Genomic DNA, 69,512 nt, shown 5'->3' on the forward strand with positions numbered 1-69,512 from the left:
TTAGCTATTTCCTGTTAGGCCGGGTGGCCGAGGTGAAGCCTTCTTCCTTTCCTAGTAGGTACCCAAGGTACTCCTTGTACCCCGTGCTTTGGGTACCGATCCATCCCTTCCGGTCATAATCTGACACGCCAGTGTTGGTCAGTTTTAAGAGTTTGGCCAAGCGGCCTTCGGAGAGTACGATCTCCTTGCCTCGGACTTTGGTGGTGATATCTAACTTGTCACCCCGTTTGACGGCAGTCAAGTGGCGATAGAATTCTTTCACCAACTCGGGGTACGTATCCCCTTTGATTGTGAGATAGGTATCCAAGAGCCCTTGGAACTTAAACATATATCGACCAACTGCGGAGAGAATTGGTCGGGTTCGAGGGCTTTACCTCCGATCACCGTGTAGTCGGAATTGTTCCACTCCGGGGTTTGAATACCAACGGGCTTTTTCGACACTGTGAGATCTTCCTAAGTGGTGTTTTTTGGGGTGATGTTTTTTCCGGCGAGGCTCCGGCGAGGCTCTGGCGGACTCCGGTGAAACTCCAGCAAAAACTCCGATGAGGTTTTTCCGGTGGCGAGGGGGGTGGCGCAGCTTGTCGTTCCGGGGTCGATGGTGAGGGCGCAAAGGCCTGGGCGGAGCAGGTGGCCGGTGCTGGCAGCGGGAGTTGGCCGGGCGAGCAGCGGGTTCGTCATGGCAGTGGGCTCGTCGCGGGTGGCCTCCGGGCGATGGCGGCGGCGAGTTTATCGCAGGTAGCTTCCGGGCGGCGGAGGTGGGCCGTGTGGGTGGTCGCCGGTGGTTTGCATTGTAACACCCCGAAATTTTTAAAACTTTTCAATCTTATAATGTGAAAGCAATTCTATTAATTAATCCCAAATGGAGTATTCTGAACATAAGGGTCTGGGTGTTATGCCACATTTGAGTTGGAGGACTCAGATGCACAGGCTACATTAACAAACTATCCTCAAACAATTGTCATTACATCATCAAGGCACGCAGGCCGAAAGGGAATCTAACTATCTAAACCTTGGGTCCTCTAGCGCGTTCCGGTAGCTAATCATCTGTGCCTGAAAGCCAAATATATCTGTTCAGCGAATGATGCTGGTAGCCTACTCTAACGCGTTAAAATCCAATATAGGTGAATATATATATATATATATATATATATATATATATATATAAATAGATATAGGAAAACCATTTTGAATCAGGAAGATATATACTTAGGGGACTCTAGCTTTAAAATCAGGAATAGACTCGACAAGTAGGGACAAACACATTTAACAGTCATAATCAAGCATGTAAAGGCATCATCATATATATTTATATCTAAAGTCACATGTCACTTTTCATGTCATTCATATCATCTTTCAATCAATATCTTTATCACACAAGCACACTTTGGTGGCGCCACGGGACCAATCGCATGCCCCAAACATGTGGGTTAGCGTATATAGCGCTAACACGGCCCCGCAACACCCTACCTCATACCGTAGCATGAAGGAATTGACCGCATCCAATTGTATAGACCGTCGATAGTTTCAACGACGGATCACAGCCCTACACACCGCAGACGCGCTCAGTCGGTGGACTGTGATCCTCTTTTGGGGACTGCGACCCTACAAACCGCTTGACGAGCTCAGTCGGTGGGTCGTAGCTGATCAAAGCCCTACACACCGCCTGAGGGACTCATTCGGTGGGCGATGATCTTTGGGGACTGCGACCCTACACACCACTGGCACATACACTCGGTGGATCTCAGCCGACCATAACCCTACACACTGCCTGACAACTCATTCGGTGGACTATGGCATTCCTCGGGTTAGTGGCCCTACACACCGCCTGGCGCGTCCAGTCGGTGGACCATAGCACACGAGGCCCATGTGGACCGCAGCCCTAGAAGTGAGTCACTAACCGCAGCCAGGAGAATGAACCGCAGCTCATGAGTAACCAGTTTGACCGCAGCCAAGATAACGAACCGTAGCTCGTGTATAACCAATTTGATCGCAACCAAATTGAGGTATCATGCTCATATAACACATAGTAACACATACTAGCACATTAGGAAGGGGGAAAGCTGTTATAGGACAGGATCGCGTCACAGGCCTACGAACAGGACTCGAGTGGCGAGCCAGAGGAACGGGGGAGTTTGATGATCTACCTATGGTTATAGGTAACAGGGAACTGGAGAGGACAATAGCTAGAAGGCACAAGGATGTAAAAACTGAAGCTTTTCTAGAGTGCTTCTTCTCCCAATCTTTCATTAAACTGAAAGCCAAATTATCATATATTTCAAAGATATCTTCTTCACATGCATGGCTGAACTTAAATACACAAATGAAAGGCTAAGCAGAACCTATCCTAAAAAATAGGAAAGAGAAACTAAAAGGAATGTTGCAGTAACGTTAACAATCAGAAAAAGTAGGAAATGTATATTGAAAATATCCCTAAGCTGCCATCTGTTTCTTCCTTCTTTGATAAGTCCTACCAACGAAAGTATCAATACCCCCTCCTTGCAAATCAAGCTTGTCCTCAAGCTTGTAGCCCAAAAATAATTCACGAAAATGAGGAACAGATTCCCAAGAGGAATCGTCCGGAGAAGCACCCTCCCATTGAACTAGAACTTCAAGCACCCCACGATTCAAGCGAGAGCGAATAATGTCTGCGGGCTGCAGCAATACTTTATCATCCTTCACCGAGGGAAGTACTGGAACATCCTGTGGGGGCTCCCCGACAAAGGCTTTGAGTAGGGACACATGAAAAACATCATGGATGTGAGAGTCCGGGGGAAGCTCCAGCTAATAGGCCACCTTACCAATCAACTTTTTAATACGAAATGGTCCAAAAAATTTAGGCGATAATTTATTGAACAACTGGCGACAAACGGATAGTTGACGGTACGGGTGAAGTCGCAGCCATACCCATTGGCCCACCTCGAAGTTGACCTCCCGATGGGTACGATTGTAGGAAGCTCGCATACGGGCCTGCGCCATTTGTAGACGGTCACGAACTTCGGCCAGAAACGAATCCCGCTTCTGGAAGTGAACATCCACGGCTTCGAGTTTAGAAACGCCTGGTTCATAGGACAAAACTATAGGGGGTTTCCTACCGTATACCACATGAAATGGAGTCGTCCCGATAGACGTGTGATACGAAGTGTTGTAACAATACTCTGCCCACGGCAACCACTCAACCCATTGACGAGGTTTGTCACCCACGAAGCAACTCAAATACGTCTCTATCGTCCAACTGGTTACTTCCGTCTGGCCATCGGATTGCGGGTGGTACGCGGTCGAGAAGGCCAACGTGGAACCATTGAGCCGGAATAATTCCTTCCAAAATGCGCAAGTAAAAGTCTTGTCTCGATCACTCACCATGGTTTCCGGGACACCGTGCAACTTGACGATGTTGGCAAAGAAAATATTGGCAACCATAATAGCCGTGAATGGATGCGAAATTGGGAGGAAATGAGCATATTTTGATAATCTGTTGACTACGACCAGTAAGGCCGTTTTCCCTTGTACTTTCGGTAATCCCTCCACAAAGTCGAGCGAAATATCGCTCCAAACCAGAGAGGGAATCGGCAATGGCTGCAAAAGGCCTGCCAGATGTAAGCTTTCCCACTTGTTGCGCTGGCACGTAGTACACAAGCGCACATACTCTCGGACAGAAGACTTCATCCCGCGCCAATAGAACTCGCGGGACACCCGGAACAAGGTCTTCTGGGCGCCCTTGTGCGTGGAATCATGAATACCTGAAAGAATAAAAGGGATAAAGTTAGAGGTCCGAAGAAGATAAACGCGGTCCTTATACCTGAGAACGCCGTCACGTAAAGACCAGCGGGTATCAGTGGTGTCGGCCTCAAGCCGACTAATTATGGACCTGCCCTTCGGGGGATCGTGCAATTCACGAGAAATGGAGTCCAATAATGAAGACCGAGGACTGGACAATGCAAATAAAATGGGCGAGTCCTCGTCATGGCGGGATAATGCGTCGGCGACTGTGTTCAACCGGCCGGCGCGAAATTCGACCTCAAAGTCATATCCCATCAACTTGCTAATCCAATGGTGTTGAGGAGATGTCATGAGCCGTTGTTGCAAAAGAAACTTGAGGCTGTAATGGTCCGTGCGAATTAAAAACTTACGACCCCATAAGTAGTGCCGCCAATGACACACTGCCTGAGCGAGACCAATTAATTCTCGTTCGTAGGCAGCAAGTTGATGATGTCGATGAGCAAGCTTGCGGCTAAAAAAGGCAATAGGGTGATTATGTTGGTGCAGAACCGCTCCAATACCCACACCCGACGTGTCGCACTCGACAATAAATAAAGCATTAAAGTCCGGAAGTTGCAGCACCGGGGCTGATGTTACGGCGGACTTGAGCTTAGCAAAGGCGCCATCCGCAACCGAATTCCAATTAAACGAGTGAGACTTCAACAATGATGTCAGGGGTGCCACTAACAAGCCAAAATCCTTAATAAATTTTCTGTAAAAACCTGCTAAACCCAAAAATCCACGCAAAGCGCGGGCCGACTGTGGCGTAGGCCAATCCAGAACATCTTTAATTTTAGCTGAATCCATAGAAACTCCATTAGCATCAATAATATGACCTAAACAAGAAACCTCAGATTCGCCGAAAACACATTTAGACTTTTTTAGAAGTAAATCATTATCGCGTAATAAAGTAAACACGGTTCGCAGATGGTGCAAATGTTCCGCCCACGTACGACTGTAGATAAGGATATCATCAAAAAAAAAACAAGAACAAATTTATAGAGTAAAGAACCAAAAACTTCGTTCATTAATGCCTGGAAGCCAAAAGGCATCACTAAGAACTCAAAGTGGTCGTGGTGCGTTCTAAATGCCGTTTTCTGGACGTCATCGGGGTGCATCCGAATTTGATGGTAACCGGAGCGTAGGTCCAGTTTGGTGAAGAAACGCGAGCCCTGCAGCTCGTCTAGAAGTTCGTCGATGACCGGAATAAGAAACTTGTCTTTTACGGTTTTGGCGTTCAGTTCCCTGTAATCAAAACAGAAACGCCAGGACTTGTCTTGTTTAAGAACTAGCAACACAGGTGAGGAATAGGGGGAACGACTCGGCCGGATAAGGCCAAGCACAAGCATGGAACGGCATTGCTTCTCAATTTCATCTTTCTGAGCCTGCGGGTAACGGTATGGGCGGACAGCCACCGAGTCCACTCCATTAGCAAGGATGATACGCTGATCGCAAGAACGAGCCAGTGGAAGAGACGTGGGTTCCTGAAATAAGTTAGAAAAATCCGTGAGAACATGTGCAAGAGCAGACGCGTTGGGTGGGCCGGTAGTGAGTGCCCGTAAGGCACGATGAGGCCGGACGCGTTTTCCACGCCAAGTGATGGAACGTCCAAGCACGGTGAAAGTCATGGTGAGCGCAGTAAAATCCCATAGAATCGCGCCCAGGGTACGTAGCCAGTTGGCACCCAGTACTAACTCAAAACCTGCTAATGGGATCACATATAAGCGAATGGAAAAATTCTGGTCATCTTTAGTAATGTGGGCATTTTCGCACATGCCGGAGCCCGGAATCTGTTCTCCATTCGCTACAGCGACCTGGAGTCCCACACACTCCGTGATGCGCAGGCCAAGTCGTGTCGAGGTACGCTCATTCACGAAGCTATTGGTACTGCCCGAGTCGATCAAAGCCGTGACTGGAACGTCCGCGAGAAACATCTGCACTTGCATAGTTTGGCCATGGTTAGTGCCTGTAATCGCGTGTAAAGAAATTTTTGGGTTGTCAGTACCCAGGTCGGAAGTAAAGGTTGAATCCATATCCTCAATGGTATCATCTAAAACCAAAAAGAAGAGTTGTTTGCAGCGATGTTCCGGAGACCATCGCTCGTCGCAATTGTAGCAGAGACCCCGAGAACGTCTGTGAATATACTCAGCCTGCGAAAGTCGTCGTTCAGGAGGAGGGGTCACGCTAGCTGTCCGGTTTGGTCCCGACTGTGTGCTGGTTGGCGAGGATGCGGCGCGACTGCCTGTCGAGCTGACAGCGATAGACGCTGGAGATGAAGTCGCGACGCTTGGTTGTGAATTGGCGATAAACGAGGATTGCCCTGGTCTCATAGATCCACCTGCAAAGGAAGTGCGGGTAGTGTTAGAATGGCGACGGGGAACTCCTGGCGTTTCACGCGGAGCACACGCCTGACGCCGACAGTAGGTTCTCGCCTAATTCATGGCGATATCAAGATTCGCCGGTCGGTGATTCTCAACGTCGATGCATAACCACTGGTCGAGGCCGGCAGTGTACAAATCCACTTCCTGATCGCGGCGAACTGTGGTGGAGCGCATGAGCATCGACTGAAATTCGTCGTTGTACTCTGCAACCAGCTTCCCGTCCTGATTGAGCTTGACCAATGAACCAAGAACGTTGCTGCGCAAACCGGGGCCGAAACGCATGAAACAGCGCTGCTTGAACTGCTGCCACGTCATGTCGGGCTCCTCGAGCTCCAGCCAAAAATGCCACATCTGAGCGACGCCCGTCAGGTGGAACGCAGCTGTGCTCACGAACTCTTGGGGTGGCGTGTTTTGGGCCTTGAAAAACTGTTCGCAATGATGCATCCAGCCAATAGGATCGTCTTTGCCATCATAGCGAGGAAATTCGAGGCGAGTAAACTTGGGCAGGGCGGTGGTGGCTTGAGTAGTCGTCGCGGAAGCTTGGGCAGCCTCGGGCCTTGCGGGGAGGGCGGTGCTGCTGGAAGCGGTGGCAGGAGCTTTCCCGGCTAGAAACTGACGGAACATTTGTCGAAGTTCATCTTGGTCAGCGCGCATGGTCTCGAACGATGCGAGTTGGCCAGCGCGCATGGTCTCGAGCGCTGCCTAGAGATTTTGGACATCCCCGTGAATCATCGTGAGTGAGTCAGCTGCCGAATGATCGCCCATGACGACGGGCTCTGATACCAAATTTGTTATAGGACAGGATCGCGTCACAGGCCTACGAACAGGACTCGAGTGGCGAGCCGGAGGAACGGGGGAGTTTGATGATCTACCTATGGTTATAGGTAAAAGGGAACTAGAGAGGACAATAGCTAGAAGGCATATGGATGTAAAAACTGAAGCTTTTCTAGAGTGCTTCTTCTCCCAATCTTTCATTAAACTGAAAGCCAAATTATCATATATTTCAAAGATATCTTCTTCACATGCATGACTGAACTTAAATACACAAATGAAAGGCTAAGCAGAACCTATCCTAGAAAATAGGAAAGAGAAACTAAAAGGAACGTTGCAGTAACGTTAACAATCAGAAAAAGTAGGAAATGTATATTGAAAATATCACTAAGCTGCCTTCTGTTTCTTCCTTCTTTGATAAGTCCTACCAACGAAAGTATCAAAAGCGTATAAATAAACTTATGCGTGATTATCCACATACTAAGAATAGTCCTAAGGGGTGCATACATCTTCCTCCTAGGCCAACGGGTTACCGATTCAACTAGCATGCAATATACGAGACTCTTTTATCCTACAAACGGTACCCGAAACATCAACTAGACTCATGCACAACAAACGGGGTCCGTTGGGACACCACGGGGGTTGGGGGAACATCAAACGGGGAAGCCGAAGTCCCAAAGTGGGCAAATTCCAGCGGGTGTCTGCCCGCCGGCTACCCGCTGCCGGTGGCGTTACTTCGGGCAGCGAGTAGGTGGCGGGTCCCCCTACCCCCACCTACCCCCCCACTGACTCTTTTCCAAAATATACGTCCCGGGATCCTCCGTGGAACCCGAAACCATGCTTAGACACTTTTAAACGCAATTGATGACACCACGTAGACAATTAACGGATCAAAAGCAAGAATCACATAGAACACATCCTATCATGGCTTCTAAACATAATCAACACTCGAACATGTGAATTCCGTCCCAAATATACCAAGAATATCCCAATACGAAATTCACGATTCAACCTAGGGCTCTAGTCATATTTAAATTACAAAATCATACTTTATCTTTAAAATCAAGATTTATCAAGAACATCACACAATTATCAAGATTCTCTTATCATCATCAAGATCATCAAGATTACACATAAAATCCCATCAATCATCAAGATCACATCATAATTATCATAGAAGATTTAACCAAGACACAAGCATATAGAAGGAGCCAAAGAAGAAGATTATAGCAAAGAAAATAGGTTTTGTTGAGACATGGGTTACCTCTTAGCCTTAGTTAATCCTCCCTTGGCTATTAAGGTTCTTCCCTAAAATTTCCATCCAATTGATCTCCCTAGGCTTGGTGTTGGGGAACCCCTTGGGAATATTTTTTTGTAATATAACTATGGTGGTAAGGGTTCTAATGCTTTCTAATCCCCTATTTATAGCATCAGGTAACCTAATCATAATCTGAATAGTAAAGACTTACTTTCTTCATTCCTAGTAGATAAATAGGGCTAGGATTCCTAATTAGAATCTGACTAGTAAAAGGTTTACTCTCTTTATTCCTAATAGGCTTAAGACTCTGGTTTAGGCAAGGGTCCACGATTCATGGTGGACCACATTAATTAATTAAAGGGAATTCTAACCGAATTAAATCCTTTTTAATTATTATTAACGGAATCAATTAAGTAATTATTCCGAGATTGAAGGCTGTAACACGGGGTTTTACACTCTCCCCCCTTACAAGAAGCTTCGTCCCGGAAGCTTAGAAATCATTTCGGGATAAAGAGCCCGAGTTAGTATAGTAGTACATAAGGAAAATATTATATGGGAGATATATACATGTACACATATAAATTTACTGGGTTTAAGCCTAACTTATTGTGCTAGCGAAATGCATCAAATAATAAGATTATGAATATGAAATTCATATTATGTTAATTTTATGGATGGATGATAACATAACATAGAAGTCTTACACACGGCACGTTCATTGTGTAATTAATTTATAATTATTTAACATATAGGATCACAAGTTGCACCGTTCATATAATTATTTATGTTCCTAATTAAGAGGCAAATACCACGTGGGTGCATATTCGGATTGCCACATAATTATGGGGAGATAATAGAATTAGGGTCTTTATTTTGCATACCGTGGATAATGGTGTGTAATCACATAACAAGTATTGGCGCTTATATACATATTGCTTCTAATTAATAACATGGCATATATGCATAGTGGGATGCCTTATAACATGCTTTGTATATATGCATGAATGCGTGTAAATGTGCGTTTTGACATAAACATGCGAGCTATGTGCATTACATATGAAAATATAAATTTCCACCTATAATTGGAGCATGCAATTCGCATACAAATATTCTTTAATAATTACGAGTAAAATAGCATAGGTTTTCAAATGCTAAAAGGTTTATCTTGAGAAATCTTGACAGAATTCGATCACACAATTACTTAGGAAAATTAGTTTTATTTCGGTGGTAAATAAATTTTAGGTAGGCATAAATCTTACCTCTAGAAGCCCAGAATACCTAAACAATTTAGAATTGAAGACCCTTGATTGCTAATTCCTAAATCAATTGGTGACCTGATTATGAGGCTAAGGTTTTTAATTACTTAGGAAAGGTAGGGGTGGTAACAGGAGGTCATGCGAGGGGGAAATGTAGAATTAGGGCTATCTCAGGATATGTGTATAGGAGGGTGATGTAATTTGTACGGAATGATATTTCAGGGCCAGGACATGCTAAGTGCAAACTCATAGATGCATATAAGATTATCATAGCTAGGGTAGATGTGTATGGTTTGGGGCTAGGGATATTATTGTATATAATATGACTGTAACAATTTATATGAATACGCATGAGTAAGGGAGGATGTTCTATAGGCTAACAAGTCTATATATACACGTATATAAGCATATAGGGACGTACCGTATATGACGCAACCATGGAAGATTTAGGTTTAGGCAAGGTGATTAGGGTTAGGGTGTAATAAAAATAATAATAATAATAATAATAATAATAATAATAATAATAATAATAATAATAATTATAATAATAATAATTTGCGTGTAAGTGTAGCATACAAATGTAATTGGGATTTACTAGCTACTTACTTTAGGATCGTGTGTGTGTGTGTGTGTGTGTGTGTATATATATATATATATATATATATATATATATATATATATATATATATATATATATATATATATATATATATAATAGAAGTTTAGGGGAACATATTCAGAGTAGTAGTGATATACTTATTTATGTATAAATGTTTGTTTAGGGGGTCCTTATCTTAGTGGTCAAGGGTTCTAAGCAAGGCATTGGAGGCTTGTGGTCTATTATGCAACACGGACCAAAGTCTAGGGGATAATTTTAAGATAGTTTGAGGACGCAATATAATAATTTTGCATTAGTTATTTAATATTATCTTATAATTAGTTATATATATATATATATATAATATATAATATATAATATTATATATATAATAAAGAATATATAAAACACCAATATATATATTAGCCTACGTACTAGTTTACATATGCATTCTAAATATATATATTACAAAACTTTATACGGCAAAATATAATATTACATATGCATGCATGAAATTAAAACAATTCAAAAATTTATGTTTGAATTATTCTTTCCTTTGTACAGGAGTGCGGATATCATGCGGAGGAGTGCTTCAACAGCAAAAGAATAGGAAAATTGATGGTGGAGATTTTTAGAGTTTATTTTTAGGACTAGTATAAATAGTGTAGGTTTTTTATTGTAAAATGTTCATTCTTCCCCTCTTGATTATTCTTTAAAGCTGTTATCAATGTCCATTCGTTGTTAATTTCTTTAGCTTGGTTTAGTGAATTGAAGCCCCAGAATTGATTATGCTGTAAGATTATTTATTTATTTTGGTATATAATTTTTATGCATTTCAGTATTAAATATTCTTCTAAGTTATTTGATATAATTATTTGCTATATTAGATAATGTTGTGCTAAAAATTATTCTAATATTCAGTAGCAACTGAGACTAATTATTGACGGCTTAGTGATAATTGGTTTCAGGAAGAATATTTTCCTAAATTAAATGCAACCGCTTGTGCTTGTGTTATTTAGATTGTCGGTTCTCCTAGTTCCTATTGCTACTATTAAATTAAATCTATAGCGCTTGTCTTAGGTTATTTAGTAGTTAGGGGTAATTAAACCGCGTGTGTAACACCCCTCCCCCCCCCCCCCCCCCAAACAAGCTAGATAAAATGCCTTAACACATGCAAATCATACAGCAAAACTAGCACAGAGGAAGATAAAACGAGAACTAGATAAAAGAAACCCACACGGGGTGTTACGCCACGTTTACCTAACACGGTAAACGCTACGGCGATCAATCTGCAAGTGTATACATCTATCCCAAAAGATCACAATCTAACGCTACAACGGCACACAGGCCACAAAACAAAGGTAAAGATACTAGACTACCGGCCACTAACATCGCGCTCGTCTAGACATCACCTGAAAGATACAAAGATAAACATTGGGACGACGCCTGGTCAGCGAATAATGCTGGTAACCCACCAATACATGTGAAATATCGTACATTGATAGATATAAGTTGTAAAGCCATTTTCGAAACGAAATACATAAATATATAAGTCAAAAACCAAGATCGACAGTCAACACCAGACTCATCACTCTCAAAGATAACACGGGAACACATCCCAAACCACGAAGGTTAACCACAACACAAAGGATAAAGACAAGACCGATGGCAACACATGCCCTTGTGACTACACACGTCACAAGAAAGAGAACTCACAACAACGGCTACACAAGCGCTCGTGACATCACCCATCACGAGTTGATATGCCTTCCTTATGCCCTGTTCCAACCTTATGGCTACCCCCAACCTTATATCTTCTTCCAACCATTACCTCCAGGACCCCTGTACAACCAAGTCCAACCTTATTCCCCCGGGACCGTCGTCACCCACCAACGACCACCAACGAGACCATCAATTCATAGTATACAAGGTACCGTACACGGCAACACATGCCCGGATAACACATGTTATCCCCCAAAAACGTGAACCTTACACAAAGGCCACAACTCCATAATCACGTCACGGCCACCACGAGGACCGCTGCAATACCTTGGTGACTAGTGTCCCATACCACTAATCGTGCAATCCAGGTAAAGCCACACACACACCACACCACAACAGGAATCAATCAACGGATCACAACGAAGATATGAAACATACTCAATCAAGGAACGGGTCACAGCCCAACAACATCAACGATGGATAACAAAAGTTATCATCAACCAAACGGAAGGTACAAACCACACACACGCTAGCATTTAGACAATAAACTAGCATGCTTAACAACGAAGAAACTCAAGATAGTTCCGAGGAACACACAACACACCTCTTGGTCCAACGAAACACAATGTTGAACACTTAGCACGATTCAAGACACCAAAGTCCTACATGGATACCTACCATACAGTTCTAGACATATGAAACATCAAGAAGACGCTCAAATAGTTCCACAAAGAACATCGGGAAGTCAAAAGACCAAATACCGAGTCAAACGAATCACGGGGAACAAATCCCGTCACAACACCAACCATGTACCCGTGGGTGGACCCACGGGTAGTGCCCCACCCGTGGTCCCGCCCGCGGGAACATCATCCCACAGGGCCATGTACCCGCGGGTAGGCCGGCGGATGGTGCCCCGCCCGCCGTTCCACCCGCGGGTACAATCCCGTACCACAACAAATCCCTTCGGGGATTTTCTTCTCCAAACTCAAATTCAAGTCCAAAACATACCAAATCTCACCAAACACAACAAAATGACTTGAACCATGGAAAATGCCAAGCAATGGCACAAAGGAACCCTAAACACAAGCTCTAGATATGCAATATCACAAGACAAATGCATAAACCCTCACATTTCATAGCAAAGCACAAGTAGAATCCAAGAAATCACATATAGGTAAGCAAAATAGGTTTTTTTAGAGCATAGGTTACCTCTTGTAGACCAAAAGACTTCACTTTACACCACAACAAGCTCCCCACAAGGCTTACTTTCCAAACCCACTTCAAGATTTAACCAAAAGATCATAAAGATCCTACCTTTAAGAAAAAGACAACTAAGATGAAACCAAAAACACAAGATGGACTTAGATCTTACCCTCCTAGATGCCCAAATAGGTGAAAGGTTGAATCTTGGTAGCAAATCTTGGAATCTTGACAAGGGTCTCAACTTAGCTTGGAGAATAAGCTACACTTCTTTTCTAGAGAGAAGGTAGAGCTAGTTTCTAGGAATTGTAAGGAATGAAATGAAGAAGTCTTCTAGGTTAGGTTACAATACTAACTCTTGGTGAAAAGTCAAGGATACCCTTACTAACCTTTAGAAAGTGTAAGGAACAAGGGAACTCCCCTCAAAGCTCAAGGTACAACACAACTTTAAGGTTGACTAGTCAAATACTAGTCCTTGAGTATTAAAAATCAGGATTTTAGGAATTAATTCCTCAAATAAAATAGGATTAATTACTCAATTAATCTATGGATTGAATGTGTATTTTTGGTGTGCCACAACGTGTGCTTTAGTTACCTACAACTAAGGGAAAATGGAAATGAAATAATTTCACGAAAAATATTCAATTGCATATTAATTACCTTTTGAATCAATGATCAGTGTTAAATTCCGGTGGTGGATCTTTACTAATCAAGGTTTTCTATTATAAGTGTTTTCAATATATTGTTTTCATTGCTTTATTCGTTTATTTACTTTGATTATCACTTTCATACCAAACCCCTCCCTTTCCTTTAATTTGAGCACATACGTTAAACTAGTTACTCCTCGTGGAATCGACCCTTACTCCCGCTACTACGTTTGTAAGGTTTTAATTTGGGAGACTACGACAGCTCGCTAAATTTTGGCGCCGTTTCCGGGGAGATTTTATTATTTATTTTGTGTTTATTTATTTGTTTTTGCTTTATCAAAAAAAATAATTTTCTTCTCTTTCATTACTTTTACCTAAATGCTGCAATATATATATATATATATATATATATATATATATATATATATATATATATATATATATATATATATATATATATATATTGCCTATAACTCGATCTGCTAATCAAAAAATTTTGTCGTACTATCGGAAATTGAAAGAACTATACGCAGGTGGAAGAAACAAGCTTTGAGAAAATTGGAGTTTAGTGATCTGGCTACCGATTCTACCAATTCTGATTTAGAAGAGGAACCGATTGCTCAAAATCGTACTTTAAAAGAGCTTGGAGCTCCAAATTTAGATCAACAACCATTATGCATCACTTTCCCCGCTCTAGATGCTAATATTCAATTTGAATTAAAATCTGGATTAATTCATCTTTTGCCTTCTTTTCATGGACTTGCAGGTGAAGATCCCCACAAACACTTAAAAGAATTCCATGTTGTGTGTTCAAGTATGAAACCCACAGGGGTTACTGAAGAACAAATCAAGTTGAGAGCCTTTCCCATTTCGTTGAAAGATTCAGCGAAGGATTGGCTATACTATTTACCCTCCGGAAGCATCACCACATGGAATAACTTGAAGACACTATTCATTGAAAAATATTTCCCAGCTTCAAGGGCGGCCTACATTAGAAAGGAAATCTGTGGTATAAGGCAAAACAATGGAGAGTCATTGTATGAATATTGGGAGCGTTTCAAGAAATTATGTGCAAGATGCCCACACCATCAAATCAGTGATCAATTACTCATTCAGTACTTTTATGAAGGACTCTTTCCAATGGATAAAATCATGATTGATGCCGCAAGCGGTGGTGCTTTTGTTGACAAGACACCAGACGCTGCGAGAACTCTAATTGCAAACATGGCTGCAAATTCTCAACAATTTGACAATAGACTTGTCCAAACGTCTAAGCAAGTGAATGAGGTAAATATTTCTGCTCTTGAACAACAAATTACTGGTTTAACTACTCTTGTTCGTCAATTAGCTGTAAGCGATATGCAATCTGTACAAACATGTGGAATTTGCTCGGTAGTTGGGCACCAAACTGATGCCTGCCTAACTCTTGAAGAAGAACCTATTGAACAAGTCAACATGGCTGGAGGTTTTCCTGGACAACCTCAAGGTAAGTATGATCTGTTTTCCAACACATATAATTCTGGATGGAGGGATCACCCAAACTTTAGCTATGGGAACTCACAAGGGAACCTGTTTATTCAGAATCGTTCCAATTTTCAGCAGTATAGACAACCATTTCCTTCAAGACAACAGCAAGCCCAAAGTTCTAGCTCAGGTATGATCTAGAAGATATTGTTAAATCTCTTGCTACTAACACTTTGCAGTTTCAACAAGAAACACAACTATTCCAACAAGAGACAAGAGCTAGTATTCAAGAAACAAAGGCTAGTATTCAAAACTTGGAAAGACAAATGGGCCAACTAGCAACTACGGTAAGTCGAGTGAACGCACAGAGTTATGGAAAATTACCCTCTCAAATGATTGTTAATCCTAAAGAGAATGTAAGTGAAATTACTGTGAGAAGTATGTTGCTGGAAAAGAATGTTGATTTAGATAAGGAAACAAGTGTAGGAAACATTGCCAACAATAAAGAGAAGTCTCAAGGTAAGCTTTCATCTTTTTCTAATTATGAACCAGTACCCCCATTTCCTCAAGCTCTTTTAGAACCAATAAGAAGAAACTCAAATAATGATCAGTATGAGACCTTTCGTGAATGTGAGGCTAATAAACCATTTTTAGATTCTATGGAAAAAGTACCTCGCTATGCAAATTTTCTAAAAGAGGTACGCATTATGAAAAAGAAACAAAATAATGAAAGAGTTGAGGAAGTGAAAGTGCAAGAGAAAGTCTCTATGGCTAGTCAAAGCAATCATCTTGAAAAGTGCAAGGATCCAGGTATGTTTACTATTCCGTGCATGATAAGTGGTGTGAAACTTGAAAATGCTATGTTAGATTTAGGAGCTTCTATTAATGTCATGCCATATTCTATTTATAATTCTTTAAATCTTGGACCCCTGAATACATCTAGTATAATAATTCAATTAGCTTATGGATCTACTAAATTTCCTAGGGGTGTGATTGAGGATTTGCTTGTTGATGTTAATAACTTGGTTTTTCCTGCTGATTTTTATGTGCTTGATATGGAAAATGATAATAAAATTTCTCATATTTTGTTAGGAAGTCCATTCTTAAAAACTACAAAAACAAAAATTGATATTCATAGTGGTATGCTTAGTATGGAGTTTAATGGTAAATTTGTGAATTTTAATATTTTTGATACCATGAAATCTCCTAGTGATGATAATTTTATAATTTTTGTTGATTGTTCGAAGTTTGTTACATTTGATGAAATTGCTTCTAATGAAAATAAAGAAGAAGAAAATAATAAATCATCTTTGAGTACTAATTTGCAAGACGGGACTACTATTTCTTTGAATACACATAATCATCGAAGGTACTCAAAAAGACGATGGAAATTTAAAGAAATATCATAAGTCGAGCCAACAACGATAAACAAAGGCGCTGCTTGGGAGGCAACCTAAGGTGTGTTTGTTCCATTCTTTTTCTTTTATTCCCTTTTCTCATTCAATAACTATTTTTCTGTGCTTTTTTATTCAACATTGGGGACAATGTTAATAATAAGTGTGTAACACCCCCCCAAAAAAAACAAGACCTAAAAACAAGTCTTAACACATGCAGATTAACAACAAAACTAGCACAACGGAAGATAAACGAAAACTGGATAAAAGAAATCCAAAAAGGGGTGTTATGCCACGTATACCACAATAGGTAACGCTAAGGCGACAATCTGCAAGTGTATCACACTAACCCAAAAATCAATCTAAAACAATCTAAAACCATTGGCGCGCAGGCCACAAAAACACAATCTAAAGATATAGGTGCTAAGCTACCAGGCTTTAGACATCGCGCTCAAATACTCAACACCTGAAAGATACAAAGATAGACATCGGGGCGACGCCCGGTCAGCGAATAATGCTGGTAACCCACCAATACCGTTAAGTATAATAAATAGGTAGATATAAGATATAAAAACCATTTTCGAAACGGAATACATATATATAAGTCAAAAGCCAAGATCAAAAGACAACACAAGACTCGCCACTCACAAGGATAAAACCAGGAACACATCCCAACCACAAAGATTAACCACACACAAGGATAAAGACTCAACCACCGGCAACACATGCCAAAACACCACACCACAAGTCTCCGTGACTACACACGTCACGAGAGAAGAGAACTCACCACAACAACGGCTTTAAAAGCCCTCGCAACATCACCCATCGCGAGTTGGTATGCCTTCCTTATGCCCTGTTCCAACCTTATGGCTACCCCCAACCTTGTATCTTCTTCCCAACCATTACCTCCAGAATCCCCTGTACAGCCAAGTCCAACCTTATTCCACCGGGACCGTCGTCCCCCACCAACAGACCACCAACGAACCACCACCAATCACGGCAACACAAGCCCGGATAACACAATGTTATCCCCCAATCACGTGAACCTTTCTCGAAGGAACACAACTCCATAATCACGTCACGGCCACCACGAGGACCCCGCTGCAATACCTTGGTGACTAGCGTCCCATACCACTAATCGTGCAATCCAGATAGAGCCACACACGCACCACCACTCACACGAATCAATCAACGGATTGCAATGAAGGTATGAAACACACTCAATCAAGGAACGGGTCACAACCCAACGATAACAACGATGAATAACACAAGTTATCATCAACCAAACGGAAGGTACAAACAACACACACGCTAGCATTAAGACAACGAACTAGCATGCTTAACAATGGGGAAACTCAAGATAGTTCCGAGGAACACACAAGACACCTCTTGGTTCAACGAAACACAATGTTGAACACTTAGCACGATTCAAGACACCAAAGATCCTACATGGATACCTACCATATAGCTCTAGACCTACAAAACATCAAGAAGACACTCAAATAGTTCCACAAAAGAACAACGGGAAGTCAAAAGATCAAATACCGAGACAACCGAATCACGGGGAACAAATCCCAAACCAAATGCCACCGTGTAACCCGCGGGTGGACCCACGGGTAGTGCCCCCCCACCCGTGCTCCCGCCCGCGGGAACACCATCCCACGAGGCCTGTACCTGCGAGTAGGCCGGCGGGTGGTGCCCCGCCCGCGGGAACAACCATGTTCCACAACAAATCCCTTCAGGGATTTTCTCCTCCAAACACAAATTCAAGTCCAAAACATGCCAAATCTCACCAAACACAACAAAATGACTTGAACCAAGGAACATGCCAAGCAATGGCACAAAGGAATCCTAAACACAAGCTCTAGATATGCAATATCACAAGATAAATGCATAAACCCTCACGTTTCATAGCAAAACACAAGTAGAATCCAAGAAATCACATATAGGTAAGCAAAATAGGTTTTGTAGAGCATGGGTTACCTCTTGAAGACCAAAAGACTTCTCTTACACCACAACAAGTTCTCCACTAAGCTCACTAGCCAAACCCACTTCAAGATCAAACCAAAAGATCATAAAGATCCTACCTTTAAGAAAAAGACAACTAAGATGGAACCAAAAAGACTAGACAAGCTTAGATCTTACCCTCCTAGATGCCCAAATAAATGAAAGATTGAATCTTGGAAGCAAAACATGGAATCTTGACAAAGGTCTCACTTGGCTTGAATGTGACACCCCAAAAATCCATACTCCAAACCATGAATTACTTGAGTAATTAATTCTATTTCTTTTGAGGAATTGATTCCTAAAATCCCGATTTTTGATACTCAAGGACTAGTATTTGACTAGTCAATCTTTAAGTTGTGTTGTACCTTGTGCTTTGAGAGGAGTTCCCTTGTTCCTTACACTTTCTAAGAGTTAGTAAGGGTATCCTTGTCTTTTCACCAAGAGCTAGTCTTGTAACCTAAACCTAGAAGACTTCTTCAGTTTTCATCCCTTATACTTCCTAGAAAATATCTCTACCTTCTCTCTAGAAAACAAGAGTAGCTTGTTCTTCAAGCCAAAAGAAGCCTTTGTCAAGATTCCAAGTTTTGCTTCCAAGATTCAATCTTTCTTCTATTTTGGCATCTAGAAGGGTAAGATCTAAGCTTGTCTAGTCTTTTTGGTTCCATATTGGTTGTCTTTTTCTTAAAGGTTGGATCTTTATGATCTTTTGGTTTGATATTGATGTGGGTTTGGCTAGTGAGCTTAGTGGAGAGCTTGTTGTGGTGTAAGAAGAGTCTTTTGATCTTCAAGAGGTAACCCATGCTCTACAAAACCTATTTTTCTTACCTATATATGATTTCTTGGCTTCTACTTGTGTTTTGATATGAAATGTGAGAGTTTATGCACTTATCTTGTGATATTGTATATCTAGAGCTTGTGTTTAGGTTTCCTTTGTGCCATTGCTTGGCATTTTCCTTGGTTCAAGTCATTTTGTTGTGTTTGGTGAGATTTGACATGTTTTGGACTTGAATTTGTGTTTGGAGGAGAAAATCCCCGAAGGGATTTGTTGTGGTATAGGGACGTTCCCGCGGGCGGAACGGCTGGCGGGGCACCACCCGCCGGCCTACCCGTGGGGAACGTGTGCCCTGCGGGTTGTGTACCCGCGGGCGGGACCACGGGTGGGGCACTACCCGTGGGTCTACCCGCGGGGAACACGGTGGAGTTGGTTCGGGATTTGTTCCCCGTGATTCGTTTGTCTTGGTCTTTGATCTTTTGGCCTCCCGTTGTTCTTTTGTGGAACTATTTGAGCGTCTTCTTGATGTTTCGTAGGTCTAGAGCTTTATGGTAGGTATCCATGTAGGATCTTTGGTGTTGTGAATCGTGCTAAGTGTTCAACATTGTGTTTCGTTGAACCGTGTGGTGTCTTGTGTGTTCCTCGGAACTATCTTGAGTTTTTCTCGTTGTTGAGCTTGCTAGTTATTATCTTAATGCTAGCGTCGTTGTTGTCGATGGGTGGTGACCTGTCTCTTGATTGAGTGTGTTTCATACCTTCGTTGTAATCCGTTGCTTGACTTTCGTGTGAGTGGTGGTGCGTGTGTGGCTCTACCTGGATTGCACGATTAGTGGTATGGGACACTAGTCACCAAGGTATTGCAGCGGTCCTCGTGGTGGCCGTGACGTGATTTCGTGGAGTTGTGGCTGAGTCCACGTGTTTGGGGGATAACATTGTGTTATCCGGGCATGTGTTGCCGTGAATTGGTGGGTTTTCGTTGGTGGTCTGTAGGTGGGGGAAGACGGTCCCGACGGAATAAGGTTGGACTTGGCTGTACATGGGTTTTCTGGAGGTAATGGTTCACCGAAGGTACAAGGTTGGGGGTAGCCATAAGGTGGGAACAGGGCATAAGGAAGGCATATCAACTCCTGATGTGTGATGTCACGAGGGCTTGTGAAGCCGTTGTTGTGGTGAGTTCTCTTCTCTCGTGACGTGTTTAGTCATGGAGACTTGTGGTGTGGGGTTTTGGCATGTGTTGCCGGTGGGTGAGTCTTTATCCTTGTGTGTGGTTAATCTTTGTGGTTGGGATGTGTTCCCGGTTTTATCCTTGTGAGTGGCGAGTCTTGTGTTTTCTTTTGATCTTGGCTTTTGACTTATATATATGTATTCCGTTTCGAAAATGGTTTTCATATTATATATCTACCTATTTATGATACTTAACGGTATTGGTGGGTTACCAGCATCTTTCACTGACCGAGCGTCGCCCCGATGTTTATCTTTGTATCTTTCAGGTGATGCGTAGTCGAGCGCGATGTCTAGAGCCGGTAGCTTAGCACCTGTATCTTTAGACAGTGTTATTGAGGCCTGTGTGCCAATGTCTTTAGATTGTTCTAGTTTGTTGTTTTTGGATAGTGTTACACTTGCAGATTGTCGCCGTAGCGTATACCTAGTGTGGTATACGTGGCATAACACCCCGTTTTGGATTCCTTTTATCCAGTTATCTTTTTATCTTCCGCTGTGCTAGTGTTTTTTTGTTAATCTGCATGTGTTAAGACTTGTTTTTAAGTCTTGTTTCGGGGGGTGTTACAGTTGGTATCAGAGCCTAGTTTTAGAGCCTAGGAAGAGTTAAGTCTAGACTTTCTAAGTGTTTAAGTGTGTTTTGAGACCTCTAAGCGACCTTAAGGAGTTAAGTGTTAGGCTTAGGACTCTAGGTTGCGCAGTGAGATGTGTGTTGTTTTCTGTCTTGCTTGCTTGCTTTTTTGTGGTAACCTTGTTGTTGTAGCAGAAGTGCGATGCCTCCTCGTCCTCGCGCCCGCACCCCAGAGACCCCGACCAACGAGCAGCTCGCCCAGAATCTCCATCAGCTGACGCAGACGATGCAGTCTCTCAGTGAAGCTCTGTTGAACAAGAAGCAAGTTGCGCCGCCTCCGCCTCCTGTTGGGCACCGTGATGTGGGTCGCCTTGTGTCTGGGCATCGGCCGCCTTCCTTTGCTGGTGAAGAAGACCCTGTAGTCCTTGAAGAGTGGCTACGGGTGTTTGATAAGATCTTTACCGTGGTGGGTTGTCCCGAAGAGAGGAGAGTAGAATTGGAAACGTTCTACTTCTGCCAAGAAGCTGATCTGTGGTGGGTTCACGAGAGTCCGGCCTTTCTTGAAGAGCCTGGGTTTGATTGGGCCGCGCTCAAGGACAAAATGCGCGAAAGGTTCTACCCAGCGCATGTGCGAGCCGCCATGTTTGATGAGTTCCTTCATCTGCAGCAAGGACCCCTATCTGTGGTGGAGTACCACAAGAAGTTTTTAGAGCTAGCGCGCTTCGCGAGGATGTTGGTGCCTACAGAGCTTGCCAAGGTTGAGCGTTTCGTTGCCGGTCTGAACTATGAGGCACGAAAAGCATTGACAGTGAGTAGACCCATTTCTCTCAAGGATGCGTATCTGTGTGCCGCGGATCTGTTTCGTGTTCAGCAGCTTCAGAAGAGTTCGCTTGAGTTGGCTAGGAAGAGAGTTGAGAGTGGTGGTTCTTTTGCTTTCAAGAAGCCCCGACCGAGTTTTCCGGCTAGAGTTGTGCCATCTTCTTCCCAAGGACCAGTTAGGATGGAGCCTTCGGTTCAAGCTAAGTCGGTTGGTTGTCGCAACTGTGGGAAGGTGCATCCGGGCCAAGTTTGTTATGGCCAGGCATTTAAGTGTTTTCGCTGTGGGGTTGTTGGTCATAGAGTTGCGGAGTGCCCCCAGCTTGTTGGTCAGAGAGTGTTACCGCCACCCCCGAGAGCCGGAGGAGCACCAAGAGGGAGTTCATGTCACGGAGCTGTTGGAGCTAGGCCACCTGGGAGAGTTTTTGTGATGGCGCGTTCGCAGGCGGAGTTGGAGGGTCTGGTGGAGGAGGAGTTAGCAGGTAACCCTTGTTTTCAAGCCTATCCTTGTGTCCCCGAGAGCTTTGTGTTCTTTGTTGCCTTGGGTGATCTTGTGTTTCGCAGTGTCCATTGTGTTCTTTGTTGCCTTGGGTGTTATCTTGTGTTTCGTAGTTCTCTTTGTTTGGCAATCCTTGGCTTGTTTCCCTTGCTTGTTTTTCGTTGGATGCTTAGTGTAGACTCTTTTCTTGCTAAGTGTTTTCTTTAGTTGGCATCTTGTTTTGTGGTAGCCATCTATCCTTGACTTATCTTGTGCTTAGCCCAATTCTTCCACCTTTGTACTTCGTTGTTCTTACAACAATTCCTTGTGCTTTTCCCTAAATTTTCCAAGTACTCTTTGATTTGGAAAAAAATAGCAATCCCTACCAAAATCTTTCCTTTTGTAGCCTAAAAGTTAAACCTAATGTTTCTTTACATCCTTTGAGTTTCGAACCTTAGCCAATTTCTTTTCTACCCAACTTCTAAACCACTTAAGCTAATTATCTTTCTTAAACCCTAACCAATTTTAATTTCTTTTAAACCTTAAATCCCACTTTGTTCAAAATCCCCAAATTTAATCATCTTTTCCCCAATCTCACCCAAATCCCTAATTTCTTTCCCCAAAATTCTCTTCATCTTTTTCCTTCTCCCTACCCGTGAGCTACCCGACACACCACCCCACCTCGTCGCCCAGCACCACCTGCCTGTCGCACCACCGCCTCGCCACCGCCGGAGTTCGCCGCATCGCCGCTGCCGCCGATCCGCTGTAGCCGTGTCGCCGAGCAGCCGCGAGAGAGAGAGAGTGCAGTGAGCGTGTGGTAGAAGAAGGAGGAGAGTTGTGGGCTTTGTTTGTTGAGCTTTGGATCATCTTTCACCATGCCTAGAAGGTCAAGCTTGGCTAGAAAAGCGGAATGGGTGGATGCCCACTACCTTGTGCTTGAAGGTAAAGCTTTTGATCCAGAATCTTTTTCAAGTTCCTTGTTGGATTTGCTTAAGTTTCAAGGTTTATTAGATGGTTTTCTTGCCATAAGGGCCGAGACTTACCCGAGTTTGGTGAAAGAGATTTATCGTCACATGGTTGTGACGAAGGATGGTGAAAGGCTTGAGATCACCTCTAAGGTGAGAGGTGTGAAGGTTGTGTTTTCTGAGAAGAGGTTAGCCCAGTTTTTGAGTTTGTCTGCTACCGGAGTGGCACAGTACAGTGGTCATTCTTAGATTAGTACGGATACCATGGGGTACCGTGACTATTTGAGCTATCTATTTGGCCGTACGAGTGGTTTCATTCAAGCTTCGAGGCCGGAAATGAAGTGGTTTTCAGCGGAACAAAGGATCTTGGTGATGTTGGTGTCAGATTATTTGTTGCCTAATAACAACAAGAGCAATTTGTTGGGTAAGTTGGAGTGTACCCTTGCTTTCTGTCTGAAGAATATGGTTAAGTTCAACCTGCCTGCTTTGGTGATGCAACACATGGTGTTTTGCCGGGATCACAACCGGAAGAGTTTGCCGTATGGCATGGTGCTAAGTTGGATCTTGGTTAAGAAAGGTGTTAGTGTGGTTGGTTGTCCCTCGAAGGCTGTGGGAAAGATGGTGTTGGATACTGCCAATCTCCGGAGTTGTAATCTTTTTCTGTTGGATAGTGGTGAGTAAATCATGCTTGAAGAGGTTGCTAGGAAAGCACCTGTTGAGAGAGCAGAGTTAGCTGCTGAGCTTGAGATTCATGCCGGGAAGTTGAGCCTTGCAGTCCAGAGTTTGGGTGGTGACGAAGAAGTTGAGGAGGAAGCAGATCAGGAAGAAGAAGAAAGAACACCGGAGACCGCCAAAGCTGAAGTAAGTGAATCAGACGGTGAGGAACGCCGTAGAAGGGAAGAAGTTCGCACCAAGAGAGGGCAGGATGTCGCCTCTTTGCTTCGTCAGCAGAACAGTTTGATCGCCGAGGGTTTTGCGTTTGTGAGGTCGCAGTTTGCCGCAGTGCATCAGAGGCTGGATCGGTTTGAAGCTAGTTCTAGCCACAGAGATGAAGCCGAAGAAGAAGAGTCTGAAGAGGCCGAAGAGTCAGAGAGTGAAGAGTTCTAGTGGTGTTGTGGTAACCCCGTTCGTTTCTTTCTTTGTTGTTTCTTAGCCTTTGTAGCTTGGTGTTTGGTTGTTGTGTGCTTTGTGTGCTTGCTTGCTTTGTTTGTTGCCTTGTTGTTTAGCTAGTTTGTTGGTTGGTGTTTGGGTTAGTAGTTTAGTTCTTGGTTGTTGTCTAGAAGTTGGTTGTTGTGTTGAGGTTAGAGTTCTTGATGCCAATCTATCCGTTTGTTGATCTCTTGCCTATCCTTAGATTCGTAATGGTTTTTCTTTGCTTTGGAACCCTTGTGAGAACTTTTGGAGTTTTTTTTGACCAAAAGGGATATTCTTGAAACTTCTTGTCACAATTTTGTTTCCTTGTTACCATTCGTTTTAATTCGTTGTACCCAAGTTTCGGGGACGAAACTTCTTTGAAGGGGGAGAGGATGTGACACCCCAAAAATCCATACTCCAAACCATGAATTAATTGAGTAATTGATTCTATTTCTTTTGAGGAATTGATTCCTAAAATCCTGATTTTTGATACTCAAGGATTAGTATTTGACTAGTCAATCTTTAAGTTGTGTTGTACCTTGTGCTTTGAAAGGAGTTCCCTTGTTCCTTACACTTTCTAAGAGTTAGTAAGGGTATCCTTGTCTTCTCACCAAGAGCTAGTCTTGTACCTAAACCTAGAAGACTTCTTCATTTTTCATCCCTTACATTTCCTAGAAAATATCTCTACCTTCTCTCTAGAAAACAAGAATAGCTTGTTCTTCAAGCCAATAGAAGCCTTTGTCAAGATTCCAAGTTTTGCTTCCAAGATTCAATCTTTCCTCAATTTTGGCATCTAGAAGGGTAAGATCTAAGCTTGTCTAGTCTTTTTGGTTCCATATTGGTTGTCTTTTTCTTATGATCTTTTGGTTTGATCTTGAAGTGGGTTTGGCTAGTGAGCTTAGTGGAGAGCTTGTTGTGGTGTAAGAAGAGTCTTTTGGTCTTCAAGAGGTAACCCATGCTCTACAAAACCTATTTTGCTTACCTATATATGATTTCTTGGCTTCTACTTGTGTTTTGATATGAAATATGAGAGTTTATGCATTTATCTTGTGATATTGCATATCTAGAGCTTGTGTTTAGGTTTCCTTTGTGCCATTGCTTGACATTTTCCTTGGTTCAAGTCATTTTTTTGTGTTTGGTGAGATTTGGCATGTTTTGGACTTGAATTTGTGTTTGGAGGAGAAAATCCCCGAAGGGATTTGTTGTGGTACAGGGACGTACCCGCGGGCAGAACGGTGGGCGGGGCACCACCCGCCGGCCTACCCGCGGGGAACGTGTGCCCTGCGGGTTGTGTACCCGCGGGCGGGACCACGGGTGGGGCACTACCCGTGGGTCCACCCGCGGGGAACACGGTGGAGTTGGTTCGGGATTTGTTTCCCGTGATTCGTTTGTCTTGGTCTTTGATCTTTTGGCCACCCGTTGTTCTTTGGTGGAACTATTTGAGCGTCTTCTTGATGTTTCGTAGGTCTAGAGCTTTATGGTAGGTATCCATGTAGGATCTTTGGTGTTGTGAATCGTGCTAAGTGTTCAACATTGTGTTTCGTTGAACCGTGTGGTGTCTTGTGTGTTCCTCGGAACTATCTCGAGTTTCCTCGTTGTTAAGCTTGCTAGTTATTATCTTAATGCTAGCGTCGTTGTTGTCGATGGGTGGTGACCTGTCTCTTGATTGAGTGTGTTTCATACCTTCGTTGTAATCCGTTTCTTGACTTTCGTGTGAGTGGTGGTGCGTGTGTGGCTCTACCTGGATTACACGATTAGTGGTATGGGACACTAGTCACCAAGGTATTGCAGCGGTCCTCGTGGTGGCCGTGACGTGATTTCATGGAGTTGTGGCTGAGTCCACGTGTTTGGGGGATAACATTGTGTTATCCGGGCATGTGTTGCCGTGAATTGGTGGGTTTTCGTTGGTGGTCTGTAGGTGGGGGACGACGGTCCGGCGGAATAAGGTTGGACTTGGCTGTACAGGGGTTTTCTGGAGGTAATGGTTGGCACCGAAGGTACAAGGTTGGGGGTAGCCATAAGGTTGGAACAGGGCATAAGGAAGGCATATCAACTCGTGATGTGTGATGTCACGAGGGCTTGTGAAGCCGTTGTTGTGGTGAGTTCTCTTCTCTCGTGACATGTGTAGTCACGGAGACTTGTGGTGTGGTGTTTTGGCATGTGTTGCCGGTGGGTGAGTCTTTATCCTTGTGTGTGGTTAATCTTTGTGGTTGGGATGTGTTCCCGGTTTTATCCTTGTGAGTGGCGAGTCTTGTGTTGTCTTTTGATCTTGGCTTTTGACTTATATATATGTATTCCGTTTCGAAAATGGTTTTCAAATTATATATCTACCTATTTATGATACTTAACGGTATTGGTGGGTTACCAGCATCTTTCGCTGACCGGGCGTCGCCCCGATGTTTATCTTTGTATCTTTCAGGTGATGCATAGTCGAGCGCGATGTCTAGAGCCGGTAGCTTAGCACCTGTATCTTTAGACAGTGTTGTTGAGGCCTGTGTGCCAATGTCTTTAGATTGTTCTAGTTTGTTGTTTTTGGGATAGTGTTGCACTTGCAGATTGTCGCCGTAGCGTATATCTAGTGTGGTATACGTGGCATAACACCCCGTTTTGGATTCCTTTTATCCAGTTATTTTTTTATCTTCCGAAGTGCTAGTGTTTTGTTGTTAATCTGCATGTGTTAAGACTTGTCTTTAAGACGTGTTTCGGGGGGTGTTACATTGAAGAACAAGCTACTCTTCTTTTCTAGAGAGAAGGTAGAGATATTTTTCTAGGAATTGTAAAGAATGAAATGAAGAAGTCTTCTAGGTTTAGATTACAACACTAGCTCTTGGTGAAAAGACAAGGATACCCTTACTAACTCTTAGAAAGTGTAAGGAATAAGGGAACTCCTCTCAAAGCACAAGGTACAACACAACTTAAAGATTGACTAGTCAAATACTAGTCCTTGAGTATTAAAAATCAGGATTTTAGGAATCAATTCCTCAAGAGAAATAGAATTAATTACTCAATTAATTCATGGATTGGAGTGTGGATTTTTGGGGTGTCACAAAGTGTGGGGGAGGGAATTTAGTTTAATTATTTGTTTGCTTCTGTCAAAATTTAAACAAAAAAAAGACTTTCAAAAAAAAAATATTTTACTAGTATTTTATGCAAAATAAGTATTACTTTGAAAAATTATTATATTTTTCCTTTCTTTGAATTCATATCATGATTGAATAAATAGTTTGGCAAGTTATGATTAGTTTGTTAGCATTTCCTGTTTGATATGCAGTGGGTATATTAAGTAAGCAATAAACCTGTGAGTGTTTTGAGCCATTGACTGACACTTCGGTCTATTTTCTTCTATTGTGTGATTTCTTCCATAATTTTGTTTCTCTAGAACTTGCCTTGATTTTCTTTTAGAGCTAATTAGACCATGCATGATTCAAGTGTGATTAAGACCATTATTTGATTTTGAGCCTCTCTAGTCAAATAACCGGTTTGTCCAATGATTTATTTCCCATTTGTTAACTCACTTTGTGCTTTATGGTCATTCTTTTCTTTACTTTGAACCACATTACAAGCCTTTTATATCTAAAAATAATGCCTTCACCCAGCTGAATAACTAGTGGAGCAAATTTTAAATTATTCTTGTAATCAGCGTGATATTGTGAAGAATAAGTGTGGGGGAGATCACTTACTTTTGTTAAGATGATTGAGAGTGAGGCGGTTGTATCTTCATTGCTAATTTGTCGTTGGTCTTCTATGAAAAAAAAAAAAAAAAAAAAAAACGAAGACAGTTCATGATTACAAAAAAAATTATATGGAAATTGAGAAAATGAAAAAATGGGAGAAATGATGAATATATGTTGAAAGAAAAATATTTTTGAAAATTTATGAGAAAATGAGAAAGAATCAGCAATTGGTTTTGAGTTGAAGTTACTTCTATAAATGAAGCAAGTGGAAATTCTGGTAATACTGAGGAAGAGTTCTATACCCTTGAGAATGATAGTCATGTTGGAACCTCAATATGATGTATTTTTGAACGGGAATTGAGGATCTTGGTTTGTTTGTATTTATTTGCTCCTCTAGTTTGAAAGCTTTTGTTTAAGTTACTTTCCAAAAATGTTCCCTACCTTAACCCTAGCCCCATTACAACTTGTGAAAAGTCCTTATGATTTGTGTCATGCATCGCTATTGTAGTGGCGATTGAGAAGATATGCAAGCCTATGATAGAGCAATTTTATAGGAATGAACTTGAGTGAAATTTATACCCATCAAACACTTGACTGATGAGTGATATTCCTGTAAGGGCTTACTTATTTAGTTCTCTCAATTTTCAGACAGGGGTGCTACCTTATTAATTGCAGGGTGCTTCAGATTGTTCATGATGTGTTATGAGCTTTGGAAATTTCTTTTACTTTTATTTCGTAAATAATATTTTTGCTTGAGGACAAGCAAACGTTCTAGTGTGGGGGAATTTGGTAGGCATATTTTACACTCATATTTTAGGTAAATCTTTATAATAATTTTACATTAGTTATTTAATATTCTCTTATAATTAGTTCTTTTTATATATAATATATAATATATAAATTATATATATAATAAATAATATATAAAACACCAATATATATATTAGCCTACGTATTTGTTTGCATATGCATTCTAAATATATATATTACAAAACTTTATACGGCAAAATATAATATTACATATGCATGCATGAAATTAAAACAATTCTTTTTTTGAAAGGAGTCTGTACGGCATTTATTCAAAATATGCAAAAATAGCAGCTGGTGGACCTGAGTCCGAATACATAACTGTCGTCTGAGTAACGGCAATAGATGCTAAAGTATGAGCTAAATAATTATCTAATATAGGAACATGTCGAATTAAACAATTCTCAAAAGTCAACATACTAGTCCTGCAGCTATCAATGGCATAGCCCAAGTAAGACCGTGATGATTGAGTCGTAGATGATAGATATTGTTGTAGTACTAAGCAATCTGTGAAGAGCTGGATAGAGTTTATACCGCGATCTCTCAACCATGACAATACTTCCTTGCACGCTAGAGCCTCCGCCATTAGTGGTGTAAAACAATCTGATATAGGGGTGGTCATTGCGGAAATATATCCTCCTTGCGCATCTAGAATAATAGCACCCGCCGCCGCCTTGTTCGTTTGTGGGTCGTACGCCGCGTCGACGTAGCACTTGAGGGGATCCGCGTGTGGCGCAATTGTTTGTGGCAGTTGGTGTTCGTGTGGCATCATCACAGCGCTGGTCATAGGCAGCAGGCCGTTCACTGCCGGTTCGGCAGTATTGGTTGCGGCATTCAGCAGCAGTGCAGTTGGCGCTCCACCGTGGTCCACTACAGCCGCATCGGCCTGCAATTGTACATGCGTCGGGTGCGCAATTCTCCACGAGTGTACAGCTGAAGACGCCATCGCAATTACTTTCTGAGGCCTGGACAAACATGCGTCCCAAACAGCCCCATTCCTCGCACGCCAAATGTAGTATAGAATTGCCACTGCATAAATAATCTGATTATCATCTAAAATATTCATCAAATCATTAAACAAATCACTGAAAACATTTGTGACACTATTGGGGATTGGAATGTGAGATTGTGCCCAAATGTTTGTTGTATAGCCACATGTGATCAAGGAATGCACTATATCCTCATGTGATGCTCCACACATAGCACATGTTGGATCAATATCCCCCTCTTTATAAGTAGATTGTTTGTGGTGGGCAAGATATTATTCAGAGCTCTCCATAGAAATGTCTTCCACCTTGGTGGGATTTTGAGTTTCCATAAAATCTTCCATTTATCAAAGGTCCCTAGTGGTTGGGAGAAATTACCCACTAGTCTCCTATACCCATTCTTGACTGAATATTCACCATTTGGATCCCCATACCAGTACCACAAATCATCATAATCAAGTGACACAGGTATTTTTTTAATTCTTTCCACATCCTCCAATATGAAAATATCTGTGAGAATATCCGGATCCCAAGTTCTAGTTTGTTGATCCATTAGTCCCATCACCTTTGCCTGCGCCAATTGGGGTGGTTTTTCTGTTTGTATCCTCGGGTGGTTTTCATCATGTAACCATGGGTGGTCCCAAATTAAATTTGTTTTACCATTCCCAATTCTTCTCCTCACACCCCCACAAATTAACTCCTGAGCTGCCAAAATACTCCGCCAACAAAAGCTTGGGTTATTACCCAAGCATGCCTCATAGAAAGAATTAGTGGGATAATACCTGGCCTTATAAACTCTCGAAACTAATGATTGCGGCTGTGTCAGAATACGCCACCCTTGCTTCCCCAACATGGCAAGATTAAAGGCATGTAAGTCCTTAAATCCCAACCCTCCATACTTCTTTGGAATACATAGTTTATCCCATGCCTTCCAATGTATACCTTGTTCATTCTTGGATCTCCACCAATAACGATTCATGGTTCGCTCAATGGCAGTGCATAAAGTCATAGGCAGTAAAAAAAACACTCATTGAAAAGGTAGGCATAGATTGGGCTACACTTTTTAATAAAACTTCCTTTCCTGCTTGCGACAACAATTTTTTATTCCATGAGCTGATCCCCTGTCTTATCTTATCCTCAATATAAGAGAATGCTGCCCTCTTGTTTCTGCCCACAAACGATGGAAGTCCTAAATACTTCCCAAAATTCGGAGCCTGCACCACCCCCAATATATTGGCCACCTCCTCCCTTATCTCTCCACGTGTATTTTTACTGTAACAAATATTTGACTTATGATAATTTACTGCTTGACCAGACATCTTTTCATACTCTGACAAACATCGTTTAATTACTTGTGCCTCTTGCACATTTTCCTTGAAAAAAGTAAACTATCATCGGCAAAGAATAGGTGGGTAATGGAAGGTGCTCCTCTTGCCACCCTACACCCATGTATTTCTCCCTTTGCCTGTGCCTGCTGCAACAATAGTGAAAGCCCTTCTGCACAAATAATGAATAAATATGGTGAAAGGGGATCCCCTTGTCTTAAACCACGAGTCGGGATTATCTGCTCACTCCGTGTCCCATTCACCAACACATTATAAGATACAGTGGTTACACACATCATTAGTAATTCCACCCATCTTCCATCAAACCCCATGGCCATTAACATTCCTTGTAAAAAGGACCATTCCATACGGTCGTAGGCTTTGTCCATATCCAGCTTTAAAGCCCCCCAACCCATGAGTCCACATTGTTTCCTGTTCAAATAATGGCATACTTCCGCAGCTACCAATATATTATCAGTTATCAATCTCCCAGCTATGAATGCACTTTGCGACTCAGATATGATACTCTCCATCAAAGGCTTCATTCTAGCCGTAATAACTTTGGCCATAATTCTGTATACCACATTACTCAATGCAATTGGCCTATAATCAGAAATCGTCTCTGGGGTTTTCTTCTTCGGGATCAGTATAATATTCGTCTCATTCAAGTTATTTGGAAACGAATTCGTATTGAGACAATTAACAATATAAGTAGAAACATCAGTACCCACCACATCCCAGAAGTGTTGATAAAATCCAGGGTTCATCCCATCCGGCCCAGGAGCCTTATCAGGAAACATTGAAAATAATGCAGATTTAATCTCACTCTCATCAAAAGGGCGCAACAGGTTTTCATTCTGCGCAGCTGTCACACGCGGTTGTATGCTCTCAAAGAAGTTGTCATTAATAACAGGAGAACTCGAGTCAAAGATATCACGGTAATAATGCAAGATACTATTCCTCATGGCATCACCCTCAATCCAATCCCCATTACTATTCTAAGTTTCATAATAGAATTCTTTTTCTTTCGGTGAGAAGCGTACCTGTGATAAAACTTGGTGTTCGCATCCGCGTTCTTAAGCCAATGCTGTTTGGCTCTCTGCCTCCAGTATGTATCCTCCTGCAACTCAATATTAGTCAAACAGTCCTCTATCTTTCAAAATTCAGCTAATGATCCCGGGTCCGTACGCCCTCTAAGTCGCATCTGGTCCTTCCTTAAATTCAGTATTCTCTCCCCGAATTTGTGAAAACGGTCTCCACCCCAACGTGTTAACCGCTCACCACAAATTGTGACACACTCCTGTAACCCTCTACTCCTTCCTTCCTCCCAGGCCTTTTCTACCACACCCCTACAACCTTCATCATGTAACCATGCCATCTCAAATCTAAAACCCCTTCTTAGACCACTTATCCTTTCCTTGGGATTCTGAAGATTGAGAATCCCAAGGAAAAGAGCTGAATGATCTGACTTACGGGTCAACATATTAAGCACACTAGCATCAGGTACCAGATCCCTCCATCCCTGTGTAGCCAAAATCTTGTCCAATCTTTCCTCTATCCAGTTTGGTGTACCCTTTCCCTTCTGCCAAGTAAAAGGATATCCTGTCATGGGTAACTGAGCCAATCCACACTCCTCAATAGTCTCTCCAAATCCCCGTAATAAAGCATCAGGATGCGGATTACCTCCCCGTTTCTCATTTTGAAATAAGAGATCATTAAAATCTCCTATCATAACCCACGGTAGATCAGATTTATTTGCCAGCGTACGAATAAGGTCCCACGAATCCCTTCTTTGCGGTCACTTTGAAAAGCCGTAGAAACCTGTCATTCTCCACTTTTCAAATCCGGGCATACTCACCTCCATGTCTACATAATTATCAGAATAACTCAATAACCTTGCTGTGTTATTCGACCTCCACAGTAATGCTAACCCACCACTCAGTCCAGAATTATCGACATTAAACAAACCATCAAAACCAAGCTTAACCCGGAGTCGCTCAGCATGATCCCGGTTAACTTTGGTCTCTATCAGAAATACAAAATCGGGTTTCTTGCGGGACACCATGTCCTCAATTTCCCGAACTGTCCGTGGATTACCCAAGCTACGGCAGTTCCAGCTCAAAGTACTCATTGGGTCGGGCAGGTCTGCACCGCAGCACCCGCCATCTGCAAGTTTTTTTGTACATCTGTCATTGCAACATCATGTCCCACCCCAACTTCCTTATTCACCCCACGCCCGCCCTCCCCCTCATCCACCCCCCTCCTCCTTTTGGCCACCGCACACACTGCCTCATGCACACCCCCCTCTTTCTCCATTCTGTCTTCTCTCACCCCGCCCCTCATTCCCCGTTCCACCACCTCCCTCACACTCCCTTTCGGCTTACCCCCCAATGGAACCAACCATGCATCGCCAATCTGTCTTGGGCCACGCACACCCCCTGCCCTCAATTCATCATTGTAAGGAAACTATTCGACCGGCACGGTAGCATTCCGAGCTTTTAGACAAAACCTATAAGAATGTCCCATCATTCCACAATAAAAACAAAAAGTGTGTAGCCTCTCGTACCTGAAATTGATCCAACAATACGTTTTATCTCGTTTCATCATTCTCATCATTCGCTTAATCGGCTTGTCTACCGGGATTGCAACTCTTATCCGATAATATGTTAGCCATGGTGCATCGAGGAAACGATCATCCAATCTAACGAAAGCCCCCAAAAAATTCCCAATCTGCTCCAGAATTTTTTCCGTTGTATATCCAAACGGTATGTCATAGCATTGGACCCATAATTCTACTGTGTCAAGAGCTACCTCGGTCGGAATTGCGCCCGGCTGAAGTTGTTGACATACTAGCGTGTGATTCTGGAATGCCCAGGGACCACCCTCTAACACATACTGCATATCCGTAGAATGACAGAAAACATACATGAATAATTTCGGTTGAACCTCAGTTATTTGAACCCCACGCACCGGTTGCCATACGGATGCAAACACCTGCAGCATGAATTCAAATTTGATCGCCTTCTCCGTTAGAAATCGCCCAACCAAAACCCAAGTCTCCTCCTCCTCCATAGCCTGCTCCGCCTCACCCTCCTCCTCCTCGGCCGGAACTAGCGTGGCTTCTTCCTCTTCCAGAACGAGTTCGTTCCATCGTTCCGTCAATCCCGCGATTACTCCATCCTCTGCAGTCGTCTCCATCGTCCTCGTCGAACAGGCCGGAAGAAACCGTCGCCTGTCGTGTGCTGCTGCCGGAAAACCTAGGTTAACCTAGAGGAAGACGAAAACCCTAGACAAGGCAGAGAAAATTTTATATTACATATATCTTTGTGAAATTAAAACAATTCAAAACTTTATGTTTGAATTGTTCTTTCATTTGTACAGGAGTGCGGATATCATGCGGAGGAGTGCTTCAACGGCAAAAGAATAGGAAAATTGATGGTGGAGATTTTTAGAGTTTATTTTTAGGAGTAGTATAAATAGTGTAGGTTTTTTATTGTAAAATGTTCATTCTTCCCTTCTCGATTATTTTTTAAAGCTGTTATCAATGTCCATTCGTTGCTAATTTCTTTAGCTTGATTTAGTGAATTGAAGCCCCGAAATTGATTATGCTGTAAGATTATTTATTTATTTTGGTATATAATTTTTATGCATTTCAGTATTAAATATTCTTCTAAGTTATTTGATATAATTATTTGCTATATTAGATAATGTTGTGCTACAAATTATTCTAATATTCAGTAGCAACTGAGACTAATTATTGACGGCTTAGTGATAATTGGTTTCAGGAAGAGTATTTTCCTAAATTAAATGCAACTGCTTGTGCTTGTTTTATTTAGTTTGTCGGTTTTCCTAGTTCCTATTGTTGCTATTAAATTAAATCTATAGCGCTTGTCTTAGGTTATTTAGTAGTTAGGGGTAATTAAACCGCGTGTGCTTTTGTTACCTACAACTAAGGGAAAACGGAAATGAAATAACTTCACGACAAATATTCAATTGCATATTAATTACTTTTTGAATCAATGATCAGTGTTAAATTCCAGTGGTGGATCTTTACTAACCAAGGTTTTCTATTATAAGTGTTTTCAATATATTGTTTTCATTGCTTTATTCGTTTATATACTTTGATTATCACTTTCATACCAAACCCCTCCCTTTCTTTTAATTTGAGCACATACGTTAAACTAGTTACTCCTCGTGGGATCGACCCTTACTCCCGCTACTACGTTTGTAAGGTTTTAATTTGGGAGCCTACGACAGCTCGCCAAGTGGGCACGTGGTGGGTGGTCGACCTCCTGCCAACGCCCCTCTGGAACGTGACTGTGAAGGAGGAATTACTTTGGGAAAGTCACGAAAATGCACTGATTTAAGTCCAAATAATTCCACACTCATATGAACAATAAAAGGGATTTAAATGCATGGGAAATCTTAAGAAATCACATTATTATGATACTAACAAGGGACACGGGAGACATTCAATGACATATCATAAGGATCACACACCCTATCCTCCCCATTCTTAACTAAAGCTACGTTTCCACAATTTTCCTTCATGCAAACTTATATAAGTACTTATCGAGCTATTAGTGGTTTAATTATCAAAGTAATTGGTCGGTTATGATTAGGGAAAGTGAGCTATTATATGTCGAATAAAATTTACAAGTTCCAAAATACTTTATCAAATAACAAATATCCAAATAACGCACGTTTGATCAAATAGTTAAGCAATTATTATGCAATGTCTGACTTGGTTTACAAACAAATCAATTAGGAACATAATCCAACTTTCATGTTCAAGCAAATAAACAAGTATGAAATTTAAACAAAATCAATTGTTAGTAATCAAAGAGTGATATGCAACAAGGCAGGTAATAGTATGCAAGGATGTCACAACATTTAGGGCAAGCATAAGGAATGAAGAACAAGTATGTGAGAAAAAGCGATAAACTCCCAATCTCACCGCGCGTCCTAAAATCCCTATTTCTAAACACCTGAAGTTTAAGCTTAACATTCTAAAGTTCAAGCCTTAGTCTTAGAATCTTATTCTAAAGGTATTGTCTTAGGGTCGAACTTAGGCTCTGATACCATCTGTAACACCCCGAAATTTTTAAAACTTTTCAATCTTATAATATGAAAGCAATTCTATTAATTAATCCCAAATGGAGTATTCTGAACATAAGGGTCTGGGGTGTTATGTCACATCTGAGCTGGAGAACTCAGATGCACAGGCTACATTAACAAACTATCCTCAAACAATTGTCATTACATAAGCAAGGCACGCAGGCCGAAAGGGAATCTAACTATCTAAACCTTGGGTCCTCTAGCGCGCTCCGGTAGCTAATCATCTGTGCCTGAAAGCCAAATATATTTGTTCAGCGAATGATGCTGGTAACCTACTCTAACGCGTTAAAATCCAATATAGGTAAATATATATATAGATATAGGAAAACCATTTTGAATCAGGAAGATATATACTTAGGAGACTCTAGCTTTAAAAATAGGAATAGACTCGACAAGTAGGGACAAGCACATTTAACAGTCATAATCAAGCATGTAAAGACATCATCATATGTATTTATATCTAAGGTCACAGGTCACTTTTCATGTCATTCATATCATCTTTCAATCAATATCTTTATCACACAAGCACACTTTGGTGGCGCCACGGGACCAATCGCATGCCCCAAACATGAGGGTTAGCGCATATAGAGCTAACATGGCCATAGCACCCTACCTCATACCATAGCATGAAGGAATTGACCGCAGCCAAATGTATAGACCATCGATAGTTTCAACGACGGATCACCGCCCTACACACTGCTGACGCGCTCAGTCGGTGGACTGTGATCCTCTTTTGGGGACTGCGACCATACAAACCGCTTGACGAGCTCAGTCGGTGGGTCGTAGCTGATCAAAGCCCTACACACCGCCTGAAGGAATCATTCGGTGGGCGATGATCTTTGGGAACTACGACCCTACACACCGCTGGCACATACACTCGGTGGATCGCAGCAGACCATAGCCCTACACAGCGCCTGACAACTCATTCGGTGGACTATGGAATTCCTCGGGCTAGTGGCCCTACACACCGCCTGGCGCGTCCAGTCGGTGGACCATAGCACACGAGGCCCATGTGGACCGCAGCCCTAGAAGTGAGTCACTGACCGCAGCGAGGAGAATGAACCGCAGCTCATGAGTAACCAGTTTGACCGCAGCCAAGATAACGAACTGCAGCTCGTGTATAACCAATTTGATCGCAACCAAATTGGGGTATCATGCTCACATAACACATAGTAACACATATTAGCACATTGGGAAGGGGGAAAGCGTATAAATAAACTTATGCGTGATTATCCACATACTAAGAATAGTCCTAAGGGGTTCATGCATCTTCCTCCTAGGCCAACGGGTTACCGATTCAACTAGCATGGAATATACGAGACTCTTTTATCCTACGAACGGTACTCGAAACATCAACTAGACTCATGCACGACAAACGGGGTCCGTTGGGACACCACGGGGGTTGGGGGAACATCAAACGGGGAAGCCGAAGTCCCAAATTGGGCAAATTCTAGCGGGTGGAGGGCCACCCGCCGGCGATAGTCTTCCGGGCAGCGGGTGCCCAGCGGGCAGTCGGCGGGCAGTCGTCTGCCCGCTGCCGGTGGCGTTACTTCGGGCAGCGGGTAGGTGGCGGGTCCCCCTACCCCCACCTTCCCCCCACTGACTCTTTTCCAAAATATACGTCCCGGGATCCTCCGTGGAACCCGAAACCATGCTTAGACACTTTTAAACGCAATTGATGACACCACGTAGACAATTAACGGATCAAAAGCAAGAATCACATAGAACACACCCTTATGGCTTCTAAACATAATCAACACCCGAACATGTGAATTCCCACACAAATATACCAAGAATATCCCAATACGAAATTCACGATTCAACCTAGGGCTCTAATCATATTTAAATTACAAAATCTTACTTTATCTTTAAAATCAAGATTTATCAAGAACATCACACAATTATCAAGATTCTCTTATCATCATCAAGATCATCAAGATTACACATAAAATCCCATCAATCATCAAGATCACATCATAATTATCATAGAAGATTTCATCAAGACACAAGCATATAGAAGGAGCCAAAGAAGAAGATTATAGCAAAGAAAATAGGTGTGACACCCCAAAAAATCCACATTCAATCCATGGATTAATTGAGTAATTAATTCTATTTTATTTAAGGAATTAATTCCTAAAATCCTGATTTTTAATACTCAAGGACTAGTATTTGACTAGTCAACCTTAATGTTGTGTTGTACCTTGCGCTTTGAGGGGGGTTTCCTTGTTCCTTACACTTTCTAAAGGTTAGTAAGGGTATTCTTGACTTTTCACCAAGAGTTAGTATTTTAACCAAACCTAGAAGACTTCTTCATTTCATTCCTTACATTTCCTAGAAATTAGCTCTACCTTCTCTCTAGAAAGGTGAGTAGCTTATTCTTCAAGCCAAGTTGAGACCCTTGTCAAGATTCCAAGATTTGCTACCAAGATTCAACCTTTCACCTATTTGGGCATCTAGGAGGGTAAGATCTAAGTCCATCTTCTGTTTTTGGTTTCATCTTAGTTGTCTTTTCTTAAAGGTAGGATCTTTATGATCTTTTGGTTTAATCTTGAAGTGGGTTTGGAAAGTAAGCCTTGTGGGGAGCTTGTTGTGGTGTAAAGTGAAGTCTTTTGGTCTACAAGAGATAACCCATGCTTTACAAAACCTATTTTGCTTACCTACATGTGATTTCTTGGATTCTACATGTGTTTTGCTATGAAATGTGAGAGTTTATGCATGTGTCTTGTGATAATGCATATTAGAGCTTGTGTTTAGGGTTCCTTTGTGCCATTGCTAGGCATTTTCCATGATTCAAGTCATTTTGTTGTGTTGGGTGAGATTTGGCATGTTTTGGACTTGAAATTGTGTTTGGAGAAGAAAATCCGCGAAGGGATTTGTTGTGGTACAGGATTGTTCCCGCGGGCGGAACGGCGGGCGGTGCACCACCCGCCGGCCTACCCGCGGGTTCGGGCATTGTGGGAATATGTTCCCGCGGGCGGAACCACGGGTGGGGCGCTACCCGCGGGTACATGGTGGTGTTTGTCCGGGATTTGTTCCCCGTGGTCCGTTTGACTCGGTATTTGGTCTTTTGACTTCCCGATGTTCTTTTGTGGAACTATTTGAGTGTCTTCTTGATGTTTCGTATGTCTAGAACTATATGGTAGGAATCCTTGTAGGGCTTTGGTGTCTTGAATCGTGCTAAGTGTTCAACATTGTGTTTCGTTGAACCGTGAAGTGTCTTGTGTGTTCCTCGGAACTATCTTTGGTTTCCCCGTTGATAAGCACGCTAGTTTGATGTCTAAATGCTAGCATGTGTGTTGCTTGTACCTTCCGATTGATTGATGATAACTTGTGTTATTCATCGTTGTTGTTGTTGGGCTGTGACCCATTCCTTGCTTGAGTATGTTTCATATCTTCGTTGTGATCCGTTGATTGATTCCTGTTGAGGTGTGATGTGTGTGTGGCTTTACCTGGACTGCACGATTAGTGGTATGGGACACTAGTCACCAAGGTATTGCAGCGGTCCTCGTGGTGGCCGTGACGTGATTATGGAGTTGTGGCCTTTGTGTAAGGTTCACGTTTTTGTGGGATAACATGTGTTATCCGTCCGGGCATGTGTTGCCGTGTACGGTACCTTGTGTACTATGAATTGGTGGTCTCGTTGGTGGTCGCTGGTGGGGGACGACGGTCCCGGGGGAATAAGGTTGGACTTGGTTGTACAGGGGTCCTGGAGGTAATGGTTGGAAGAAGATATAAGGTTGGGGGTAGCCATAAGGCTGGAACTGGGCATAAGGAAGGCATATCAACTCGTGATGGGTGATGTCACGAGGGCTTGTGTAGCCGTTGTTGTGAGTTCTCTTTCTTGTGACGTGTGTAGTCACAAGGGCATGTGTTGCCATCGGTCTTGTCTCTATCCTTTGTGTTGTGGTTAACCTTTGTGGTTTGGGATGTGTTCCCGTGTTATCTTTGTGAGTGATGAGTCTTGTGTTGACTGTTGATCTTGGCTTTTGACTTATATACTTATGTATTCCGTTTCGAAAATGGCTTTACAACTTATATCTATCTATGTATGATATTTCACATGTATTGGTGGGTTACCAGCATTATCGCTGACCGGGCGTCGTCCCAATGTTTATCTTTGTATCTTTCAGGTGATGTTTAGACGAGCGCGATGTCTAGTGCCTGGTAGCTTAGCACCTTTATCCTTGTTTTGTGGCCTGTGCGCCATTGTAGTTTTAGACTGATGTCTTTGGGATAGATGTTTACACATTGCAGATTTGATCGCCGTAGCGTTTACCGTGTTTGGTAGACGTGGCGTAACACCCCGTTTGGATTTCTTTTATCCAGTTCTCGTTTTATCTTCCTCTGTGCTAGTTTTGTTGTTTGATCTGCATGTGTAAAGGCTTTTTATCTAGCTTGTTTGGGGGGTGTTACAATAGGTTTTGTTGAGACATGGGTTACCTCTTAGCATTAGTTAATCCTCCCTTGGTTATTAAGGTTCTTCTCTAAAATTTCCATCCGATCGATCTCCCTAGGCTTGGTGGTGGGGAACCCCTTAGGAATATTTTTGTGTAATATAACTATGGTGGTAAGGGTTCTAATGCTTTTTAATCCCCTATTTATAGCATCAGGTAACCTAATCATAATCTGAATAGTAAAGGCTTACTTTCTTCATTCCTAGTAGATAAATAGGGCTAGGATTCCTAATTAGAATATGACTAGTAAAAGGTTTACTCTCTTTATTCCTAATAGGCTTAAGACTCTGGTTTAGGCAAGGTTCCACGATTCATGGTGGACCACATTAATTAATTAAAGGGAATTCTAACCGAATTAAATCCTTTTTAATTATTATTAACGGAATCAATTAAGTAATTAATCCGGGATTGAAGGCTGTAACACGGGGTGTTATATGCTTGGTGGTGGCTGTTATGGCGGGCTTGGGTGGTGCCGGCGGCATGGAGAGAGGGTGAGAGGGAGAGAGAGGGAGTTGTGTGTTTGGAGGAAGAAGAAGGGTTTTTGATTTGGGAATTTTGTGGGTTTTGGGGATTTGTAGGGGTTTAAGAAGGGAGTGTTCCCTTGAGATTTCAAGAAACACTCATAGCCTAGTGGTTGAGGCTTTAGTCTTGTAGGTGAGAGTAGGGGTGCAAACGAGCCGAGCCGAGCCCGAGCATGGGTAGGCTCATGCTCGTGCTCGTTAATGATAGCACTGCTCGAGCTCGAGCTCGAGTTCGTTCGAGCTCGTGAACTGATGCTCGAGCTCGAGCTCGAGCTCGAGCTCGAATTCGAGCTGAACTTGAGCTCGAGTTCAGGCTCGAATTCGAGCTCAAGTTTAGGCTCGAATTTGAGCTCAATTTTGATATCGAATTTGACCTGTTTGATTTAAAATTTAAACTACTTTGTTTTATGACTTTTATCCATACATAATTACTAAAGTATTTTAATTTCCCTCCCCTAATTATTATTTTTATATACTAAATATAATATAATATAATTATATATTATATAATATATTATAAGGCTCGCGAGCGGCTCGTCGAGCCGCGAGCCTACAATACCTAAGCTCGGCTCATGCTCGTTTAATCCATGAGCTGGTCGAGCTCGAACCGAGCTCGATTTTGACCGAGTTCGAGCCGAGCGTTGACCGAACTGCTCACGAGCGACTCACGAGCGGCTCGGCTCATTTACACCCCTAGGTGAGAGGTCTAAGGTTCCATTCCTATTGATAGCATTAACCCCCTTTGTTTTGCACCCCCTTTGGGTGTCTTTGTCTTTTTTCCTTCTTTTATCTTTTAGTGGTAAAAGGTTTGACCGGTCTTCCTTGTTGGACTTTGGATGTTGACTTTGGTGACTCGTGGGTTCTTGGGGTAGACTAGTCCTTTTCTTTATGCAAAATTATTTTGATTTTGCTTCTTTATTTATAATAATTCCGAAGTAGCTAAACTAAACAAGTAACTTTACTACGAGGGTGGTTACAGGGGGTTCGCTAATTACCCTAAACAGAACTCGTCTCCTGGAGCCATGTTTTCTTGGTCGAGGTTGCCTTCGTTTTCGAATTCGGCCTGAGTGCGGCTCGTGACGAACACCTTTCCGGGAGCACCGTAATTCCCTTGATTGTCCGTGCCCCTGTGTTGGCCCATGATTGTGGGGCGCGAGTTCGGGGGTTGGGTGCACTAGAAGGGCTTGTGTCCTTCTTCCCCGCAGTTGAAGCATCGCCAGGGGTTGCCCATGCAATCTTTGCCTCTATGGTCTTTGTTGCATTTTTGGCAATGGAGGTTCCTTGTATTGGCTTCGTTGTTTCCCAGGGGTGGCCTTTGGCAAGCTGGGTTGCTTGGTCTTGTGTTGGTGTTGTTTCTTGTTCTTTTCATAGGTGGTGCCCCACCTCCTGTGTTCATTTTACGGATCTGTTCCTGGACCCCACATTGTAGTAGTTGGATTCGATAGAGATTGGTGGCACTGGAGTAAGCCTCGTTGAGGGTTCGGGGTCCGCTCACGATTAGTGTGTTCCGGGCTTCAATGTTGAGGCCCGAAATAAATCTTTCTATCTTGGTTGCCTCCGTGGGGACTAATTCTGGCGCGAAGCGCGCTAGCTCAAGGAACCGCTTATGGTATTCCACGACGGTAGTCATTCCTTGCTTTAGGCGGAGGAACTCTTCGTGCATGGATGCTTTTACGTGTGCTGGGTAGAATCGTTCTCGTAGTCGTGTTTTTAGGTTTTCCCAGTTGAACCCTGGTTCCTGTCTGTAAGTGGGCCCCTCGTGTATTCCCCAAAGGTCTACCTCGTGTCCGAAGTAGAACGAGGCTATCTCTACACGACGTTTTTCTTGGCATTCTACTAATCCCAGAATCTTGTCGAAGGTCCGAATCCATTCCTCAAGGATTGCGGGATCTTCTTCTCCCGAGAAAGTGGGCGGTCGATGATTTAAACTTGTCGAGCGATTTCTGAGTTTGCGTTTGGTGGAGGCGGTGGTGGTCTGTTGTTCCGGAGAGCTATGTCGCTTAGTGCCTGGGCGACTTGTGTTAGTTGCTGTAGATTCTGAGCCAGGGGATAGTGTGTGGCGGGTTCAGGGGTCCTTGATTGCCTTTTGTTTGGTGCCATATCGTAGGTCTACATGGCCAATGTTTATTGTAATGATGAGTTAGTGTGTTGCACCCTTACCTTGATGCGATAAGTGAAGGGGGGAGTTCTTTAAATTAATGAAGGATAAAGTGAGGGAAAGTTATGTGATGATAGGTAGGCTCACAATCTCACCGCGCGTCCTAAGATTCCTGAATCCTATGTTCCTAAATACCTAGGCTCAAGCCTAATGTCCTAAAGTCTGGTTTTAAGATTTTTATCCTAGGGTCAAACTTAGGCTCTGATACCATCTGTAACACCCCGATATTTTAAAACTTTTCAATCTTATAATATGAAAGCAATTGTATTAAATAAAACCCAAATGGAGTATTCTAAACATAATGTCTAGGGTGTTATGCCACATCTGAGCTGGAGAACTCAGATGCACAGGCTATTCTAACTAACTATCCTTTAAACATTGTCATTACATCATCAAGGCGCGCAGGCCGAAAGGAAAGACTAACTATCTAAGCCGAGGTCCTCTAGCGCGCTCCGGTAGCTAATCATCTGTGCCTGAAAGCCAAATATATCTGTTTAGCGAATGATGCTGGTAACCCACTCCAACGCGTTGAAATACAATATAAGTATATATTTATATATAGATATACGAAAACCATTTTGAAGTAGGAAGGTATATACTTAAGAGACTCTAGCTTTAAAAACCAGGAATAGACTCGACAAATAGAAATAAGCATATTCAACAGTTATAATCAAGCATATAAAGATACTAGCATATATCCTAGAGTCACAGATTCACTTCACATCGTTCATATCATCATCCAATTCATATCTTGTGACATAAGCACACTTTGGTGGCGCCACAGGACCAATCGCATGCCCATACATGAGGGTCAGCGCATATAGCGCTAACACGGCCCCGCAGCACCCTACCTCGTATCGCAACACGAAGGGGTCGATCGCAACCGACCGATGAACCGCAGCTCATCATAATGTTTGATCACAACCAAACAGTGGACCGCAGCCCAAAAGTGAACCTCTGACCGCAGCCAGGAATATGAACCGTAGCTCATGTAAAACGTTAGATCGCAACCAAATGGTGGTGTTGGTCCCAAAAGAGGTAAGGTGAAAGTCTAGAGGGGGGGGCGGGGGGGGGGGGTGAATAGACTTTCAAACTTTTTCGCACAGCACAACAATTGCTAAGCCAAAGATAAACCAAAACTCTTAACTAGATTGTTAGAGTATGGTGCACAGCGGAAATAAATAAAAATAAAGTGTGTGTGAGATTGTGTGAGCAGTGTATCTCGTGTAGAGCGAATATGTAAAGAGCGGTAAGTAAAGAAAGCAGTAAAGAACACAAGACAATTATAGTGGTTCGCGAGGTGGTGTAATCCTCCTACTCCACTTGCTCTTATCTCCAAGAGCAATTCACTATATCTACCACTCCTTGGTTCCAAGATACAATGAATTTCCGTGATCTAGTGCTTTGATCACAAAGCCCGCACTAATCACACCCAGTGACACCACACTGCTGCTTCGGGTTTCACGTCGCCGCGCTACTATACCAGGATTTCACGACTCCGCGTTACTTTCCCCCCGTCTTCCACACTCCGGTAAAAACGTATCCCGTGATCCGGTGCTTTGATCACCAAGCCCACACCAATCACGCCCAGTGCCTCCGACACTGCTGCTTCGAATCTCACAGCTCCGTGTGAAAATCCAGGATTTCACAGCTCCGTGCTACTTTCCTCCCTTCTCTTGTTTTGCTCCAAAACATGTGTTGTCTTGCTTCCAACTTCTGAGACTCTGTAGATGATCTTCAATGATGCGCAGGTCTCTTTGATGAAGATAAACACTCTGGAATGATTTCTCTTGATAGCTCTGAGTGTTTTCTCTCTTTGAATATATCAAGTAAAGCACTTGATATTTTTTCTCTGCTTTGCTCTGTTTAAGAACTCTCAGAATATTTCTCTTTTAAAGCTTTTTGAGTTCTTTTTCTTTTCTCACTTCTCACTTGAAGATTTTTGGTATGCTCTGTACCAAATAAGATTTTTGCTCTATGCTCTTTCAAGCTTAATTGCTCTATTCGTTCCCCTTTGATGGGTTCGAATTTTCTCAACTGCTCTATCTCTTTTCAAGTTCGTGTTATGCTCTTCTGCTCTTCAAGTCTTCATATCTTCATCATTTTATAGCTGGTAATGAGAATCTATCCGTTGGAAAGAGACGCTCTCATTTTTGAAATCTTGTATCTTTTTGTCAGAGATCTTATCTTATCTTCTGCAAAGATGTCAGAAAGGATAAGCTAGCGTTGTTAGAGCTTCATCTCCATGTAAATGTGTTCTAAAACTTCATCTGATATTTCCTCTGGTTTTACGTTGAGTGGGAATATCTGGGTGTAGAACAGCTTCTCTGATTAGCTCTGAAGTGGTCTTTGTATCTTTGGGATTTAAAAATATTCATCAATTTAATCCCATACTAGTTAAACTAGTATTTTTCCCTGTGAGAATATTTTCATTGTAAGTTCATCTTCATCTTCTTCATTCTCACGTCTAGGTGTTCTCAGACTTCAAACTGGCTTTGAACTTCCACCCAATTTGAATTTCTCCTTTGTAATTGACACCCAATTTCAATTGGCACCCAATTTGAATTTCTCCATTGTAATTGGCTCCCAATTGACTTTAACTTGTAATTGGCTCCCAAATGCTCCTGGTGCTTTCAATTGCTTCCCAATTTGATTTGTTGACTTTGACTTCGAAATTGGCTCCTAGACTTCTCCTGGTATTGAATTTCATCTCATTTCAATTTGATCTCCATGTCTTCTTTGAATCGGTCCCCAACTTGAAATTGTATCCCATACTCCTGGTGCTTTCAATTGCTTCCCAATTTGATTTGTTGACTTTGACTTCGAAATTGGCTCCTAGACTTCTCCTGGTATTGAATTTCATCTCAATTCAATTTGATCTCCATGTCTTCTTTGAATCGGTCCCCAACTTGAAATTGCATCCCATACTACAACCTCAATTGGCTCCCAATTTCAATTCTAAATCGGTCCCCAACTTGAAATTGCATCCCATACTACAACCTCAATTGGCTCCCAATTTCAATTGCATCCCATACTACAACCTCAATTGGCTCCCAATTTCAATTGCATCCCATACTACAACCTCAATTGGCTCCCAATTTCAATTTCTCTGAAACTGGCTCCTAATTTCAATTGCTTCGAACTAGCTCCCAATTTCAATTGCTTCGAACTAGCTCCCAATTTCAATTGCTATGAAATCGGCTCCCAATTCCTTTGAATTGGCTCCCAAGTGCAATTGCATCTCAATTGCCACCCCAATTCCTTTGAATTGGCTCCCAAGTGCAATTGCATCTCAATTGCCACCCAAGTGAAATTGCTTCCCAATTTCCACTTGTAATCGGCGCCCAAGGCTTAAACTAGCGCCCAACTTTATCAGATTAATTTAATTTGACTTCTCAAATTTTACCTTGTAAAATTGTTGATGGTAAGTTTCAAACTTGAGCCATTTCGCATAATATATCAAGTATCATCCACTTCATCCGTACAACTTTTGATTAAATCTTCAATCATATTTGATGTACTCCTTTCTTTCCATAGATGCTTGATCTCCAAGTCAATTTTATGCATTCTTCCAACATTAATTTTCTTCACGAAAATACTTCTGGGATATCTTCTTTGAGTAGCATTGACGTGAATTATTGTATCATTCATCTTCTTCTTCAATTTGTCATTTTCTCCAGACAAATTCTTGATTTTCGGCTTTATATCTTCTTCTTCTATTTTCATCCATCTTCCTCTGTTTTTCTCTTTTCATAATTAAATAATTTCCCGATCATGGTCTTAAGACTCTACTAGACCTATAAATAAAATTGGGGGATCTACAAATACAAATTTGGCATATCAAAACCATTACACTTTATTCCTAACAATTTTCCCCCCTTTTGATAATGCCAAAACCTATACTCAGTCATTGGCTTTAAGTCTTTGAAAAATAATCTTTTTGCTCAATTTTATTTGACAAAGCCAAGATGAGTTTAACAGATGGTTTTCTAGACACAATCAAAAGAAACTTGTGAATTAAATTTTTAGACAAGCTCCTAAACGCATCTTGAATTATTTTTATTTTGATCATCATCAATTTTTAATTTTGTCGTGCGTTTGACATATTTCTTGTCTTTTAATTCACGAAAGTCTAATTACATTAAACAAATAAAATTAAAGACTCAAAATAGACCATGAGAAATATTTATTGATATATTTCGAATTTATAGAGAAAAACGCAACAGAGGTTCGAAAATAGAAAATATCAGCTTAAGAGAATATTCAGATTACCTTCTGGGTTTCTTCACACCAGAGTCTTTCTTTAAAATTTCCTTGACATGTTCTCTGAGCTTGAAGAAATCATCTTTGAACTTTGCATTCTGAAATTTCTTTGTAAGCTATCCAGCCATGTAATGTCCATAAGCTTCTTTGATATTGTTGCCCGGAAGAACTCCGTTTTCCCACTATAAGACACATTCTTCGAAGCTTCTTTCTTCTCCACGATTCAAGCCCATATTTCCGGTGAAATCTCTTAGTTCATACCACATCTCGGTTCTTTTCCTTTTGCGTTCTTCTTCTTTATTTTTCTCCGAGATACATTGGGCTTGATCGACTGCAGGCCATTTCTTGATCATGCTTGGTAGATTTTCCTTAGTCCATATTGTTGTCTGAGTGGTGGTACCCTTAGAGCATTCAAACCAGCCACGCTGTTCAGCAACCTTTGACTCGTACCAAGACTAGGATTCGCAAACTGAGCAAAACCAATCTGAGATGGTCCTTGTGAGGATTGTCCGCGGCTTCGGCCTCTACCTTGAGTAGACACTACTGGCTGTTGTTGACTTCCAAGAATAAATTCTTGTTGTTGCAAAGCCAAGTGACTGAGAATTTCTTCCCCCCTTTTGGCGATATCAACCAAAAATGCAAGGGTCTTAAAATCTCGATCTTGATTTGCCTTCACAGTTTCAACACTGTTGTGTGTTTCAATGGAAACGGTTTGCACGTTGTCAAGCTTGTTTGTTGTAACTGCGAGTTCAGCTTCAAGTTTGTTAATTCGGCTTTCTTGATCTTGAATCGCTTTGATTTGTCTCAAGTGACGTCCGTTGTTAATCTTTTCAGCTGCTTCACGTTCCTTCTTCATGAGCTGAATCACCTCAAGTAAGCCTTTTGTCAATTCTCCTTTCAAAATTCTTTCTGCTTTGTCAATCTGAGTCTTCAAAATATTTTGATGCTCCATTAATTTCTTCAGATTGACTCGTGTATCCGTGTGTTGTTGATCCATCTTTTGGTTTTGTTCAACCAACTTTTCTCCAATTGGTTGACAAACAACATCACTGGATTCGGCCACTTTGGTAAATAAGAATGAAAATATGCCATCATCTTGATCATTCATATGAACAAAGTTTTGAGGGGATCCGAATGGACTTCTATTCGGATCTGTGAAAACAACTGTATCAATAAGTTGCATCCCTTCTTCTTCAGGTGATTCAGCTTCTTGGTTTAGATCACCAACTTGTTCTTCTAGGACTTCTGTTCTTGTGTAATTGTCTGCAAATAATTCTTCATTTTCTAGAACAGGGTCCATGGTAGGCATGGTAGACTCGGTATGGTGTACCGGCAATACACTGGATAAATCCTCTGTGATAGGTAGTCTACTCTCAGTAGCAACTTCTACTGCAACTTCCACTGGTATATCTCTTCTTCTTTCTTCTGACACTTGTTCTCTTATTTCTTCTCGTACTGACGCTTCTCCTCTTAATTCTTTTCTTCTCTTATCCCTTTTGTAGCCATAATGTATATATATATATATATATATATATATATATATATATATATATATATATATATATATATATATATATATATATTGTGTGTCTTTTTGGCTACGAAACTTTTGATCTTTTTATATACGTAGGGATTTTTCATTTTGTAGGAGAGAGAGACAGAGAGAAAATAGAGATAGACAAAACCAGTAGCAAAAACAATCAAAAATTTTTATTTATCTCCTTCGTACAGAGAAGGAGAGGGAGAGAGAGAGATAACATATCGTTTCTTCAACAAGCAAAGAAGCCAGTACTCATGCAGTCTTCTGAGTCATAGCCTCCTGGTGGTGAAGGAGCATATCCCGGTCCTGAGTCACCACTGGACTCACTTTCCTCGAACATCGACCCGTTTGAGCTTGAAGATGAATAGGTTTGATTAAAAAACCTAGTAAAGTCCACTCGAGGACGGATGAACGGGTTGAGTGGCATCTGCTGATGAGGCGGTGGAGGAGCAGGGATTTCTTGTAGCAGAGGTGCAAGAACTGGCAGACTTGGTGGAAACTTCGGGAGAGGCTCTGGTGGAGGAGGAGGCTGATAGAGCCCATCAAAACCGAAACCGGGAGGAGGTAGAACCGGTCCAAAAGTCAGTTGTTTTAAATACTGGAGATATTCTGAATTGCTCATATTCAGAATTTCAGCATATATGTCAGGTTGAACAACCGGGGAGAACTTCATGAATGGAGGCTCAGACCCTTCCAATGGTTTCTTGGTACCATCATCTTCTTCATAGATAAAGCCCGGTTCACGCGGTGGTGATTCTGCAACTGCTTGAATTTGTGGCGACTCCTTTTCTTGCTCCCTTTCATCAGATATTAACACCAGAGGGTTGCTTGGTGTTTCTCCTGCCATTTTTCGTCCGTCCGTGCGTGTTGCCCTTCGGGGTTGTTTGAGAACTTTCTCCCAGGTTCTCTGACTTTGCTTCCTTATCTCGGTTTCCTGAGACTCGCTGGATACCATCTTACACCTGCAAAAATTCAAACAACAAAATCTTCCACAACAGGTATGTCTCGGCTGTCTCCCAATATATAGGGCGGTCAGGAGTGTAATCGGTTCACTTGCCGATGGAGAGTTAATTCTTCTTGCCGTCGTTTAGAGTTTACGGATGTGATGGATAGCGGCAAGACTTCTCATTGGCTGAGATGGCGGTGGATGGGAAGAGATTTGATGGGCAACGGTTTAGAGGGGAGAGTTTAATGAGGGGTTAGGTTTTAATTGCTCTGTGGGAGACGATTGATATTATTAAGCTGAGAGAAGGTATGGGGTGCCGATTTGAGAGAGAGAGGTAAGGTGAAAGTCTAGAGAGGGGGGGGGGGGGGGTGGAAGGTTGGGTGGAGGTTTAGAAAGGGTAGGAGGTTTTGGGTGGAGGTTTGATGCCCAATTAAACTCTAAATTTTCTCCTTTATCTCCTGATTTCCTTCTCAAATTCGTGTACCACAAACATAATAACACTCAAACATCTCGTTAGTAGCAAAAATTACTCCACAAATAATTAATCACACATACCAATTGTATTAAACTCATACACGGTAATTTCCAATCAAAAATTAAACACATTTTGAAAACTAACAAAATTAACACACATATTCCTAAATTATAATTAGAAACAACTTTATATAAAAAGCACATTTATCAGATTCCAAAAAAATTTAGAAACTAATAAAAATATTAACTTCTTGATTTCTAAAACATTTTATAGCAAATTATATCACATATACTGCATATATACGAAACACATGTACAATTAACACTTTAAATCACATTTTTGCACATAACACATATATATTATTAAATAAACACGGTAAATCATTTTTAGAGCAAATTGTTCATGCAAACAAGTTAGTTAATTTACAGAAACATGAACACATACTTAAAAACTGATTAACACATTAAAACATGCAATTTTATACAAATTATCAAATAAATCACGAATTGCACATTTCATCAAATTAATTTGCATGGCATATGATCTTACGTTAAATAACACATGCAAATGCACAAATAAGATCCTAACACATATTGCAATTTTATCATATAAAAATTTAGAATAAAAACATACATGCAAATACGTAAAACAATTTATTCATATAGAACAATTTATTTTGAGCACAAGTATCAATTTAAATAGAGAGATTAAGTCCAGTGATACTTAGCTCATTTCGATCATTCCCAACTCGTGCCTTAAGGTAGAAAATCTCGTTTCGCATAAAGGCTTCGTGAGAATATCAGCAACTTGGTTTTCCGTAGGGATATATTCGATCTTCAGATTTTTCTTTTCAACGTGATCCCTTATAAAATGATGTAGAATGTCGATATGTTTGGTTCTTGAGTGAAGCACCGGATTGTGAGTGATAGCGATTGCACTAGTATTATCACAATAAATACTAACGTCATCACAATTAACTCCGTAATCCTTCAATTGTTGCTTCATCCACAAAATTTGCGCACAACAACTTCCTGCAGCAATATATTCGGCCTCGGCGGTACTAGTTGCGATGGAATTTTGCTTTTTGCTGAACCAAGAAACAAGCCTTCCCCCAAGAACTGGCATGTCCCGAAAGTGCTTTTTCTGTCTATTTTGCAACCTGCAAAATCCGCATCTGAAAAACCCGTTAGAGTAAAATCTGTACCTTTTGGATACCACAATCCAACATTGATTGTGCCTTTCAGATATCGTATGATCTTCTTTGTTGTAGTGAGGTGACTTTCTTTTGGATTTGCTTGGAATCTTGCACACACGCCCACAGCATAAGAAATGTCCGGCCTGCTTGCAGTAAGATATAGAAGTGAACTAATCATTCCTCTATATTTTGTTTGATCGACATCTTTTCCATCTTCATCTTTGTCTAGCCTTGTTGATGTGCTCATTGGTATTTTGATCGATGATTTTCCATCAAGGCCAAACTTCTTTATCAAGTCGCGTGTGTACTTTGCTTGATTGATGAATACTCCTTCTTTCAGTTGTTTGACTTGTAAGCCCAAGAAGTAATTCAATTCACCCATCATGCTCATTTCAAATTTATTCTGCATAAGCTTCAAAAATTTCTCACACAAAGAATTGTTAGTGCTTCCAAAAATAATATCATCAACATATATTTGCACTAATAAAATATGATCACCATCTTGAATTCTAAATAGAGTTTTGTCAACAAGGCCTTTGGTGAATCCACAGCTTATTAAGAACATTGACAAAGTATCATACCAAGCTCTAGGTGCTTGTTTCAACCCATACAATGCCTTTTTAAGTTTGTAGACTTTATCACCTTCGCCTTTTACCTCAAAACCTGGGGGTTGTTCGACATAAACTTCTTCTTCGAGTAGACCATTCAAGAATGCGCTTTTCACGTCCATTTGATAAACGGTGAAATCTTTGTGTGCGGCGTAGGCTAGGAAAATTCTGATTGCTTCAAGTCGGGCTACCGGTGCAAAAGTTTCATAAAAATCAATTCCTTCTTCTTGAGAATATCCTTTTGCGACAAGCCTTGCTTTATTCCTAACAATCACGCCTTCTTCGTTTGCTTTGTTCTGGAAGACCCATTTGGTTCCTACAACATTGTGGTTCGCCGGTCTTGGAACAAGTTCCCAAACATCATTTCTTTTGAATTGATCGAGCTCCTCTTGCATAGCATTTATCCAATCCGGATCATTGAGAGCTTCGTCAATTTCTTTTGGTTCAATCTGAGATAGATAACACGTGAACAATGCTTCCATGGTAGATGATCTTGTTTTCACGCCTTCATGAATATTCCCAATAATTAATTCTGGAGGGTGATTTTTGAGCCATCTTAAATCTGGTTCAAATGGGTGCATGGTACTGGGTGGATCCATTTGTTGTGTACTGGGAGAGTTGGTTCGAATTTCCACATTTAATTCATTTTGTAATTGACCACCAACTTCACCAGTAACTTGATCACTAATTGGATCACCAACTTGTAATGCATCCTCATTCTCACGTGAGGCATCACTCCCAAAATTATTATTAAAAGAATTTCCAACTTCTTCTAGATGAGGGATGGGATTTTCTAGAGAATTAATTTCCAACTCATCCATTCCCTGCAAAACATCATCTTCACACGTATCATTAGTATCACAAAAAATCAATATGACACTTGTTACCATTTTGTACAGTTTCTTCGTCCAGTGCATCATTTTTGATCTGTGATTTTTCATCAAATACCACGTGTATGGATTCTTCAACCACCATTGATCTTTTATTCAAAACTCTGAACGCCTTGCTGGTGATCGAATATCCTAGAAAAATTCCTTCATCTGCACGCTCATCAAAAGCTTTTAGATGCAATTTATCATTAATATGAATAAAACATTTGCATCCAAAAATATGAAAATAACCAATATTTGGTATTCTCCCTTTATATAGCTCATATGGCGTCTTCTTGTACTGCTTATGGATCATGCTTCGATTTTGCGTGTAACAAGCAGTGTTGATAGCTTCCGCCCAATATCGTTTCGGGAGACCGGCAGCACTAATCATCACTCGTGCGGCTTCTTTGAGCGTCCGATTTCTTCTTTCGGCAACACCGTTTTGTTGCGGTGTTCTTGCGGCAGATAATTGAGGAGAAATTCCATGTGAATTGCAAAATCATCAACAACAACGAGAGTATATTTCTTACCACTCACACTTATTGGATCAACCGGTCCAAATAAGTCCATATGTAGTAAGCTTAGCGGTCTTGACGTTGACTCGTGTGTCTTTGATTTGAATGATGATTTGATTTGCTTTCCGCATTGGCATGCATCACACACTTGGTCCTTCTTGAAGATAATGTCTGGCAAGTCTTCTACTAGATTCTTCTTTGCAAGCTGATTGATGGTCTTGAAGTTTAAGTGGTTGAGCTTTCTGTGCCATTCCCAATTAGCTTCATTTGAATTTCTGGCCATTAAGCACACTGAATCTTTGCTAGTTCTCCAATCAACAACATACATATTCTTTCGCCGTTTTCCAAATAAAATAGTCTGATTTGTGAGCTCATTTTTGATTAGGCAATTATCTTTAGAAAATTCTACAAGATAGCCTTTATCACAAAATTGACTAGTGCTCAACAAATTAAATTTTAATCCTTCAACGAAAGAAACATCTTCAATCTTCAAACCATTTTTCTTGATCGTGCCAACTCCTTTTGTAATTCCATAATTTTGATTTCCTCCGAATATAACTTTTGGTCCATCGATTTCTTTGAAATTCATTAGATATGATTTATTTCTAGTCATGTGGCGTGAGCAACCACTATCGATGTACCAAACATCCTGCAAAAAAGATTAATTAACTTTAGGTACCCATATTTGCTTGGGTCCTTTATTGTTAGTGATTTTTGGTAACCAAACCCACCTTGATCTTATTGAATTAAGATGAGGCGATTTGTAACCATTAGAGACACGATAATCATAACTCACATTAGAAAATATTTTTGGCTCCGGGTTTTGAAAATTATTTTTATATTTTGGCACCTGGGAAGAGAATGGTTGCTTTGGTCTATAAAAAGCATTACATCTATTGCACAACCAATCTTTTTGAGTGGGATCAAATTTCCCAACTTTATTTCTAGAAAAGCTTCCCTCTTTTCTATGAAATCTTTTTGCACTTGACTCTTTGGCATATCTTTGCTTGTAGAATTTTTGTTGTTTTGTCGTATCATAGAATTGTTTTGGCCTTTCAACATTCAACTTTGCATTTGTTTGATAGCCAAGTCCTTGTCTCATTGTGCTATTCTGACTTTTAACAAATTTTACCACTTGAACTTTATTATTTAAAGTAGTAGTAGAATTAGTCAGATTTTGAGGGGTTTGAGAACATGTGGAGTCATAACCAATTCCGGTTCTATCTCCTGATGGCTTTTGCATGCTCACCATTTTGTCTATAATTTTAGACGAATTAGTGAACGTAGCAATAGTAGCTCTAAGATTATGTTCTCTAACCTCTCTAGCTTTACACTCTTCTTGAAGATGAATATTTTCATTCTTCAATTTACTCACTTCAAGTAAAGCATCTTGCAATTTTTTATTCATTTCTTCTTTTTCAAGAATTAGAATATTATTGCGCTCCTTGAGTTGAGTATGAGTGAGCATAATCTCTTGACATTCTCGCATTAGATTGTCAATAGATTCACGAGAAAAAGAAGAATTAACAGAATTGAAAGAATTAGATGTTACCTCTTCTTCCTCTGCTTCAAGAGCCATAAGACAATCTTCACTTGTACTCAACTCAATTGACTTGCATATTAGCGCCGTATCATCATCCGAATATGAACTTTCATCGCTTGATGATGAATCCTCCGAATCATCATTTTCGTTTGGTTCGTTGCTAACGAGAGCTTTTCTTTTGTCGCGCTTGAACCTTTTGCTTTCGGATTTGTTTGGCGTAGATTCAACATTTTTTCCTTGATACTTGCTAACGATCGGATACGGACAATTTATTTTAAAATGTCCGGGTTTGCGGCAATTGTAGCACAAATCCTTATTTTCTTCGACTTTTTCTTCTTGTGGGGTGCGAGAGAAGAATTTTCCACGAGCAGAATTTTTGTTGTCTCCTTTTCGCATAAACCTTCTAAATTTTTTAACAAAAAGAGCAAACTGTTCGTCAGTCATAAAATCAACATTATTTTCTACTGACCTGGAGGTTGACGGTTGTTCGGTCATTAGAGCAGTATTTCGAGCTTCATGAACATCATCATCTTTGGCCTTCATTTCGAACTCATATGCTTTTAGATCACTAAATAATTTGTCTGTTGATAACATTCTTAGATCTCGGTGATCGCGCATAGCCGTAACCTTCATATCCCATGCAGATGGTAAGCCTCGTAGAATTTTGCGATTAATTTCTTTTTGGCTCATATTTTTGCCAAGATCATTAATCTCTCCAAGAACTTTGACCATTCGAGCTTCCATGTCTGCAACACTTTCATTTGAGAGCATTTTGAAATCTTCAAACTTCTTCATGGCGATTGTGAGCTTATTGTCTTTTTCTTGTTCATCTCCTTCACTAATCTTGATGAGAGTTTCCCATATTTCTTTGGCAGTGGCACACTTTCGGATCTTCGGAAATACTGTATCATCAACGGCTTTGAATAGAATATCCTTGGCAATATTGTCAAGATTATTCCGCGTTCTATCGTCTGATGTCCATTCCGGTTTTGGCTTTTGTACGTACTGTGGAGCATCCGGGGATATAACAAATACCGTATTGATTTTTAATATTTCTATAGGGCCAGTGGAAATAACTTCCCACATTTCATCGTGTAAAGCCGATACGTGTACCTGCATACGAACTTTCCAATCATCAAATTTATCAAGAGAGAATAATAGATTTTGAGCTAAATCTTTCTTCATCATCATCACGAGAGATATGAAAGATTAATCCAATTCACACACTTTGTAGAATGGATTAGCCTAGCAGTCAAAAACAGTTAACCCAGTTAGGCAACGTGTTCTAATGCCAAAGGTTGGTATAAACTCACTCAAATAGGCTACAGGCTCAGATACCAATTGTTGGTATCAGTTAGAGACAAATTCTGACTCGGATAGGCACCTGCTCTGATACCAATTGTTGGTCCCAAAAGAGGTAAGGTGAAAGTCTAGAGGGGGGGGGGGGGGGGGTGAATAGACTTTCAAACTTTTTCGCACAGCACAACAATTGCTAAGCCAGAGATAAACCAAATCTTTTAACTAGATTGTTAGAGTATGGTGCATAGCGGAAATAAATAAACATAAAGTGTGTGTGAGATTGTGTGAGCAGTGTATCTCGTGTAGAGCGAATATGTAAAGAGCGGTAAGTAAAGAAAGCAGTAAAGAACACAAGACAATTATAGTGGTTCGCGAGGTGGTGTAATCCTCCTACTCCACTTGCTCTTATCTCCAAGAGCAATTCACTATATCTACCACTCCTTGGTTCCAAGATACAATGAATTTCCGTGATCTAGTGCTTTGATCACAAAGCCCGCACTAATCATGCCCAGTGACACCACACTGCTGCTTCGGGTTTAACGTCGCCGCGCTACTATACCAGGATTTCACGACTCCGCGTTACTTTCCCCCCGTCTTCCACACTCCGGTAGAAACGTATCCCGTGATCTGGTGCTTTGATCACCAAGCCCACACCAATCACGCCCAGTGCCTCCGACACTGTTGCTTCGGATCTCACAGCTCCGTGTGACAATCCAGGATTTCACAGCTCCGCGCTACTTTCCTCCCTTCTCTTGTTTTGCTCCAAAACAAGTGTTGTCTTGCTTCCAACTTCTGAGACTCTGTAGATGATCTTCAGTGATGCGCAGGTCTCTTTGATGAAGATATACACTCTGGAATAATTTCTCTTGATAGCTCTGAGTGTTTTCTCTCTTTGAATATATCAAGTAAAGCACTTGATATTTTTGCTCTGCTTTGCTCTGTTTAAGAACTCTTAGAATATTTCTCTTTTGAAGCTTTCTGAGTTCTTTTTCTTTTCTCACTTCTCACTTGAAGATTTTTGGTATGCTCTGTACCAAATAAGATTTTTGGTCTATGCTCTTTCAAGCTTAATTGCTCTATTCGTTCCCCTTTGATGGGTTCGAATTTTCTCAACTGCTCTATCTCTTTTCAAGTTCGAGTTATGCTCTTCTGCTCTTCAAGTCTTCATATCTTCATCATTTTACAGCTGGTAATGAGAATCTGTCCGTTGGAAAGAGACACTCTCATTTTTGAAATCTTGTATCTTTTTGTCAGAGATCTTATCTTATCTTCTGCAAAGATGTCAGAAAGGATAAGCTAGCCGTTGTTAGAGCTTCATCTCCATGTAAATGGGTTCTCAAACTTCATCTGATATTTCCTCTGGTTTTACGTTGAGTGGGAATATCTGGGTGTAGAACGGCTTCGCTGATTAGCTCTGAAGTGGTCTTTGTATCTTTGGGATTTAAAAATATTCATCAATTTAATCCCATACTAGTTAAACTAGTATTTTCCCCTGTGAGAATATTTTCACTGTAAGTTCATCTTCATCTTCTTCATTCTCACGTCTGGGTGTTCTCAGACTTCAAACTGGCTTTGAACTTCCACCCAATTTGAATTTCTCCTTTGTAATTGACAGACGTGTTCTCAGACTTCAAACTGGCTTTGAACTTCCACCCAATTTGAATTTCTCCTTTGTAATTGACACCCAATTCAATTGGCTTGTAATTGGCACCCAATTTGAATTTCTCCATTGTAATTGGCTCCCAATTGACTTTGACTTGTAATTGGCTCCCAAATTGCTCCTGGTGCTTTCAATTGCTTCCCAATTTGATTTGTTGACTTTGACTTCGAAATTGGCTCCCAGACTTCTCCTGGTATTGAATTTCATCTCAATTCAATTTGATCTCCATGTCTTCTTTGAATCCTAGACTTCTCCTGGTATTGAATTTCATCTCAATTCAATTTGATCTCCCTGTCTTCTTTGAATCAGTCCCCAACTTGAAATTGCATCCCATACTACAACCTCAATTGGCTCCAACTTGAAATTGCATCCCATACTACAACCTCAATTGGCTCCCAATTTCAATTCTACATTGGCTCCCATCTTGAATTGAGAAATTGCATCCCATACTACAACCTCAATTGGCTCCCAATTTCAATTCTACATTGGCTCTTGAATTGAGAAATTGCATCCCATACTACAACGTCAATTGGCTCCCAATTTCAATTCTACATTGGCTCCCATCTTCAATTGATTCTCATGTGAAACTTGCTCCAAATTTCAATTGATTTCAATTTCTCTGAAACTGGCTCCCAATTTCAATTGATTTCAATTTCTCTGAAACTGGCTCCCAATTTCAATTGATTTCAATTTCTCTGAAACTGGCTCCCAATTTCAATTGCTTGGCTCTTGAATTGAGAAATTGCATCCCATACTACAACCTCAATTGGCTCCCAATTTCAATTCTACATTGGCTCCCATCTTGAATTGATTCTCATTTCAATTTCTCTGAAACTGGCTCCCTCCCAATTTCAATTGCTTGGCTCTTGAATTGTGAAATTGCATCCCATACTACAACCTCAATTGGCTCCCAATTTCAATTCTACATTTGGCTCCCATCTTGAATTGATTCTCATGTGAAACTTGCTCCCAATTTCAATTGATTTCAATTTCTCTGAAACTGGCTCCCAATTTCAATTGCTTCGAACTAGCTCCCAATTTCTGAAACTGGCTCCCAATTTCAATTGCTTCGAACTAGCTCCCAATTTCTGCTATGAAATCGGCTCCTAATTCCTTTGGCTTGCATCTCAATTGCCACCCAAGTGAAATTGCTTCCCACTTGTAATCGGCGCCCAAGGCTTAAACTAGCGCCCAACTTTATCAGATTAATTTAATTTGACTTCTCAAATTTTACCTTGTAAAATTATTAATGGTAAGTTTCGAACTTGAGTCATTTCGCATAATATATCAAGCATCATCCACTTCGTCCATACAGCTTTTAATTAAATCTCCAATCATATTTTATGTACTCCTTTCTTTCCATAGATGCTTGATCTCCAAGTCAATTTCTTCAGACTTTTATGATCCATATAAATCTTGCATTGTACTCCGTATAGATAGTGTCTCCAGATTTTTAGTGCGAACACAATGGCTTCTAGCTCGAGATCCTGGGTGGGGTAGTTTTCTTCGTGGGATTTGAGTTGTCTGGATGCATATGCTATCACTTTTCCCTTTTGCATTAGTACGCATCCCAGTCCTTTCTTGGAGGCATCGCTGAAAACCTCGAATCCTTCTACCCGGAGGGAAGGGCTAGGACGGGTGCGGTGGTTAGTTTTTCTTTCAGTCTTTGAAAGGCGGTGATGCAGTTGTTGTCCCAATGAAAGGGGGCTTCCCTTTTCGTGAGTCTGGTGAGGGGTTGGGCTATCTTGGAAAAATCGGGTACAAACCTTCGATAATAGCCTGCTAACCCTACGAAGCTTCTGACTTCTGAGAGTGACTTTGGCGTGGGCCACTCCTTGACGGCGTGGATTTTGGTTGGGTCTACCTTGATTCCCTCTTTGGTGATTACGTGACCCAGGAACGTTACGTTGTCTTTCCAAAACTCGCATTTGGAGAATTTGGCGTATAGTTGGTGTTTCCTCAGAGTTTGCAAGGTCGTGCGGAGGTGCTTTTCGTGCTCTTCTTTGTTTTGGGAGTATACTAGAATGTCGTCGATGAACACGATGACGAAGTGATCGAGGTAAGGCTGGAATACTCGATTCATGAGGTCCATGAATATTGCGGGCGCATTGGTGAGTCCGAAGGGCATCACTGTGAACTCGTAATGGCCGTAGCGAGTACGAAATGCTGTTTTCTGGATGTCTGGATTGGCTACCTTTATCTAATGATACCCGGACCTTAGATCGATTTTCGAGAACACCCCTGCTCCCTTGAGTTGGTCAAACAAATCATCGATTCGAGGAAGGGGGTACTTATTCTTTATTGTGACTTGATTTAATTCTCTGTAGTCGATGCATAGTCGCATGCTTCCATCCTTTTTCTTGAAGAATAGCACCGGTGCTCCCCACGGGGAGGTGCTGGGGCGTGTGTATCCCTTATCTAGTAATTCCTGGAGTTGTGCTTTTAGTTCCTTCATTTCCTTAGGTGCCAGTCTATAGGGTGGTTTTGAAATGGGAGCGGCGCCCGGCATCAGTTCTATTGTGAACTCGACTTCTCTGGCTGGGAGCGCCCCGGGGATTTCGTCCGGGAAGACTTCGATGAATTCGTTTACCACTGGAATGGTTTGAGCCTCGGCTACTTTGGTATTGAGGTCTTCGACCGAGCATAGGAATGCCTCGTGTCCATGCGTGAGGTATTTCTTCATTTTCATCATGTTTACTACTTTGACATCCGGGTTCTTGTGGGTCCCGTGGTAGGATACCCGCTTGCCGTGGGGCCCTCGTAAGACCACTTTTTGTTCGCCGCATAGGATTTATGCTTGGAATTTCTTTAACCAATCCATTCCCAAGATTACTTGTATTCCATCTAGTCTGAATTGTATTAGGTTGCTAGGGAATTCCACTCCTTTGATGGTGATCATTACATCTTGGTACATGCGGTCACATTTTATAATCTCGCCGGATGCCACTTGGACTTGCAGTTGTACTTTCGTGCTGGTGTTTAGACCGAGTTGCGTGGCGAATTCGGCTGCTATAAATGAGTTGGTGGCTCCTGAGTCAAATAGTGTGGTGGCTGGAGTGGCGTGTATGAGGAAGGTTCTGGAGACTACGTTGCTATCTCCGATTTTAGCTCTGCTTATGGTAAGGATTCTTTCGTGTGTGATTTTCACCTCCATTGAAGGGATTGGTGTTATGGCTTTGTGGGGAGGGGAGGTCCTGGCGATTTTTGATTTTCGAAGGGGGTGCACGTGACTTCCTTCGATTCCCCTTTTGTGCCCCAGGTGTGTTTCCTGTGGCTTGCTTGGTATTTGTTATCGCTGGGAAGCCTTGGCATAGGCTTCCATGAGAGTGCTCGATTCTTGCGTGGCCAGGGCTCTCTGGCTTTCGGGGTTGAGTCCCGTTACGAATTTCTTGATTCTGATTGATTCTGTAGGTACTAGTTCGGGTGCGAAGCGTGCCAGGTTGAGGAATTGCCGGTAGTGTTCTGTGATTGGAGTTGTTCCTTGATTTAGATGAACGAACTCTCCGTACACGACTGCCTTTACGTGCTTGGGGTAAAATTGTTCTCGTAATAGTGTTTTTAGTGTTTTCCAGTTGAATTTGGGATTCTGCTCGTAATTGGGTTTCTCGTGGACCCACCAAGTGTCAGCCTCGTGTTTGAAGTAAAAGGAGGCTATTTTTACTTGGTGGTTTTCTGGGCTTCCCGTTGTTTCGAATATCTTGTCAAAGGTCTTGATCCATTCTTCGAGGACTGTGGGGTTTTCTTCCCCTGAGAAGGTAGGTGGTTGATGTTCTAAGATTTGGTGATGGATTTCCAAGTTTCTGTTTGGGGATGACGGCCGAAGGATGGTGTTGCTCAGTGTCTGGGCAACTTGGGCCAGACGTAGTAGATTCTGGATTAGGGCTTCATTTGTGTGGGGTCCTGTTGCCTTTGCTAGTTTCCTTGTTAGTGCCATCCTGGGAGTGCATAGGCCGATGTTACTTTGCATCCTTACCTTGATGCTATGAGTGGAGGGGAGTTGTGTGTGTAGGTTCCACGATCCCACTGCGCGTCCTAAGATTCTTGAGTCCTATGTTCCTAATTTCCTAGAGTTCTAGCCTAATGTCCTAAAGTCCGGTCTTAAGGGTCTTATCCTGGGTTCAACCTTAGGCTCTGATACCAACTGTAACACCCTGAAATTTTAAAACTTTTAAGACTTATGTAATAAAGGTAAATTCTCATTAAATCCCAGAAATATGACGTAAGAGTATGGGGTGCTATGCCACACCTGAGCTAGAGAACTCAGGTGCACAGGCTAACTAACCGAAATCCTCAATAATGTCAATACATAAGCATGACACGCAGGCCGAAAGGGAAACTATCTACTCTACGCTTCAAATCTCTAGCGCGCTCCAGTGTCTACTCATCTGTGCCTGAAAGCCAAATATATCTGTTCAGCGAGAGATGCTGGTAACCCACTCTAACGCATTGAAATACATTATAGGTAGATATATATAGATATATGAAAAACCATTTTGAAGCAGGAAGATAAAACAGTAATAGACAGTTAAGTAGAGATAACATCATAGGAAATACGCATCACAGGTCACAGTTCACTTTTCAATTCCATCATATCATCATTCAATCATCATTCATAGCACATAATCGTTGATGGCGCCACGGGACCAATCGCATGCCCCGAACATGAGGGTTAATGCTTATAGCATTAACACGGCCCCGTAGCACCCTACCTCAGTGCCGTGGTATGAGGGGAGTTGATCGCAACCAACCCTTTGAGAACCGCAGACGAACTCAACGTCGGACCTCGATCCGACACACCGTTGACGCACACAGTCGGTGGACCGTGATCCCCTTTACAAGGAGGGACTTACGACCCTACACACCGTCGATGCGCACAGTCGGTGGACCATAGCGGATCAAGCCTGGCTTACCGCTGAGCTATACTCAGTCGGTGGGCGAAGGTCCTCGGAGACTATGGCCCTACACATCGCTGTCCCATCATTCGGTGGATCCCAGCCAGCCGTAGCCCTACACACCGCCTGATTACTCAGGTCGGTGGACTACAGCCTTCCTCGGCTTATTGGCCCTACACACCGTCCTGACGCGTTCAGGTCTGGTGGGTCATAGCACCGAGGCTCATAATTTAGACATGTAGTCCAAGAAGTGAATCAATTTGGCCTTAGCCACTTCTAAGCCTTAGCTCAGGAACAATCCATTTGGCCTTCAGCCACTTCCGAACCTTTAGTCCGGGAACAATCCATTCGGTCTTCAACCGACTTCTGAACCTTAGTCCGGGAATAATCCATTCGGTCTTCAATCGACTTCCGAACCTTAGTCCGGGAACCACCCAATTGGCCTATAACCAAAATGGGGGATCATGCAACACATAATACATAGGAGCACGTAATAGCATATCGGGAGGAAAAAGACATATAAATAAACTTACGTGTGATCATTCACATACTACGAATAGTCCTAAGGGTTCATACAAATTCCACCTAGGTCAACGGGTTACCAGTTCAATTAGCATGCATTCTCTAAGACTCATCTAGCCTACGAGTGGGACCCGAAACATCAAACTAGACACAAGCATGACAAACGGGGTCCGTTGGGACACCACGGGGAATGGGGAACATCAAACGGGGAAGCCGGGGACCTGGGGTGGGCTACGGACCAGCGGGTAGCCGGTGGGTGGGGGTCAACGGCCGGCTGCCCGCCGGAGGGCACTGTTCCGGGCAGCGGGTTGCCGGCGGGCAGTCGGCTGCCCGGTGGCTGCCCGCTGCCGGGCAGTGCCCCTTTGGGCAGTGGGTAGGTGGTGGGTTCCCCCACCCCCACCTACCCTCCACTGACTCTTTACTCATATAATCATCCCGGGAACCTTCGTGGAACCCGAAACCATGCTTAGACACTTTTAAACGCAAATAACGACATCACGTAAGCAATTAACGAATCAAAAGCAAGAATCATGTAGGACTTATCCTATTACGACTTCTAAATATAAACAGCACCCAAACATGAAAATTCCCACCCAAATATAAATCAAGAACATCACAATACAAATTCCCAATCCAACCTAGGGCTCTAATCCCACCCAAATCATCAAAATATATTTTATCTTTAACATCAAGAAAATATCAAGATTCGTCAAGAATCATCATATCATAATCAAGAACTTCTTTTTAACGTCAAGATCATCAAGATTATCAAGAAAGCATATAAATCATCTTATCAATCATCAAGAACATAACATAATTATCATAGAAGAATTCAATCAGGACACAAGAATATAGAGGGAGGCCAAGGAAAGAGATTATAGCGAAGAAAATAGGTTTTGTTGAGACATGAGTTACCTCTTAGCCTTAATTAATTTCCTTGGCTATGAAGGGTCTTTCTTTAAGCTTTCTTCTTTTTTGATTTCTCCTAAGGGGATTCTTGGAACTTCTTGTGTGGTGAGAGATTATTGTGGTGTAAGATCTAGGTGCCTCTTATGACCCTATATATATATATATATATATATATATATTCCCGAAAGTCCTAATTGGGGTCTAAATACTATGGGCTTGCTAATTCTATTCCTTATAGGACTAAGGAGTTAGTTATAGGGATGTCGGCCTATGGACTATGGTGGACCTTTCTTAGTTGATTAATGGGTTTTTAATTCTCTTTTTAGGGTAAGTGATTAAATAATTAGGGGTCGTAACACGGGGTGTTACAACATAAGTATCAAGATTAGCATGTAAACATGAAGATCATCTCATAAACATCAAGATTATCTCATATTCGTCATATCAATCTCAAGAAAATCCTTATCAAGATGCAAACACAGAATCATATATCGAAGGAGCCAATGAAAGAGATTGTAGCAAGGAAAATAGATTTTGTTGAGACATCAGTTACCTCTTAGCCTTAATCAGAATCCTTGGCTACTAAGGTTCTTCTCTAAGATTTCCATCCGATTGATCTCCCTAGGCTTTGTGGTGGGGAATTTCTCGGGAATATTTTCATGTAATATAACTATGGTTGGTACGGGTTATAATTGCTTTCTAATCCCCTATTTATAGAATCAGGAATCCTAATCATAATCTGAATAGTAAAGCCCTACTTTCTTTATTCCTAATAGATATGTAGGTCTAGGATTCATAATTAGAATCTGACTAGTAAAAGGTTTACTCTCTTTATTCCTAATAGGCTCAAGACTCTAGTTTAGGCAAGGGTCCACGATCCATGGTGGACCACGTTAATTAATTAAAGGTAATCCTAAACAAATTAAATCCTTTTTAATTATTATTAACGGAATTAATTAAATAATTAATTCGGGATTAAAGGCCGTAACACGGGGTGTTACAGTTCACCCGCCAGCCGCCCGCTGGAATAGTGCCGCCGATCCGGCGGGTGGTCGGGTAGGGGTTCGTCCCCCCACCAACTACTCGCTGGAATGACTCTCTTGGCAATTTTCCCCACTTCGGGAATTCACCAATTATGCCCAAATTCAAGTCCAAACCCACCCAAACTCACGTCAACAATTATAGGGAGTTGAATACATGGAATAACACAAAGAACAACGTTATCGAACCCTAAACACAAGCTCTAGACTTGCCCAAACACAAGATTACGCATATAATTGTTCAAGAACATCAAGAATCCACAGTATAAACCTTAAATACAAGCTCTATCAAGGCATAATCACATGTTAACACATTCCATCATTCTCGGATTCCAATAAATCATAACATAGCAAAGAAAATAGGTTTTGTAAACATAGGTCACCTTTTAGCTTAATTAAACTTCTCACGACTCCTAAGATTCTTCTACAAGGTCCTTTCCGAATTGATCTTTCCTAGGCTTGGTGATGGGGGATTCTTTGACTACGTCTTGGGAGGGATTTTCGAGTGAGAGGGAGAGGGATGGGTGAAAGGATTCTAATTGATCCTTGGTTCCTCTTAAATAGGTTTAGGATTCCTAATGAGAATCTGAATAGTATTGGGCCCACCTTCTTTATTCCAACAGGCTTAAAGTCGTAAATATAGACAAGGATCCACGGTCCACCATGGACCATACCAATTAATTAAGGGATCCCGGCCGAATTAAATCCTTTTAGCTATTCCTAATGGAATTAATTAAATAATAAATTCGGGTTTAAAGGGTAAAATTATGGGGTGTTACACTAGAACCCAACTCAACCAAGTAATCTAGCTACTATGCATAATGAAAGCAAGAAACCCTAGTTCTAACATGGATCAATTGCAAAGCAAATAGAAATTAAGTTTGGAAAGCAAGGTAAAAAGATAAGGAAAGATTGTACCAATATAAAGCAATCAAATCTTCAAAGCTACAAGATCTTCAATCCCAAAAGGCTCCTTCCTTCTTCCCTTTATCATCTACTTTCTAATCTGTGGATGTAATGTCTAAAAATGAAGTGCTCTCCCTTTACAATATGAAAAATCCCCTATTTAAACCTAAAATCGCGTAAGTGGCGCAACAACGTCAGCTCCAACGTTACACACAACGTGCCTTGTCGCGCTTTGCAACGCACGTTGGACTTACTGGAAATCTCACCTTGCTTCTGCTCTTTGCAACGCACGTTCCAACGTGCGTTGAACTTTCTGGAAATCTCATTCTTCCTCTGATCCTGCAACGCACGTCCAACGCATGTTTCCCTCTTCGTTGCCTTCGCAACGCACGTTGCTCTGCTCGTTGCTGGCTACTGTTTTGCCTCTTTGTTTCGCTAAATTCCGGAGTACGCCACTTGGCTTCTTTTTGCCTGGATTCAACTACAAATATATCAATTTCAAAGTGAAGTGCTCTATTTGTAACTTATAGCAAAACAAACTCAAATGGTCCTAAAACTAAACACAATCAAGCAAATTCTACTCAAAACGGCCATTGAATGGCCCTATAAAACAAGTGTTCTTGACGCTTATCAGGTCACTTATGCTTCACAGTGTCCTGGTCACGAGCATGGATCCCCCTCGTGACACTTTCTGGTTCGTCGTCACGAGTGGGTCACGAGCGTGGCTGCCTTCGTGACACTTTCTGGTTCCTTGTCACGAATGGGTCACGAGTGTGGCCAGGCTTTGCAGAAAAACTCCACTTTGCACTCTTCTTTGGTTACTCCAGTTCATGCCCATATGTCTCTATTTTAGCTCAAACTTCTTCAGAAACACTAAAGTGCAAGATATGATAGAGCTTTGCAACACATTAGCACATTTTGACATATTTCACCACAAATCAGCCACAAAGGATCACATTTAAGCACAAAACAACCCCACAATTACGCTAATAAATGAGTGTCTTTGGCACTTATTAGTGGTTAAATTATTAATGTCGACCTACTTATCACCAGTTGCCTTTAAGTAGGATATGACAACTAGATAGCCAAAGAACTCTATGGTTAAGCATACTTGACTTACAATAGTCACAAGATGTGTAACACCCCTAATTTTTAAAACTTTTAAACTTATGAAATTAAGGCAATCTAACATTAATATTCCAAACAGAGCAGAGACTACACAATAAAATTCGGGGTGCTATGCCACATCTAGGCTTGAGAACTTAGATGCAGAGGCTAACTAACTAAACAAAACATAATTCAAGTTTAATATCCAAAATACAAGCCAAGGCACGCAGGCAATTTACCAAGGCTAAAACTATCTAAGCTAAGTCCTCGCGTCCATCTAGCGCACTCTGATGCTACTGATCTGCACCTGAAAAACATATGGTGTAACAATCGTCAGTGAATAATGCTGAGTAACCCACTCCCACCCTTTGAGTACAATAAGTATAAGTATAGGAAATCATTTTGAGACTGGTATACATATATAATCCTGAGCAACGCTAGCATTAAAACCCAAGATCAAGACTCAAGACACATTAACAGACTCAAAAAGGCTCAACAACAAACCTAACATAACAAGGCTCAACGACATAAAGATACTAGCATGCAACCTAATTCCACAAGATAAGACAATAACAAGGCTCAACAACAAACCAAGATGGTAATAAGGCTCAACAACAAACCAAGATGATAATAAGGCTCAACAACAAACCCGACAATCATAGGGCTCAATAACAAACAAGGCAGCAACAACACACATGTCAACGTTCCAACCTTATACCAAGTTCCAACCTTTACTCCTCTTCATCCTTATAACAGTTCCAATCTGTACCTCCAGGCCACCCTTATATCGCCTCCATTATTCATCCGGAGCACGCATGCTCCCCACCGACATACCGCCAACAAAGTCGCCAATCTGATAGCACCGCAGTACCATTAACACGTGATCTGTGCCTATAGCACAATAATCAAGGGGTCATGCCTATAGCACAATGACAGGGCACCGCAGCGCTAATGACTTAATCTGTTCCTTTAGCAAACTAATTAAGGGTGGTATGTGCCTATAGCACAATGACCGAGCAATCGTTGTGCTAAACCGCCAACAAATCTTTTCCACCAATCACATCTCTTTTCTCATTATGGGCAAATCAATCACAACAACCAATACGATGTGATAACAGCAACCAACAACACTTAATCAACCACAATAATCAATCCTCAACAACAACAACAATCAATGTTCAACAACAATAATAACCTATACAAAACTCTTAAAATGGTACCCGAAACATAACACGAGGCTCATAAACACCAAATGGGGCACAACGGGGCACGAGGAAACAACAAACGGGGTAAAACAGCACCCCGCCCCGCTCGTACCAGCGGGTGGTATGGCGGGTGATCAACCACCCGCTGGTGAGCGGCACTGTACCAGTGGGTACACGGCGGGTGGTCGTCCACCCGCTGGTACAGTGGGCGGTACCCGGCGGGTGTTCAGGTGGGGATTCGATCCCCCACCGTCCCCCTGCTGGTACGATGGTAACCTGACACGAGACGGCCCATGTCTCTGTGTCCGATAGGCTGAGGAGGTGGCACGTGGTGGAGGAGGAGGCATCGTAAAGCTTCTACAACAACAACTCGGTTACCAAAAAGACAACAAACAAGCAAACATCTATAAACAACACTCATCTCACCGCACAACCTAGAGTCCTAAGCCTAACACCTAGATTCTTAAGGTCACTTTAAGGTCTCAAACCACACTTAGCCCCTTAGAAGTCTAGACTTTACCAACCTAGGCTCAATCCTAGGCTCTGATACCAACTGTAACACCC

General features: G+C 41.7%; 2 protein-coding genes across 2 annotated transcripts; both read right to left on the bottom strand.

The window, feature by feature from the left end:
* Positions 1–29,157: 29,157 nt before the first annotated feature.
* On the bottom strand, positions 29,158–30,854 carry LOC109152296. The gene is made up of 2 exons (XM_019299943.1): positions 30,254–30,854; positions 29,158–29,942 (listed from the first exon to the last, which is right to left on the bottom strand). The coding sequence occupies exons 1-2, from the start codon at positions 30,852–30,854 to the stop codon at positions 29,158–29,160; spliced, it is 1,386 nt and encodes a 461-aa protein (XP_019155488.1).
* An 18,629-nt stretch (positions 30,855–49,483) lies between these two features.
* On the bottom strand, positions 49,484–60,459 carry LOC109152443 (uncharacterized protein K02A2.6-like). The gene is made up of 3 exons (XM_019300173.1): positions 60,134–60,459; positions 49,923–50,216; positions 49,484–49,607 (listed from the first exon to the last, which is right to left on the bottom strand). The coding sequence occupies exons 1-3, from the start codon at positions 60,457–60,459 to the stop codon at positions 49,484–49,486; spliced, it is 744 nt and encodes a 247-aa protein (XP_019155718.1).
* Positions 60,460–69,512: the final 9,053 nt, after the last annotated feature.

This window comes from Ipomoea nil, unplaced genomic scaffold (assembly GCF_001879475.1).
Source record: "Ipomoea nil cultivar Tokyo-kokei standard unplaced genomic scaffold, Asagao_1.1 scaffold0114, whole genome shotgun sequence".
Taxonomy (NCBI): Eukaryota; Viridiplantae; Streptophyta; class Magnoliopsida; order Solanales; family Convolvulaceae; genus Ipomoea; species Ipomoea nil.

Excerpts from the sequence above, each read along its gene's own strand:
- LOC109152296 (XM_019299943.1), bottom strand. The coding sequence starts at position 30,854 with ATGAATCGTTATTGGTGGAGATCCAAGAATGAACAAGGTATACATTGG. Across the intron at positions 29,943-30,253 it reads TGGGTATAGGAGACTAGTGG|ATGATAATCAGATTATTTAT; the intron begins GTAATTTCTCCC and ends TGAATATTTTAG.
- LOC109152443 (XM_019300173.1), bottom strand. The coding sequence starts at position 60,459 with ATGGACCTCATGAATCGAGTATTCCAGCCTTACCTCGATCACTTCGTC. Across the intron at positions 50,217-60,133 it reads TTAGCAGGCTATTATCGAAG|GTGTAAGATGGTATCCAGCG; the intron begins GTTTGTACCCGA and ends GAATTTTTGCAG. Across the intron at positions 49,608-49,922 it reads TCTGAGCCTCCATTCATGAA|CTCAAACGGGTCGATGTTCG; the intron begins GTTCTCCCCGGT and ends TTCATCTTCAAG.